At 36.8% G+C, this 72,089-nt stretch overlaps 3 protein-coding genes across 4 annotated transcripts in view; all 3 read right to left on the bottom strand.

Moving 5' to 3' along the window:
• LOC133990487 (macrophage mannose receptor 1-like) overlaps positions 1–12,759 on the bottom strand; it is a 16,696-nt gene extending 3,937 nt beyond the window's left edge. The window contains exons 1-26 of the mRNA XM_062428817.1: positions 12,622–12,759; positions 11,887–12,240; positions 11,426–11,596; positions 11,058–11,213; positions 10,610–10,720; positions 10,269–10,406; positions 9,986–10,165; positions 8,863–9,017; positions 8,396–8,509; positions 7,363–7,478; positions 7,055–7,203; positions 6,756–6,955; positions 6,013–6,134; positions 5,798–5,870; positions 5,521–5,674; positions 5,347–5,385; positions 4,391–4,554; positions 4,225–4,286; positions 3,043–3,143; positions 2,783–2,925; positions 2,460–2,565; positions 2,205–2,329; positions 2,040–2,078; positions 1,800–1,841; positions 1,562–1,597; positions 464–569 (exon numbers count right to left, since the gene is read on the bottom strand). Of these exons, the coding sequence (XP_062284801.1) occupies positions 464–569; positions 1,562–1,597; positions 1,800–1,841; positions 2,040–2,078; positions 2,205–2,329; positions 2,460–2,565; positions 2,783–2,925; positions 3,043–3,143; positions 4,225–4,286; positions 4,391–4,554; positions 5,347–5,385; positions 5,521–5,674; positions 5,798–5,870; positions 6,013–6,134; positions 6,756–6,955; positions 7,055–7,203; positions 7,363–7,478; positions 8,396–8,509; positions 8,863–9,017; positions 9,986–10,165; positions 10,269–10,406; positions 10,610–10,720; positions 11,058–11,213; positions 11,426–11,596; positions 11,887–12,240; positions 12,622–12,694 (3,229 nt within the window). The 5' untranslated portion in view covers positions 12,695–12,759. The remainder of the gene's footprint in view (positions 1–463; positions 570–1,561; positions 1,598–1,799; positions 1,842–2,039; positions 2,079–2,204; positions 2,330–2,459; positions 2,566–2,782; positions 2,926–3,042; positions 3,144–4,224; positions 4,287–4,390; positions 4,555–5,346; positions 5,386–5,520; positions 5,675–5,797; positions 5,871–6,012; positions 6,135–6,755; positions 6,956–7,054; positions 7,204–7,362; positions 7,479–8,395; positions 8,510–8,862; positions 9,018–9,985; positions 10,166–10,268; positions 10,407–10,609; positions 10,721–11,057; positions 11,214–11,425; positions 11,597–11,886; positions 12,241–12,621) is intronic.
• A 2,344-nt stretch (positions 12,760–15,103) lies between these two features.
• On the bottom strand, positions 15,104–36,445 carry LOC133990044 (macrophage mannose receptor 1-like). Its single transcript, XM_062428225.1, has 31 exons — positions 36,382–36,445; positions 35,502–35,858; positions 35,093–35,257; positions 34,826–34,981; positions 34,478–34,600; positions 33,705–33,842; positions 33,402–33,581; positions 32,276–32,430; positions 31,487–31,600; positions 31,010–31,125; positions 30,692–30,840; positions 30,408–30,607; positions 28,747–28,862; positions 28,595–28,667; positions 28,329–28,470; positions 28,116–28,151; positions 27,024–27,187; positions 26,851–26,918; positions 26,150–26,250; positions 25,831–25,973; positions 23,911–24,013; positions 23,428–23,552; positions 22,323–22,346; positions 21,495–21,591; positions 19,812–20,041; positions 18,475–18,640; positions 17,962–18,126; positions 17,328–17,444; positions 16,133–16,291; positions 15,775–15,804; positions 15,104–15,678 (listed from the first exon to the last, which is right to left on the bottom strand). Exons 1-31 carry the CDS (start codon positions 36,443–36,445, stop codon positions 15,437–15,439), a joined length of 4,218 nt encoding a protein of 1,405 aa, XP_062284209.1. The 3' UTR covers positions 15,104–15,436.
• A 4,688-nt stretch (positions 36,446–41,133) lies between these two features.
• On the bottom strand, positions 41,134–62,366 carry LOC133990658 (macrophage mannose receptor 1-like). Of its 2 annotated transcripts, XM_062429045.1 has the most exons (31): positions 62,249–62,366; positions 61,260–61,616; positions 60,670–60,840; positions 60,264–60,419; positions 59,253–59,363; positions 58,169–58,306; positions 57,870–58,046; positions 57,065–57,219; positions 56,795–56,908; positions 56,522–56,637; positions 56,254–56,402; positions 55,955–56,154; positions 55,026–55,141; positions 54,357–54,429; positions 54,080–54,233; positions 53,136–53,174; positions 52,533–52,696; positions 52,355–52,416; positions 51,753–51,853; positions 51,469–51,611; positions 47,868–47,973; positions 47,458–47,585; positions 47,114–47,152; positions 46,826–46,928; positions 46,081–46,313; positions 44,855–45,020; positions 43,749–43,901; positions 43,461–43,577; positions 42,707–42,862; positions 41,884–41,913; positions 41,134–41,747 (listed from the first exon to the last, which is right to left on the bottom strand). In XM_062429045.1, exons 1-31 carry the CDS (start codon positions 62,349–62,351, stop codon positions 41,500–41,502), a joined length of 4,278 nt encoding a protein of 1,425 aa, XP_062285029.1. In that variant the 5' UTR covers positions 62,352–62,366; the 3' UTR covers positions 41,134–41,499. The 2 variants fall into 2 exon arrangements, with proteins under 2 accessions (XP_062285029.1, XP_062285028.1); XM_062429044.1 differs by lacking the exons at positions 41,134–41,747; positions 41,884–41,913 and having other exon boundaries at positions 42,797–43,352; positions 62,249–62,350.
• Positions 62,367–72,089: the final 9,723 nt, after the last annotated feature.

Genomic DNA, 72,089 nt, shown 5'->3' with positions numbered 1-72,089 from the left:
ACAAAATGCTGCTCAATAAAATACAATACATTGAACTGTCCTGCAAAAAATAAATGTAGTCTGTGGTTCATGGTTTTCAAAACAAAGTTTTAGTTCCTGAGTTGTCAAAAACTTCTTGGTTCCCTAGTAATTTCCTGCAGTGGACACACTGGTCAAGCATGAGATTGATGATGCTTGGCTGATGGTTTTACATTTAGTCATTTAGGGAAATAAAGAATATCGGATAAAAGTAAAAGTTTGAATATAATAATAATAATAATAATAATAATAATATAGAAACATTACAATATCAGGGAGCATCACTGGTTTATGACTAATACTGGATCAATAGAATTTTGCATCAAAGTATCTCAGCAATCCCTGTATGAAATAAATACAAATGGGCAACATTGTGCCAGTCCTTGTCTACTAGTAACATAGAAAATACATGTAGAGTAAGAGAAAGGGCAGAGAAATGGCTTACCAACTTTTCGAAGACAGACATATCCATTGGTATCATTGCAGAACCTTGGTCTCCATTTCCCAATACCAAATTCAGGCTCAGTATTCAGCAGAGCACAATCCTCCGGCTGTAGCATAGACATATAAACAGTCATATGAAGTACAAATGATGACAATATTATAGTATTATAAAGATCTAGAGTCATTTTTTAGGGCTCATGATACAGACGGCCTGAGGACCTGAGAACAGCTGGAAGTGTGGACATTTTTAAAAGGAAACTCAAAACCCACCTGTTCAGCCTGGCTTTTAAAACTATAATAGTTTATAGCCTTTAATTTTATTATTTTTATTTTATATTGTGCTTGTTTTGATGTTTTAATATTTTAAACTTATTTATTTATTTTTTGTCTACTTTATTTTACACTATCTTATTATTATCATTCTATGGTTTTATCTCCTTATCTTTTTTTTGTAAAATAACTATTAATAATATTGTTGTTATTTTTCTTAATCTCTTATTATCAGCTTGTCAATCAAATAACTATGAAAGCACTTTGAACTACACTAGTCTGTATGAAAGGTGCTATATAAATACAATTTGATTGATTGATTTTCTGCAGAAAGATACAATAAGGAAAAAGCATCTTTTGAAATCTACTGCTATTATGCCAGTGATGTGAATCTTTTGCAGCAGTCAGATGTAATGGACAGCATCTTTGCCACATGATAATTGTCAAAATATTGTTATCAGTTCACCAAGACAACAATTATCTATTGACTAAAAAGGAGGCAGTCATAATACTAATGCTTAATATATAAATGCATATGGATACATCTTGAATCTTGTAGTTTCTTAACAAATAATTTTTAATCTTAACATAATTGAGAGAATGAAGGAATAAGTACATTAACATAACATAACATTATGAGTAGAATAGAGAAATAGATGTATTTGTACTCATTTTAGTTGCCACAGTGTGGGAATTTGTTTGTCTTTTCTTACAGTGGTTACGGTTTTATGACAATTATGGCCTTTTTAAAAAAAAATTTAAAGCATGACATAATTTGGCTCCAAGTTATGACAAACAGTGGTATTGCTCTTAACATGTGCCGTGTTACCTTATAATATTCATATCCTCCATGATAGAAATCCATCTGCAATAAAATAATAGGAATGTCAAACATTTTTATGAATATACCAGCAAAAAATAAAGAATATATTTACAAATAACTCATCGAAAATGCTAAACAACAGCTGAGTGTACGAGAGGCACAACTCCTGGTTGTCATAAAAATATTCTGCATTCTGATTCCAGAGAACAAAAATGAAGGACATCAAAGTATCAAACAGTTTTACCATGCCGTGAAAATCATGGATACTATGAAAACCGTTGTCCAGCTGCAATGGAAAATAGGAAAGTCAGGAATTTGAGCAGTACAAAAAAATGAATTATAAATTATACGGATGCATGTAATTAATAACAATACTTAATAAGGTTTGTTTGTACTTCAGGCATAACCTCAGTCATTTAGACCAGAAGTTTTCACAGATACACCTCAGATACAATATACACATGTACAGAGTTGAAATAGTTACCGAATAAGCGTCATACATTGGAATATGGCGTTGCGGTCTCTATGGAGAAACAAAGGGTCACATTTTCATTAAAGAAATGTCACAACAGAAGGGCATTTTTTTAGTTGTGCAACACATAACTTGTGTACTTAACATTAGAATGCAAAAATCACAGCGTCAACCTACTGAAGCCCAGTGGGTGTGTCGCATTGGTCGCCCATCAGTCCAGACAAATGCATAATGATTCATTTTATGCAAACCAACCCACAAGTCTGTAGTAGGTGCCTCAGTCATTTGAGTGGTCAAAAACACTGAAAATGTAACACATATTTATGATTGACGGTTGAAATATTTGTGACTTTATTTTGATGTGCATCAGACATTCACATTGTTTGTGAGATAATATATTGTGTTTTTCTGGGGGAAATAAGACAAACAAACATTGCACATGTCTTGAGAGAATTGAAGCCAGATCTCCTCCCATCTTTCTGCATTGTTTCCTTGCTCCATCCCATGTCTCCCTCTGGCTTTTCGTGATGCTGTAACACTGTAGGTGATAAATGAACAGTTTTATGTGATCTCAAAAGAGCAGTAGCTATTTTTTTCTCCACACAAAATCTTTTAAAAATTAAATGTTGAAATAAAAAATTAAAAAACAGACTGAAGGCCAGTTTCTTTGCAAGCACTGATAATTTAAATATTTGCAACATCAGTTGTATTCCCATCCTTTCAAACAACTATAAAAATTAAAAGTGACCTCTGACCTTTGAGTCAAATTTTTTCCAGTTTTCTGGACAGCCACCTTTAGGAGGCACTGTGGGCGCTACAGTGGTGTTGGCAGGTGGTGAGCCACTACGTTTACAAATGAAATGGTGATCCCTCCCACAATTATCATCATGCCAGAACCCTTTGGACCAAATACAATAAAATACATGTAAATATAGTGTACATTTTATTTTATTTTTTATTAAAATCATCATATACAAGCCTGCCAGTGAAGATTAATCAGTTTTAAGTCGCTCACCCAGGGAGGAGGTCATGGCAGCACAATTCTCATCATTGTTCAAGAAACGAGGTTGATTGTCATCCCACCTTTGAAACACTACTGGAGAACCATCCATCCACCTTTTTGAAACACAGACAAATCCATTAAAATTTCAAAAGACGCATGTATAACAAACTCTTATTTCAGTTTACATCTTATTTTTTTATGCTGGTCTCTAGCAAGCAGCAGGTGTCAGGGGTATTCACAATAACACTGCCACCCTCAAGCAACAGAAGAGAACCCCATAGAGATCACACAGGTCAATTTGACATACTAACATACTGTATGACAGAGAATATTTGGCTGCACTCTTTGCTAAATCTTTATGCAATAGCACATCTTAGAAATATAAATATTGTCCTGTAAAGTTAACCCAGAATCCACCAAGAAATAACTGAGCTGGCTGACTGGTTTTGTTTGTTTGTTTTTTATTTGACAACTTAATTTTAAAAACACCAGCTCTGCAATGGCATTGACTGCCTATATAAATAATTGCAGATGCACTAATCATTTTGTTTACCAACAATTTTTGTAAATGATTTTGTAATTGTGACATAAAAGAGCTTGTGTATGGTCACAACGCCACTGTGAACTACCACCCAACTCTGCAGTCCTGAAGTCTATTTTGGATCACTGTTTAGGTTTTCAACCCCTCAAACTTTACTTTCAGGTACAGCAGGCAGCTGTTTTAATGTAAAAAGCATCTGATAAACTCTAAGTAAGCTATCTGCCAAGCAATAGTATAAACTAGTAAGTGAACGTTGTGGAGCATGTAGAAGGCTTAAAGCCAGATGTTTCCCTCAGGAGAGAGTGACCAAAGCAGACCTGAAAGGATACTGAATATTCATATATTCATCTATTGTGATGGGCATGACCATTTATCAGAACTTTGGCAACAATATGTAAGTGTTTGATGTGATGCCGAATATTATTTTTAATAAAAACATAAAGACAAATTATGGCCTAATTTCTGCACACCTGGTAGAACAACTAGGATTTACAACTGCTGTGGTTATGCAACAGCTTTCTAACATTTTTCCAACAGCTCTCACAGCACAACACATTCAGCTGATTACATGTACTATACATCACATAGTTTTCATACTTTTTTCTTTGATTTTTATTCTCTTGTGTTGAATTCATTATTGACTTTATACTCACTCGTATGTTCCATCAAGATCTACATTCAGGCCTATCCAGTTAGATGTATAAGTTCTGGATATCTATACACACAGACAAAGACATTCAGTAAAACCAGCAAAACTTTGGTATGTGGTGAACATAAATGCTATTGCTAATGAGTAATGTCCGTAATATCACCGCTCACCTGTTTCCATATAAAGACATTCTCAGCTTCACTGTTGATAGTTACCAAGTCACCATGCCTCTGTTGGCAGAAGTAACGAGCGTCTTCCATAGGCTTCGTCCATTGGTTAAAATAATATTGATTCCCATTCCATTCAAGCCACCCATCTGAAGTTGTATTATAGTCTGAAAAGATGTTAGAAAAATCTTTGAGTAGATGTGTAGGTTCACAATTTTAGTTGCTTTTAGCTGTGCTAGTGACATGGCTTTATGGATGGTAATCTCAGTTGGTCAGCCTCCTTCAGGATTGAGGCTGAAACATCTCAACAACTAACAACAACTAATGGGTGGATTGCAATAAACCTTTATGACATTTATAGTTCTCAGGTTATGAAACGTACTCACTTTGCTGATCCCATGACATTCCTTCTAGCGTCACCAACAGTTGAAGTTTTCAATTATCCAGTTAAATATCTCAAAATCTACTGGATGGATTGCCATGAAATTTGCTAAACACATTGATGTCTCTCTGATGAATGGTAATAACTTTGGTGACTCCCTGACTTTTAATCAGAATTTTAATTTGTCAAATAAGTGTATGACCACCCTGCAGATGTAATGACATTCCCATCAACCTCATCGGTACTTTGTGGTCAGTGCTAATTAGCCATTGTTATGATGTGATGTGTCTATTACACTTTCTGAACATCAGCCTATTAGCATTGTCATTATGAGCATGTTAGTATGGTGACGTTTGCATTTTGCTCAAAGCACCTCTACTGTATATGGAGCCTCACAGCTAGTCTATTTGTGTGAATTCTGATGGCTGTTTTAGTGTAAATATGTTTAGCTAGTGTCCCCATAGAGATAAAACAAGAAATATTGGCAGCAAATTTAAGCCATGCCATAAATAATAACCTTTGTGCCAAACACTCATCTCCAATGATGACTGTGTGGTTGTAGAAATGGACTACTTACCTGGAGCAACAGGACCTGGAGTTGGATTTGGAGTCACTCCTGCAAAGACCGAGGATAATTATACAAACAACCATGTATGGAGGCCTGGAGTGGTACACCAATGGTGTAGTGGGTATCTTTGATATATTGGTAATCAACAAGGTTGAAAAGAATGATTTTAGTCACTAATTTTACCTGCACGGATCTGGCAAAGCCATCCATGGTAGAGTTCACAGTGCACATCTTTCCAAGATCCCCCCATATCCTGATTATTTAATTTGACTTCAACACAAGATTCAGTATTATTTTTATTGTTTGGCTCTCCTTCCATCCAGTGTTGAAATTGCAGCTGTAAAAAAAAAAGCAAATATATAAAAAAACAAGGATTTTTAATTTTTATTTTCAATTTCATTGAGCGTCATAAACCAAAACTGATTCACTCAACTATTAAAGTAGAAAACTGTTAACTTACTGCAGATCCATCACTCCACACATAACCGGTCATTTGGTCCGGGGCATTGAGTCCAATCCACACATCATAATATCTATAATTGACAAACTCAAATTAATGATAAAAGTATGCAACCTGTTTTGTAAAATGTTTAAACAACAAACTTCTGATATTGTAATTTTCTGATGATGCACTGTCCCCTTTGCTCTGCTCCAATTTTACAGGTTACACTGTACCCGTGTGGTAGCAGTTGTAGCTCAGCTACACTGTGGATGCTGAGCAGGTCTCCTCCGATGGCCCTGCAGTAATCTCTGGCCCCATACCAGGTCCTCCATGTTGAAGATGACTCCAGAAACAACTTAAATACAAGTCAGGAGATTCAACATGGTTTGATAGTCCTTTGACACCAACATCTGAGGCATCATTTAAAAGGACAAACATGTTTCGTATTCTACACAATAATATAACTGTGCACACATTTATATCTATCTTATGAAATGCCTTTGTGTTCAAAATTCGAGTTACATTGACGGCCTCACAACAATATATCATTTAGATGTTAAGAGGAACTGAGTATATTTGGTTAGTTGCATAAATATGTATAAGGGAAGAAAAACTGATTAATTGAAACTAATTAAAACTCCTTAATTCATGTCCATATTAATAGGTGTTACAGTATGTAAAAACTATTGGGTTGCCATATTCATCAAGCTAACAGAGGAGAAATTCAGTCACACAAGTACGTCCGGAGGGTGCAAACAGAATTACTCCATTGGAAATTAGTTTTGATCGAACCAAGAATTTGATCATTGATCCCCCATATTTTACATTTTGGTGATGATGATGATGAATGATTTCAGTAAACATTAATTTTCTCAGCATATCAGGCTGCAAACCTTTACAGATTCTTGTTTCTAAATTAACTAACCTGAGAAAAATCAGGTCGCTTAGGTGATTTTTTTTCTTTATATAGCTTTACCTTAAAGCAAACGTTTCTTGACCCTAATCGAGTCCAACTGTCTGCACACTTAGGAGGTGTAAGAGTTGGTGGTGCAGGGGTTAAAACGGCCCCTTCTGCCAGGTGCTTGCAGATGTATTTCTCTTTATTGGTGCAGGGCAACACATCCCAGAGTCCAGCAAAAATCCCAGTTTTTATGGCAACACCGCCCTGGTGGTGACCTTGCATTGTCAAGGGAGAAGTTGGTAGAAAGTCAATTGTGAAGTCACTTTCTGACACACCAACAGAACTACAGATGGAGTTAAAACTCCTGTGCATACCTGGCATTTCAGCATTCCAGTGAGTAAATCTCACATTGTCTGTGTTGGTCCACACAAATTCATCAATGTTTCTCTGGTTTGCGAGCCCCAGCCAGAAATATTTCTCTGGTCTCCTTCCCACCAAGCTGACAAGGAATGCATTATCCACCCTGAAAATATTTACACAAGTAGGATCATAGGGTTTCGCCAAATGCTGTACAGTAATAAAAGCATTCCTTTTTTTTGTAAATCCCAATACAGTACATTGGAACCTCTGAAATTAAGTCTTGCACCTAGCAAGCTTAGAATATTAAATAAAATGTTCTTACCTATTTGAAACATCAGCTAAGTAAGAGTCTGAACTTTTGCAGTATTCTTTGGCTTCCTCAAAAGTATTTCTCTCTTTCCCTACATAGTAGCAGTAGGAGCCATGTCTTCTCCACCCCTGGATTGTTGGAAAACAGTGTTAAAAAAATAAAATAAAATAAATAAATAAATATATATATATATATATATATATATATATATATATATATATATATATATATATATATATATATATATAATGTATGTTTTTCTACAATGGATCAATTTTTAGGTGGAGGGAAAGAAACGTGGCCATTTTTGTATTACATGGATTTGACAAGCTTCATAACATAAGTGTAACCATATTTTATAGCTTTAAACTTTAAACTAAATGGTAAATACATGTTTTGCTGGATAGCATATGTATGTGTGTGTGTGTGTTTGTGTATGTGTGCATACATAAACAAGCTTGAATGTGCTTTACTGTATGTTGTTTCATGCAGCTTCAAAATCACTGTTGTTCATTCATCCGACAGACTCTGCTGTCAAATGCAAGCACAAGCGCCAGTGCTGTAGCTAGCAGACAATGTGTAGTCGACTCTAAAGGGTTTTCAGATCATCAGGTCACTGTTTCACTGTTGATTAATGTAGCTCTCTACACAAACCTTGCCCCACAGCATATAGACCTTACCAGTTAATCCTTTATAGAGTAGAGCTAACAAGATTGTTTGAAAATGTAAAAAATATTGGTAGGGACAATTTAACTGTGCCCTGACATTAGTAGCAACATGTCCTCACTGTCCATACCAAAATAAATGCATATGCTTGGGGGAACTCCACAATAGGCTGAAAAATATACAGCCCCATTATGGTTGTTTGTTTCAATCCCAAACTGCTGTGAAAAAAATCTGTCTTTTAAGTCGCTGGGTGCTCTACTGTGTTAACCAGCTAACCTGATCATTTTCTTTTTAGCTGGGCAGGTTGAGTTTTGCAGATTTATCTGGAAACCACCAAAACTCTGAACTAAAAACAGTTAATTAAGTAAACTTCACATACGGTTTTGCAGCCCACATTCTGCTCCACTTCATCTCCAGTGGGGTTTGAAGCACTCATCTTCATACAAATGAAGCCATGTTTCTCTTCACACACACGAGCAGCCCAGTTCCCATTCTGCAGCAAAGCAGTACCATAAAATGATCATTTATGTGACTCTGAAGAATCTACAATCAATGTAGCCTACCAGTACTGTATATCAGATGTTAAACAAAAATTCCATACTCTTAAAACTGTACTAATATAATACTGTAGATACATATACAATACACAATCTAAATGTTTAACTTAACCTATTTAACAAATGCACAATCAGTTAAAATATCAATTAAACATGAATATAGCTGCACATTTTTGCTGCTTGTTTTACAGATTAGCTTTGCCATTGGACATATTAAAGTGCATTATTTAATGACACCTTCCCCCAAAGAGTGTATGTTGTGCACATACGTAAAGGTGATGTGCCTCACCTCTCCCCTGATGAGAACACAATCTTCAAGGTCAGTAGAGACAGTAGGCTCCCCATATCCCCAGCTGGTAAAGCTGACAGTTGAGTGGTCACTCCAGTCAAAAAGTCCTTCGGTCTTCTTGTCATTCAGTCCAATCCAGAGCTCATCTGTGGGTGCTGCAGACATGAGCAGAATGAAATGATCTTTCCATTAACTATATATGACCATCAGTTAACATGTTACTAGTGAATAACAGACATCTGCACATTGTGTTCATGTTTTTAATCTTTCTTCTGGAGCTCTCCACTTATTATGCTCATACTACTTTTTTGCATCAGTTGTAGAATGGAGCATAGCATTAGTTTGGGCTAGGGCTGTCAATTATTAAATAATTATCAAATCATTTCTGTTAAAAATGTATTAGATTTAAAATATGTTATTTCATAATACAGAAGATGAATGACATGGAATATAACAGTCAGAAAATGCACTGTTGATATGCTGTAGTACTCTGTATTGCCACTAGGTGGCGCCTCAGACTGTTTAATGAGATGACTGTCTATAATGGCTGCATACATTTTAAAACACATGCACCTCCCTTGCTGTACACGGAATAAAAATGTCACAGCATGCCTCACTTTGCTCACTGTGGCAGCCATGTTCGTGAACACTGCTGCATAAAGTTGTGGAATTTTCACAGTTATTTTCTGGCAGCTGTCCAGTTTAGCTAGCTGGGCCTTATGCTAATGCTAACCAAGCATCTACAGAAGCAGTGTGCAGCTGACAATAGAAAACATTGCTATAGTATTGCTGCTCATCTTCAGGACAAACAGTTCTGAACAAGTGACACATCCCCGTAACATCTGTCCCAGCACGGCAGTTGTTTCCAGGTTACCAACGGTGAACAACATACATCTCCCTGATCATGTAGATAATTTCTCTACATGATCAGAGAGATGCACGGTGCTTGCATTAGTTGATTGCCACCACTTGGTTCATTAATGCTTCCTAATCCCTGCACTAGCTCATTTTTCAGCTGTTTAGCTACCAGCTGAATTGTAACATCCAATCATATTTGTGAAAGTGTTCTAGTTGTAAGGATTTCTTTCCTTTGCTTGTGTTTGTTTTTATTGTCTTCACTTACCATATCCAAGTTGAGAGATGACAAAGCTTTGGTCCTCCACATTGCGGATGCTCACTAGGTTCCCACCTTCATTGCGACACTCTGTCTGAGCATCAGACCATGTTTTCTGAGTTTGCTGAAGGTAGAAGCAGTGGCCATTGTAGGGAATCCATGGGTTTGAACAAAATCCTGTCTCAACAGCTGGTCATGAAAAGAACAAAGACATAAGGACTGAATAATACAATGAATTTGTCAGATTGAGAAATATTGTAGTAATACAGGAACCAGAGGATGTCTAGATTACCTTCTGTAGGAGTTTCCATGGGCCCTTCACTATAGCAAATGTACCCCAGCTTCTTGTTGCAACTTGAACTTTGCCAAGAGTACTCTACAGCAGGATCAACAATTGCACAGTTTTGTCCTGGATCAGGAAGCGGATGTCCTACAACAGTTATACTTGACAGATTAGTTTTGCAATCAACCTCATATCAATTCTTAGATTTGTCTTACAGTCATGCACACACCCTGTAAAAAATTGTATAAGATGGCACTAAAATAACAAATAAATAACAAGAAAAAGTAAGGAAAAAGTCTCAACTTTCTCTATCTTCTGGTAGCATTATTGAAGTACAGAAAAAAACCTACCTGAGTCCCATGTGAGATAGCGGTAAGGCCTCCCATTTGACCACTGCCAACCATGTTCTGGATCCAGGATCAGCCCGATCCAAAGCTTACTACCCCCTTGCCCTAGTAGTGCTGTTTGTGTTTGTGAATGTGTGGGGTAGAAAAAGGTGGGAAACGTGAGTCTTTCTCTAAAACACTTCTTAACTTATGCCACTAGTTGTCATTGAAGTTCAAAATGTATGTACACAGCATATATGCACACAATTAGATCTGTCATTTGTCAGTACAAGCAATGCATTTTATAATGTATAAGAAGGATCTTTTTAATGAGGAGTTCCATTATGACATCCAATAATAGATAAAAAGTTAATTGGAGAAGACAAGTAACACAAAACAAAGTAGTATCTAGATACTGTATGTGCCCAAATTCATGCTTCCTTTGTGAATACATTGAGTAGTGGCACCATACCTATAACATAAGCCTGCTGGTGAGGATCAGTGATGCTGAGCAGGGAGGCAGCCTGCTGTTTGCAGCTGGCCTCTGCCTGGGCCCAAGTCAGAGCTGACTGTGTGTTGAGCTGGTAAGAAGCTCCTGTTGTTGGGTGTTTATTCCAGTATTCTTTGGCTGTAAAATTTACATACAAATACAGTATATGTAATAATTTCCCCATGTTACCTCAGGTTGCACATTGTTAGAGAAGGACTTTGCTGCAAACTATCGGTAGCTGCTAAATCAATATCAATTGTAAATGAGTACACACTTAACAACCATGCATTGTTAATATGCGCTTCTGTCACTTCAGTATAATAAAACTATTTCTCATAGGTGGTACTCACAGTTCGTTGGGCAAAAGCCCCAGAGTTCATGTTCATATTGTGTTTGAATCGCACACCAAAGACGCTTTTCTGAGGAATCAAACGTAGTGCATTCTGTGTACCACCGGTCTCTGTAATGGAAGGGAAACATGCAGGGTCGACCATTTGCATTTCCTCCAATGGTGTAAAGTTCTAACAAAACAAGGAAGAAAGAACAAAAGAATAAAATAGGTTGATACGTATAATAACTGTATATCTGTGCTGTAGCAGAATACATTTTATAATATCATGATGTATGACTAAATAGTTAAAATGTGGGGTGGAGTCTGTTTTGATTTTTTTCTACAGCACTGATTTTCTTTTAGGCTATAAGTCTAAATAATCTTTAAAAACATTTCTTCTATTAAGTTTTGTAGGTTAAATTCTGTGAAAATGGATTTGAATTAGTGCATGCACACAAACACAGTGTTTTTATTCTGTACCTCTGTATGTTCTTGTGCAAGCACCACTGGATGTCCCTGAAATTGTAAGGTGGTTGTTGGGTCCTGTTGTTTTAGAGAGAATAGCCGTATCTGCAGTGAGCTCAATGTAAAGCTCTTGGCCTTTGAGGGCGAGCAGCATTTCATTCTTGCATTCCCACTTTTGGAGTTCGCTGTTTTCGTCACAGTCGTAGAGACTTATTTCACTTCCAACACTTTTCCCTTGGACTCCCAGGCATTTTCCAATCCGGTGAACCAGAAGTCGGTCACCAGTTGTCCACTGAATATCATTGCAATAGGTGTATTTTTTAACCAAACAAAAACCAGTGGCCTTGTTAGTAAGTTGAAATGGTGAATCTGTAAAGACATATAGGTCAAGAAATCAAGTAAAGACTGTGAGAGTGCAGAAGAAATCAGAAAATCCTGTTTGCAGTCATTGGAGTTATTGGTTTTGTGTAATTTGATGGTATATTATGATATTGTATATCTTAATATAAAATATGTGTGTGTGTATATATATATATATATATATATATACACACACACACACACACACACATATCTCATGCTGGCAATATGTATGTATGCAAAAGTAAAACACTTCAATATTGAATTTAATATAATCTACAAGAATTAATTTTGGCAACTCAGAGGACACAGCAGCCTCATACAAATTTGGTATAATGCACATCTATATAATCTACACAAAAAGCTTAATTAAAAGTTGGAATACTTTACCATCAAAAGCCAGACTCTGGAGTGTTTGGACGAGGAGAACAAAAGCTGTACAAGTCACCCACATTGTTAACATTCCTCTGAAATGTCTTACAGCAGAAGACGTTATCTATGCATTTCTGAGAGGATGAAGGAGTTGTGTGAATGTTTGTGGGAAGAAGGCTATCTAAATGGCATTGACACATCCTGGGCACATCCTGTCGCGTCATGTTAACATGACGTTTTGTTTCTACTTTCTATTTTTCTTTTCACTGGACCCCAAATGCAGATATTTGCACACTTAGCTGTTTCACTGTAATACACATTACTTGCTTGTTGCTGTGTGGACATGTGTCATTGCACATAAATAAACATACAGACAGACAGGCAGCGTGGGTGGGAAACTGGAAGTGCTAGACTCATACTCCTGTGAGTGACCTTTCCAATGACAGCCAGTAGAGATACCAAACACATAAATCACAGTGAAAGATATCTGATAATGATTGTTTTATCATTATCTTTTCATTGGTTGCCACTAAGGTATCCACATTTTGTTGTTGTTGTTGTTGTTGTTTTTCTGATATCAATCTACAGAAGTTTACCTGATTTTATTTTGCATTTATATACATTTTGAACTATGACTTTGACACCATATATAAATAAAGAGAAGCAGAAGTGATACAAATTGTGGATTGCACATGTTCTAGAAAACACCGCAGTTGGTCGTTTGAATGTTTTTTCAATTTCAACATCACTAATATTGTGCAATATTCATAAAAAGGAAGCTCTCATAATGCTGACTTTTTTTAATTCTATATGGGAATGCTAAAACTTCTCAAGAACTGATCTCAAGAAATAAAAACTATTGTTCAGTGTAGTTCAGGCAATATGTTGTTCAGTCATTTAGTTGTTAGATTATAGTTTTCTTGTGAGCAGACAGAACTCACCTGAGCCTTTGCAGGTATCAATATGTTTTTAGTTTATTTCATTTTATTTACTTAAATTGATTTATTTCGCCTGACTGTTGTGTGCCGTCACCTGCAATGTCCACAATTGGCAGTGGCTGCCAGAGATGACCCACTGCCATTTTAAAGAAGTGATTTGTGTTTTTTGGGGAGGTCTGTTTGCGCCTTGGCTGACTAAGGCCACAAAAATTGCCCTGTGTTTACAACAACAGGTGGTCAGAGCAGGATTGAACAAAATGTAATTCCAGCAAAATTACACTGCTCCCCCTAATCAGCACACACAGCCTCAGTTACATCTCTCATCCCACTTCATCACAAACACATTCATTTGGTGACTGGTAGAAATAACCAGAAACAGTTCAGATATGAAAGATAGACTAAAGCCAAAGAAAAACTAAATAAAAACTGTGTTTTTCTTAGTGCTGGCTTTGCACCAGCAGGAACATGAAGCCTCTGCGTGGGTTTCTTCTAGATGCTCTGGATTACTCTGACAGTCAAAGGCTACACTTGATGCCAATGTGAGTGTAACTGGTAGACTGTATGTGTCAGCCCTGGAATAGACAGGGACCTGTTCTTGTTATACAGCATATATATAATATCACAGTAGTGTAGGCAAAGTTAAACACCTACACCTACATGACTCTTGCTGTACTGATGGTATGTATTGTGTTTAAACAGACACTACACTGAAGAGGTAAACATACAGGTTTTGAGTTTACATTAACTGGGGAACATGAGGAAATTAAATCATGTCCCTAATATATGCCTAATAATGGACTATTGAAAGCATTATTTTGTCGATTGGACCAAATTTATTGCACAAAATTGATGTGCACCTTTTTTGAAAAGAATCTCATGTTCAAAGAGGAACTGGGAGTTGTGAATCTGAGAAGTGAGCTGTTGATGAGTAAGAGGTCAGACTGTCAACAGGTGAAATCTGTCAGTACAAATTGCTTAGTAGACAAAGGCAATTGGGCAACATCAAATTTCTAATTGAGCGCCTGGTTATTGTTACATGGAAGTCGTTAAATCGTTTTGCATGTCTCAGCACTATTTTGCCAAAACGACCGCTAAAGAAACGTTGGCTTCCTCCAAATACATTTTTAAGTGTTTTGCTTGACTCTGGTATTAACCATGATCCAAGGTCTGAAACAGATTGCCAGTCAGTTTGTTGTTCAGTTGCTACTCACTGTCATAATTTATTGCATTTTCCTTTTGATCATTCTGGGAAGAGAGGCTCATTTGTCTTTGGGTTTTTTTTTATAGTGGAGTTGAACACATCCCTCCTCCTCTATCTGAAGCTGTAGGTAGAATGAGTTTATTAGCTAGTTTATTAAGAGTCAAACTCATCTCTGGCTGGCTGCCTTAAAAACTCACTAGAAAACAAAATGTGTATAAATCCTGGGCTATTGTAAAATGAAAAATCAAACAAGCTCCTGCACACAAGCAAACAGGCATATGATAGGAGCCATCAGAATTTTCAGCTGAAAAAAGTTCATGTTCATTATATTTATTGTATTGTTTAATATTAGACATCCCAACTCTTAGCTTTACTCAGCATACAATCTATACAGTAGGTAATATAAAAATACACAACATTATATTAACAGTTATAATAAAGTAAAGAAACAAGGTATACAGAAGAAAACCCTGCACATTAGAATAATTAGTTTCTTTGTAGTCATTACAACATGTATGATTAATCATGATTTCAAACACAACTACTTTGGCTATTAAAGCCACTTTCTGCCATCTTTGTTGAAGCCCCTCCCATTCCAGAAGAGACCATGGAATCAATGGCCATACAAAGGAGAAAGCCAGTGACCGCAAGCCCTTGATAGAGTATGTTACCCATTAGAGTCTGATATTTTTAATCAGTTAGTTGTAATAGCTTGAGGGCTCTCTTCCTCTGCATTCTCTACAATTTTTGAGAAAGACTGGGACCGCTCAGTTTTGGAGAAGAGTGGGTTGTCAAATGCATGCAAGTTGTCAAGAATTGGTAAATGACGACCCAACTTCTTGAAGAGGAGGAAGGCGATGACTGCCCCCAATGCAATCCCAGCAATGGTCAGCACAACAGCCAAAGCCACATGGCTATGATGAACAATCACAACTACTGCACAGATTGAAAAACAAATGATGTTCAGGCAAAATAATTTAGTCATGATTTTGAAAAAAAAACCCCAACAAAAAACAAAGAGGTGTTACTTACCAGGTGTTGGTGATGGTTTTGGTACTAATACTAGAGAGAGAGAAGGGAAAATGTGTTCAAATAACAAAAAGCGTACACTTGTACACCAAAGTCATACTGTATGACATAAGCCAAATCATGGTCCGACCTGGCATATGAGAACAGAAATGAGAAATGGCTGTGACAATTGCTTTTATTGTTCCTACATAGTGTCAATAGACACACCGTTTGGAAAGCCTCATGACATCCAGACCAAAAAGAACATGTCCTGGGACCTCACCTTATTCGATCCATGCAAATACTGTGTAGTCTAATCTTGTCATTACACATTGCCCAAGTATCTCTAGAATTCAACATTTAAGTTCACATATTCATTTACCTTTGGGGGTTTTGCAGATGTATGGTCTACGATTGTACTGGATGCGTTGCCACCATGTCCCATTGGAAGTACTAATCACTCCATAGTTGTAATAATCAGGTCCACCTACACCCCAGTTAGTGTAGTCGATAATTGTTTTGTCTAACCACATCCACGCTCCTGGAGACAATGACAATTGTATTTGTCTTATCAATTTAACTTTGTATTAGGGGTGGGCGATATGGCAAAAATATCATATCACGATTTTTTTCAGACAGGATCATCATCCACGATCTTATCATGATTCTTTTTCATGTTGGTTTATTATTTTGCAAGCTACTGAACAGTGCTCAAGATTCAAAAAGCATTATTGTCTATCACATAATGACAGCAATTGGTTAGGGGCTCAATAAATAACATAAAAACATGTACCACTGAAAGACTCACATAAAATTACATTTTACAACACAAACAACTCCATAAATAAACAAGAGCAGGTGTACTTGCTGCATTAAAAAGTAGTAACAGTCTATTTAGACTAGTTTGAATTGGATATTGCAGTAAAACCAAAATAATTTCACAGTTGATGTTTTGTAGAAGCGTTAATAGTGTGCCCAACACAGCACACCAGAGCTGACACCACGCTAGCTAGCACCATGACATAATTTAGTGCTACCAGTTAGCAGGCGAACTAATAGCTAACCGGTGGCGTTTAACTGCAGCCCAGTTTCAGATTAACACAATGTGCAGCAGGTGAGCGCCCTAGCACCCCATTAAAACTGCTGCAGATTTCACCACCAAACTGGAAATGCAGAACAAGGCTCTCACCATGTGGGTGCTATTATCCGTTAGCCTCCTGCTAGCAGACTGCGCTGCATCATGGAGCTGAACTTGTAAAATAACAATCTCTATGCATGTCATTTCAATCATTTATGATTTAATATTATCATATCGCACACTCCTACTTTTTGATAATGCATAGGTAGTGCAATAGCTTAAAACTATTACATTTTTTCCCAAAATAACCTCATAAATATATATATTGATTTATATTGCTTTAAAAAAATATCCATTACCTCTGTTTGGCTTGTGGTTTAAAAACAAAAAAGCAACCAGTATTTTGATGTAGAGATTTGATTTCAAATTGTGGTTCTTATGTTTAACAAAGAGTAGCTGAATATTTCTTTGCATTAGAGGGCAGACAATGTGACTGTACCTGTTTTAGTTTTATACAGGCCAATCCAGAAAGAGGTGTAGCTGTCTTCAAATATTTTCAAGCTGTTTTGAATAAATGTTTGCTCAGCGGGATCTTCAATGCTGGCAAGTGTTCCTCCTTCACAAAACAAAACAGTAGGCTTTAGTGAAAGCTTCACCCTTCTCTAAATAGCAAAAATATCTTAGACCAGGGGTGTCAAACATAATGCCCGTGGGCCAAAATTGGCCTGCAAAGGGCTCCAATCTGGCCCACTTGATACATTTGCAAAGTATGAAAATTGAAAGAAAAATAATTAATTCCAATTTTTCTGCATTTTCAGATGTTTTTACACCCTGACCAGAATACATGTTGTGGTCATATTTAAAACACTGATATATTGAACACTGCAAAATATTGTCAATCAGCAGCTTCTCTGCAAAATAATCTGAAAAAAACTGAGACATTATATTGTTGAAATTATACTAATATTCCTTAACACATCTCATGGTTTATTATAGTAAAGTTATCATTTATAGGTTATTATGCAATGGTTTTACTGGTCCGGCCCACTTCAGATCAAATTGAGCTGTTTGTGGCCCTTGAACCAAAATGAGTTTGACACCCCTGTCTTAGACCATCCATAGAAACAACTTACCATGTTGTATACAATTAGCAGCTGCATCTGGCCACTGTTTTATATCTGTGAAAAATATATAACAATAACCCTTAAATGGTTGCCAAATATCATTCTGGCCAAACGGTAAACCTGGGATTTCAGGGCAAACTCCTGGAAATTCACTTGACTCTGTTGGTGCCACATCTGTAGACGAGAGACAGTAATCACACAGGGATCAACTAATTGCATAATTCCATACTTTTAAATCCAGTGCACTGAAATAGACACTTTAAGTATTTGATAATATGTTTTATAAAGAAAACTGTCACATTGAAAAGCATTCAATTGTAAAAGCATTCAATCAATATAAATTACATTTTCTGAACAGTAACATCAACTTGTAATCAATGTTTAAAAACAATGTTCCAAAAAGAAATAGGCAGAATGTATTCCAATGTTTACAAGATACAAGAACAACTTAATGTTGAGACACAATCAGCAATTGGGATAAGTTATATTAATTAATTTAAAACCTTGTATCGGAGGTTGTACCTGTAGACTTCATGCAAACACTGTTCATGGTCTGATTGCAGAGAGCTGTCTTCCATTTTCCATTCACATCAATGTACACACATGGTTGGTCGCTCCTTGGTTCTCCCCAATACCAGCGAGTGAAGGTCAAGGGCCAGCCATCAATATATCTGAAATACCCATCGGTCTGAAAGCAAAGATGATCAAACTACATTCAACTTTATTATTATATTTTTTTAAAACTGCATCTGAAATTGAAGTTTTTTAGAGTGATGAATGACAAAAATGGATGTCAATGACTCCTGATCAAAAATGAGTCCCTCTGACTTTGGTGATCCCTGACTTTCCTCTAGCACCACCATGAGTTTGACATTGCGGTTTGGAATTAAATGCGACGATGTTTCTCGTCGAAGTGAATTTTGTCTCGCAAAGCTATAATTAAGGGGTGCACAAAAAAAAAATAAAAAAAGACGATCGGTTTTCTATCGCTCATTCGCACGTCATGTCTTCTTTTTATAATGTCACATGTGGATCATTAACCTTGGTGGAGCTTCTACCTGCTGATAAGATCTCATAGAAGTAGGAGATGAGGAGAGGAACAGTGGTAAATTGAATGCAGGTGTCTACACTGAACGCCTGAGGTAGGAGGAGCAGGGAATCTAGCGCAACTATGGAAGCCTAATGATGCAAAAAGTAAAATGAGTCACACTACCAAATTATAACACAATTTATATGTTGTTCTACTTGTGTATTTATGTGATACATGATTTGTGCAATTTACTTTTATTTCTGGGTTTTTTATTAGCAATATGTTATAATTTGTTATGATTGGATTCTTTATTTAATTTATATGTATATATTAGAATTGTTTCTACTCTTTATAATTTACTTTTTGGTATGTGTGATTCTATCTAACTTTTGTATTAATGGTTTATTTCCATAAATACCATAATTATCCATCTAAAAAATATCTGGGGAAATCTTTTAAAGTGCTGCATACTGCATATGATAATTATATATTTAGAAAGTAGAACTAAAGTGATTCATTACAAGATGATTAGTTGAAACATTTCAATTCAATTTCCATTTTGTGAATTTCAAATAAAAGAACAGTAATGTATTTCCTCATTGAAGTTTTCTTAAAAATATAGTTAAAATCTCGTCTCGTCTCGATCTCGTGAACCCAATATCGTGTCTCGTCTTGTCTCGTGAGCTGAGTGTATCGTCACACCCCTAATGGTAATCCTTCAATTTTAATGTTTTTTTCTTATATATTTTTTAGTGTTTATTTATAGAAGTGTAGTATGTAGTCATGTTAATTCGCTGTGTGTTGTTTGAGAGGCACTCAGTTCTGTTACCTCCATTTTGTTCAGTCCAATCCACAGAGGAGCTTGGAGATTCAAAGCCATCAGCTCAACATAGGCCTGTTTCCACTCATCTTTTAAGCTAACAAGTTTGGCCCCATCTCCTTCACAGTGCCTCTTGGCTTCAGCCCAGGTCATATTTTGAGTAACAACCTTCATGGAGTCATTAACCATTTTCACATAGTCAGTAAACACTGGGTGAGTTGAGTCTGGGAATGATTGATCTGTTTGGGGTGAGAAATTTGATCAGAAACAAAAAGTTGAGGTCAAGAACTCTGTATAGATGCTTAAAAGGTCTATTGTGTAGAATTTAGTGGCATCTAGCACAACTGCCTTGGCAGAAAAGGAATATTATATTCATAAGTATGTTTTCATTAGTGTACAATCACCTCTAAATAAGACTCATGTTTTTGTTTCCTCAGAAGGAGCTTTTATATCTACACAGGGAGCAGGTCCTCCTTCACAGAGCCCACCATGTTGCACCACTATGTTTGTACAGTAGCCCAGAACAGACAAACCAAACACTGGGTCTAGAGAGGGCCTTTAATGATTTGTATGAGTTTCCCGGTTACCCTACATGTTTGGAAGGGGAGGGGTGGCGGGACAGGTATTCAATTGATTGCAATCTACAACCTCACCACTAGATGCCACCAAATCTTAAACACTAGTCCTTTAAAGACATTTTCATGACATAAAAATACTGAATAGTCTTTAATCGTAATTTCTGTCTGATTTGATTTTTCTAAAATGTTACTTGTATAAGAAAATGATTGCATTGAAAAATCCAAAATCTATGAATATTTTATGTCATAAAGTTTAACTGTTGGACACAAGATGTCCCCTACTTCACCTAAAATTCCATTCTCAATGTATGATTGCTGAAGGCTTCAAATTCCCACATTACAGTTGCAGGGCTGACAATTTTTCACTTCAGCTTAAAGTGAGATTCTTTTAATTGTATTTATTTTTTTGCTAATAATGAGCATTATTTGTGGTAAATTATCAGCCCCACTGAAATGTACATCTCAATAATTTTGTTGCACACCTTCAGTTCAGACTGATGATGATCAGTGAATCCAAAAAAGGGCTGCCTTAACCTTGTAATGCTCTGCACGTCAGCTTGAGCTGAACTTGAAAAAAAACTTGTGTTCCTTCATTTATAAAACTCACAGATTTTACATCAGAGTTTGCAAAGACAAAAAGTTAGCGTGAGAAAAGTCATGTGTGCCATGGGATCTGTGTCAGTTACTTGAGTCTCAGGGTCAAAGTGTGAGACTTGGCAGCTATGCATAGGTTTCATAGTAGACCATGATTGGCTCTCAAACTACTTGTGATGTCACAAACCATGCTTGTTAAGTAATTTGTGATTTTATCTTTTATGCTGTAGATAAATATGAATTAAATTATGTTTTTGAGAGCAAGCAAAGAGAATACGTCTGACTTTCCAGCTCAGGTGTATTGTCTTTAGCTAATTAGATTTACACACTGGAAGATGCTGCAGCTCAGAGGTTAGACTCAATATCAAATAACTTTGATATACCAACAAATGACATAGTATCGTACCTTAAGAAATACTTAAAAATACTTAATAAATACAAAATAGGCCATTTATTGACTACTAAAATTGTTTTCGACCATAGGGGTATATCACAGAGAGAAGTCAGAAGATGGGCTTACCAATACTTCGAACACAAACAAACCCATTGGTGTCATTGCAGGACTGTTTTATCCATTTCCCAGGGCCAGGTAAGGATTTTTTGATCACAACACATTTCTGAAGAACAGAAAGAGAAAAGTGAAGAACACAAAAAACTGTTAGGATCCAAGGTAATTATGGATTCATCGTATCACATTTAAGAAAACAGCATCCCTCTATTAGTAATAAAAGAATATTCTTGTTTACTGAAAGGTTTATTATTATCCAACAGAGTAAAAAAAGAGACTCATTAATCAATTTTGAAGGCACAGCAACTTTTTAATTGATAAGAAAAGCACTGTGTGTTTGTACATGACTAAGTAGCATACATTAGTGGATAAGCTTTAACTTGGCAGTTGACAGTAAACTGTTACCACAGACATGTGGAAAGAACTTTGAAAATCTACTGTCTATTCAAGACCATAGAAAATGTGTGAATGTTATGTTGCCAGAGATGTTGCTGTAATTTTCCAGTAATGTCTGCTGACTGATTCCCTAGGTCTAGTCCACATTAATTGACGAGGAGGTTATTAGCTAATATATGCCTCCTCTGTTGACTAGGTCAGTAATATAACCCTAATTTAAACACATTTCATTTTAAATGACCATCCTTTAACGTAGCCTATACGTTTTCTTCAACACACCCGATGAGACCCTTAACCTTAACATGTGAGGGTCTATGATACACGGATGGATGGATGAATGGATTATTAACAAATATGGTTGTATGATTGGCACAAAACTGCTTTAATTTTGGTCCAAGGCATGACAAAATAATTGGAAGTGCACTTTACAATTAAATGTCTTACCTTTTCTCCACGATTCCTCCAAACCTGCAGTGTAAACCCAAAGATTCAAATTTAATTAGTAAACAAAAGATGTGGGCATAAACAATAATGTATTTAAATTCCTCACAATAGTGAATATAGATTGTGTCTACTCAATACATAGCCCATAAAGGTGGACATGTCTCTAGTATACAGTTAAGCCTTATCGAACTTCTGATTCGATGGTGCTGTCGATAGAAAAGGGGGCTACGGTAATGGTACTAAAATGGAGGAACAGACAATGGAGAAAGATTTCATGAATATTTTGTTTTATGTACACACAAATTATCAGGAGAGCTATGTACAATACACTGGCTTCACAATATTACTGTAAAAACCGGTGTATAAGACGCACCTTAAACACAATTTTTTTTCATTTAAAAGTGGGGTGCGTCTTATACACTGGTGTGTCCTATACACCAGTAAAATGTAGAGAGAGACTGGATCTGGATATGATCATTCGTCTGTAAAAGGCCATCCACACTAAGAATGATAACTATAAAGATAACAATGTGAACATCGACACGTATGACCTATAAACTGCTTTGCAAGCACGCTGCACGCTCCAGCTGTGTCGACAGCTAATATAAATAGATATGCTACTGATGACCCGTTACTGCTGTATGTTGTACAGAAAAATAAAAAATAAAACCAGGTGGGTTCACTGGCGGATGCTGACCCTCACAGTGTTGATACAGCAACTGGGGCACAATATTTGCTCACAGCGACAGCTCTAAGTACGTAAGCATGCAGCTAGTATATCAAATATGTAAAGTTACTGTGTAAGGTTTAATTGAAACTCATAGCCTAACCTGAAACCAGTCAGAGTTAATATACCGGTCCAGTTCAGTTGCCGGACCATTAACTATTAACCTGACACACTGTTTCAGGTGTGATATGTGTGTTTTGATCGTGTTTCAAATAATGTAAATTGAGAAAATGTTGGAGTGTAAACATATGTTTTGGAGTATAAACATATGTGTTTATATACATATGAATATGAATAGCTACTGGTGCATTCAGATAAACCAGTCTTAAATAGAAAAGTGTTTTTACAGTAAATATAATTCATATAGTTTCCACTTACTTGTTCTAAGTTGTAATATGACCGTGGTTTCCCATCAGTCCAGTAAAATCCAGTATCATATAAATCATGAAGCCCAATCCAAAGGTCTGTAGTAGGTGTGTCAGCCATTTGAGTCATTAAAAACACTGAAGAGATTAAACAGATCACAGTGATTTAAGGTTCAGAGATGCATTGACTGCCTAAGAAGGTCTAGATTGACAACAAAAATCCAACGTTCATTGCTAACCCTACTAGTTGGAGTACAGAGCAGTGGCTTTTTTTTTTTTTTGCAATATGAAAAAAAAAAACATCAGAGGAAAAGATATGACTTGTGACCTCCATCACAAACCTTGTATTTAAATCAGTCTCACATGCAAAATAAATAGTAAGTACTCATTGTAGGCACATCTGCCAATGCTTTTGTCAGCTTCCATCAGAGTTCTGCCATAAATAAATTCCTATGCAGCCATAATCTTAATCTTACTGGAAAAAAATTAAACAAACCGTTTACATGTCTTGAGGGAATAGAGGCCAAGTTACCACCCATTGCTTGGCATTGTGTCCTTGCTCCAACCCATGTGACTTTCTGACTGATGATGTTGTAACACTAGTGAAAAGACACGATAAGTTTTTAATAACTCCTGAAAATATACCAAATGCAGCAACCCAAACAATCTTGAAATGGGATTGCAATAAAATTTGTCTAACAATGATAAACTTCTGACATTTTTTACTCAATATGGATTGATATAACAGCAGAAATCAACACACCAACAGCCAGTCAGGCTGTAGTTTTTGGCCTGCACATCAAAGTACATGCCCATTTCCTACCACAAAACAAAGCCAATGAGGCTACGCTACTGCTATCATTAGTAAGGCTACAACTACGGCTGTGTGATATGATTATATATAATTTGCGACAAGAGATAAACATTTATTGTTTCATATTGTGTTCCATCGTTTATATCGTTGTGATGCAAATCACACTCTTTACGGCAATCATTTTTCAACATTTGGAGTCTGTCCATTTTTTGTTTGGATTGCATTGTTAAATTACTCTTATCGAATTTAGTTGTCGTCAACTCTCCAACTCTCCCCTGCTGTCTATCTTTGATGCACACACATCCCCGCCTTTGCTGAGAAAAAACAGGGAAGAGGAGAGAAGCAGCAAGACAGCAAGTAGAAATGACAGCAAAACAATATGGACTGAATTTATTTATATTATTTATCTAATCTATTTATTATTATTCATTTAATTTCAGGTCAGTATGAGAGTCTGCTGTATTTTGCTGTCACTTATGGTCACTGTACTCTCATCTGCTCTCAAGAGAACCTGTTCAAGGCGGGAATGCTGCATCTTTATCCACCTCTCTGTTCTGTATAAAAGTTACGGATACAGCATGGTGGTATAGAGTTGTTCAGCCAATAAGTGGTTACAGAGGTAGTCAAGGCGCTGGATCGATAGCAGCATGGCGGGACAGGGAGCTGACACTGCTGTGTTAGCAGTTGTGGTCGAGCAAGCTAGACGGTGAATGAAGAGAGGGAGGAGCACTAGCAGCAAGAAAGCCAGTGAATCAGATCGATAAAACGTTATTTTCTGATTGTTTCAAAGAGACTATGTTCAACAGCACAAATAATTTCATTTAAAAAAAACTAATGAATCTAGTGATATGAACTAAGCACAGAAAATGTAGTGAGATAAATGAAGAGTCAGAATATATACTGCATGTAGGATAATGACTGGATTATAATTTTGCTCTCTTTTACTCAGATTTCTAAATTTGAGAGATGTGAAACCAGTAATCTTTTAAATGTATTTTATCTTAAAGTTGAGTGTATGAATATGCCAGAGCCTTTGTGATCCACTTGTTTTTACTTTGTCTTGACTATACCTCTTTTTGAGATGATTTGAGACGTTTTCTGCATTGCCAAAGGGATTTGATGTCATAGTAGTCACAGCTTTTAGTTTTATTTGCCTTATTTTAATAAGTTACAAGGTAAGCTATCTTGTATTGTTTTGTTAAGCTAGATAAACCATGTTTACAAATGTGTACATTAAGAAAAGTGAATCAAAGCATATTCTAAACCAAACCATGTTTGCAAAGTTAATGTCAATGTTATGTTATTCTGTTTTTCAGGCTTCAGTCATTATCAGACTGGCAGCATTATTAAATCATACATCCTGATAAATATAAATATTGATAAATATGAAAAATATTGTAAACATTTTTTGCCATAATGCCCAGCTCTAGTTAGTTCATACAAGTAGAAATGTACATATATTTCAAATGATACCCTAAAAGATCAATATTTAAAAGAAATTGTTAGCATGTTGAATTTAATTCTGTAAATTTTGTTGAGTATGTTTTGTTCCCATCCCTTCAACACATGTTTATAACGGTTAATGTAGGTTGTAAAGATTACCTTAGAGTCAAATTTTTTCCATTGGGGTGGACAGCCACCTTTAGGAGGCACTGTGGGTGCCGCAGTGGTGTTGGCAGGTGTTGAGCCACTACGTTTACAAATTGACAAGTGCTCATGTCCACAATTATAATCATGCCAGAATCCTGTAAAGCAATCCAGGATATTAAAATCAACATTAAATTAACTACAACTTGTATTTTTTGTTAACGTTTAATCTGGGGTTAATGCTTTGTTAAAGTTTTCATTTGAATGTACAGAACCAGCCAAAATGTCTAGACACATGTGTCAGTGAAGAAAAATCGTATATTAGTTTACTCACCAGTATAATAAGTCATGACAGCACAGTTCTCATCATAATTCTTGAAGTTAGGCTGATTTTCATCCCACTTTTGGAACACCATTGGAGAGCCATCCATCCACCTTAATGTAGCACAAGCCAATCAGTTGAAATCTTGTCACGAAAGCAACTTGTGAAAATATCAGGATAGTAACTACTACAAATTTAAGTATAAAGGCCGAAACTGTATCATGTTTTTTCTGCTTCAAGGTTCAAATTTGTAAAACAAATTACAATTACGGCTTGACAGTGAAACAAAATAAGTAACAATTATATTTTTTAACCAGTAACTCTGCCATATTGTCTAGAATGAAAGCATTTTTATCAAATCCTTGATGACATATTCATTCATCTGTGACACATCTGATCTTGATTTCCACAGGGGTGTTTTATTTTTTAACTGTAATAGCCAAGTAAAGTTGGCCATGAAGACAGAGTAACTCCTGAAAAATGAATGCCATAACCAAAGACCACATGATAGAGAATCAACTAGAATTTGGGTATCAAAGGATGATAGAAATGGACATTGTTCAGTGGCAATTGCCATACAATATTGATATTGTAACAGCTTTTACCTTTTGAGCAGTCATTCATAAAATTTAGACAAGATTAAGAAAATATTTTTCTCAGATCCCAAGACTTCAGAAATCAATGTTTTTTTTCTGTATTTAATTAATACTCACTCATATGTTCCATCAAGCTCCACATTAAGGCCTATCCAAAAATTCCCATAAATTCTGGACTTCTGGATCTATATATACAGACAGAGTTATACAGTAAAACCAAAGCAGTACTTATATTTATTAAATATTATATTAAATAATATATGTAATGTAGTATAAGTGTAACTGTGTACCTGTTTCCACAAAAAGACACTTTCAGCTTCAGTGTTGATAGTTACTAAGTCACCATGCCTCTTTTGGCAGAAGTTACGAGCGTCCTCCATGGCCTGTGCAATTTTATTTATATAATACTGATTCCCGTTCCATTCAAGCCAACCATCTGAGGTAATATTAACGTCTGCAAAGATGTAATAAATTGTCAGTAGATTTCAGTTGCTTTCTGTATGGAGTCTGAAGGCTGATTTTAATTCAGAGAAATGCAGCAAGTGTGCAACTCTAAAAAAAATCTAATGAGATCCACCACATACAGCTGCCGCATGTTACAAGGTCCTCAAACCTAAACAACTCAGTTGCTGAAAGGACACATTGGGAATGATTTTTTTTGGGTCATTCTCAATGTTGTAAGCACCACAAGTGTAATTCTTTTCACTGCCATTGTACCAAGGTGGTGACACTAATATAAAAGACCAATATCTCCAAACCAGGGCAACTAAACGTAAAACTATCTTTGTAGGCTAGATACCATTACATCAAAAAAAGAAAAAAGTTTGAGTTAAATGATCATTTGTTTCAGAGAGAGTCGTCTTAAATTAAAGTTATCATTAAATAGAAACAGAAAATGTTAAAGAAGGATACAAAAAAACAACAAAAGTAAAATTCAGAGGCTTTTGTAAAGTAACGGCATTCAATTTAAACAAAAGAGTAATGAAATACAATTCAAGTCCAGCTGAAATCACATTATTCATATTTTTACGGAGGCAAAAAAAAATTTGAAATTGAAAGTTTACTTATTAGCTCTTTCAGTAATACCAGGTGCAACGCAAGATATGTCCATGTTTGTAGATAAGAAGTGGACATTGGCTAGAATTTTCAAAGTCTAAGGTTTGAGGCTGCTGTTTCGTTGTTAGTCAGTGTCACTCTCAACCAATAACAGAACAGAGAAACAAGTGGTATTGTGACTGGAAAATATACAAAGGGGGTGCTGTAATGTAACCAAAACATTAGATTATTTCCCTGTGTTTTTTTTTTCCTCAAAAGAGAACACAATACATGTAATTTAGAATCATATCTGTATGATGTAAAGAATAACACAAAGGCCCACTTACCAGGAGTGACAGTGTCTGGAGTCTTTGGAGTCACTCCTGTAAGGACATAGAAGATAATTACACCATTAAAATTAGTACACACTTATAAATGTGAAGGTTAGATTTTGTGTATGAAAAGTGGCTTCGCTCCCAGCAAAGGTAACAAACGAATGATATGCTTAAAAAAAAAATCTTGTCAACCTAATAAGACCAATTAGATTGACAGTTTTTTACCTGCACGGATCTGACATAGAAATCCATTGTACTTTTCACAGTGCACATCGTTCCATGCGTTCATCAATAGATTCATTTCAGCACAAGATTCCACATTATTTAGATTGTTTGGCTCTCCATCCTGCCAGTGTTGAAAGTTTACCTGTAAACAAAAGCAAATTATAGTGACTTACAATGACAAATGGATTTGTCATCATTTCACTGAGTTGCATAAACTTAAAACTAATTTTCTCATTCACTGCAAAAAGAGAAAAGTGTTAACTCACTGAGGATCCATCGCTCCATACGTAACCAGTGATTGGGTCAGGGGCATTAAGGCCAATCCAGACTGTATTATACCTATAATGCACAAATTAAAGATTTAAATATAATATTGCAAAGTGCAGCTCTGTTTGTGTGAGAGCAGGTCAAATTGTACCTGTGTATCATTGGTATCTCAGCCCCACTGTGGATGCTGAGCAGGTCTCCTCCGATTGCCCTGCAGTAATCTCTGGCCTCAAACCAGGTCATTCTTGAAGAGGACTCTATAAAAGTCTTAAACATAAGGGGAAAAAATTGAATATTAAAAGTGTGGTGGTGGCACTATGCCCTGCGCCCAGTGCACCATTAACCCTTTGTAAGTCACACCAAGAGAGTGCTATTTAATAAAATATATATTTTTTCCTACCTCTTTGAGGTCATGACAACATAAAACTTGGATTTTTTTTTCTCATTGACCCTACATTTTATGTTTTACAGACCTCTTCAGACCTCATTCAGACGTAATTTGTTCAAAACTTTAAAAAAAAACATGTTAGAGATTCATTCTGTCCGTGTACAAGATGAAAAAATGAAACAACTTCAAAAATGTCTCCAGCAGGATGTCATCAGTGATTTGTGTTATTCTTCGTTTATACACTAGCAGAACCCGTATCTAGCAGCAATAACGCAATCTGGTGGTCTTTTTGTGCATTACATACCTCATACAAGTGGTAAAGATTGCCCAAAAAGTTCAATAATTAAATAGTAATTGTTTTTGACCACATATCATGACACAAAGTGCGCATCTACCAAACGGTTGAGCAGACCTACAAAAGGGTTAAAGCAGCACTTAAGTTCTTGGGCACCATGCCTTACGTCAGGCTTTAATCAGTTTTAAATCCATACAATACTTAATTCAATACATTGAACATATTTCCACCTGGACAACTTTTCAGGCTCACAAATATTTTCTTGCTGTAATCCCTGTTACATCCCAGTACATTTCTCAACAATGTACTCAAATTCCCAGTGTCACCATAGCTAAACAATCATGCACACTTTAGATGTGACATGAGCGTATACTGTATTTACTATATACCACGGTGAAAAATGCTGACGGTATCAATACCATCAACCATTTCAATTACTGTAGTTAGATTGATTAGTGTTCAGTGGACACTGTGAACACAGAGCAGTGTTCCTGCCTTCATTATCACTTTCTACTGATCAAACATGGACAGATTAACCTCAACACAGACAACCAGGCTCCTATTTTACAAGCTCTAGCTACTCTGGCCATGACTTTCTATTTTAATGTAAGCTGGATGTGTATTGATTTTATTGATACTAATACTCTAAGCAATATTCCTTATTGGTCCAGTTCTTTATTAATGCTTTTTTATTTAGTAGAGAATTGCTTTTAAAAAAAAAAAAAAAAAAAAAAAAAAAAACAGGCTTATTCTGAGGCCTCCCCTCAGAATAAGCTTGTAAAAAGGTGCCCCTCACCCTCCCTTAGTTTACTTGCTTAGTTTTGCTCTATTTTCGGATGCGTATGTGATCATAATTATGTTATTTGATCCCAAAGACACTCAACAATTGAGCCAAGATAATATTGCTGTTTGAATGTTTGTTAATGTTTATGCTTAAACGTTTAGTTACTTCTAATGAAACTCCTGAACAATAGCAGCTAATCAAAAATGTAATTCAAATGGATGAATGATAGTACCCTATGAGTGGTACGCATACCTCACCTTGAGAATCACTGCCCTATGGCAATAATTTGAACATGTGCATCAGTATTTCCCAAGGTTAGATGTTTTGGATCTTTTGTGGCTGTACCTTATAGCACTTGTTTCCTGATCCAATTGGAGACCAACCCTCTGCACAGCTGGGAGGGTGAACAGTTGGTGGAGCAGGGGTTAAAACTGCCCCTTCTGCCAGGTGTTTGCAGATGTATTTTTCTTTGTTGGTGCAGGGCAACACATCCCAGAGTCCAGCAAAAATGCCAGTTGTCATGGCAACACAGCCCTGTTGGTGACCTTGCATTGGAAGAAATTGTGAAATGTCAGTTGTGAAGTGACTTTCTAACACATCTTACAGATGGAGTTAAAATGTCTCAATACCTGGCATTTCAGCATTCCAGTGAGTAAATCTCACATTGTCTGTGTTGGTCCACACAAATTCATCAATGTTTCTCTGGTTTGAGAGCCCGAGCCAGAAATATTTCTCTGGTCTCAATCCCACCAAACTGACAAGGAATGCATTATCCACCCTGGAAAAAGTGGAACAAAAGTAAGATCATAGGATTTCACAAATCAGTGAACAATGTACAGTAATAACGGTGTATTCATTGTTGTTGCTTTTGTGTTTCCTCATAAAGCCTACGACATACTCAAGTCTAGTGTACTCAGAATGTTTGAAGTAAAAATAAATGTTCTTACCCATTTGAAACATCAGCCAAATAAGAGTCTGAACTCTTGCAGTCATCTTTGGCTTCATCAAATGTCTTTGTCTTTGTCCCTACAAAGTAGCAGTAGGAGCCATGTCTTTTCCAACCCTGGTTAGTAAAAACAAGTAGATAAAGTAGAAAAAATGTAATTAGGCCGTTGTGGTTTAGTATGATTAAATAGTTTAAGGGAGCAAGAAGTTAAACACAAATTGACCATAACACACTGTATCTGCAGGGATTTGACTCTTTATTTGTATAGAGTATTTCACAACAATGAGATGTCTGTCACTTTCAAGCATGTAATTTCTTTTTGTCATGTTCACATGGTGTGTTTACTTGACAGAAAGTACTGAGATACAATACCTAGCCCAGTATGATAACACTTCAAGTTTAACTGTGGTGAATAAACTGTTTTAAACAAGATACAGAAGTGTGTTATTATGAATTTGATTAAGTAATTATCACTCACAGTTTTGCAGCCTAAGTTCTGCTCCACTTCATCTCCAGAGGGTTCAGAGGCACCCATTTTCATACAGATGAAGCCATGTTTCTCCTCACACACACGGTCAGCCCAGTTTCCATTCTGCAACAAAGACAGATCTTTAGAAATATGTTTCTATTAAGTGACAAGATATGGATGGATATACTTACAGTGTGTGTTGTCAAATAAATAGTCTGAATTCTTTAAAAATGTATTATCACATCACAATATTATATACACTGCACAATGTATACAGGTAAATTGAATTTAACCTACACCATTTGGCCAGGACTATGTGAACATTCATTGTTGCACCCATAAGTGATTGTAGAACATCTAAATCCAATACCAAAATCTTTACTCTGTTGCCACAACATCTCCTTGTGGGTATTTGCAGGGATTTGCTACCATTCAGCCATAAGAGCATTAGAGAAATTGGGCACTAATGTTGGGAGTTGAGGCCTGCCTAGCAGTGTGTTCAATGTGACTTAGTCTACAGCTCTGTGCAGGCCACTCAAGTTCCTCGACACCAAACTTTTTGACATCACTTTGTACATGGGGCATTGTCATGTTGAAACAGGAACCAGCCCCCACAACCAAAGTTACACAGCTATGTGAACAGGGGTGTCCATATACTTTGGCTAAATAGCAATTTAACTGTGATTTATGGCTGCAGAATTTGCTGAAGTTGTCTAAAGCAAGTTAGTTTTCATCACTGAACAAATTGAGAATTATTTTACAACCTGGTAATATTTGCACCCACAGGCAACCTCTTACCTCTCCCCTTATGAGAACACAGTCTTTTTGGTCAGTAGAGATAGATGGTGCCTCATATTCCCAACTGGTGAAGCGGACAGCAGATTGGTCACTCCAGTCAAAGACCCCTTTTTTCTTCCTTTTATTCATCCCAATCCAAAGTTCGTCAGTGGATCCTGCAGACATGGACAGAAAAAAAAAAGTTTTGTCAATACCTGTGATCCCCGTGTATATATATACTGTATTTTGCTTACTCAAACCTAAAATACACAAGTTTTGGAAATCAAGCTAGTATTTGCATGATACCCACGAGCAAACAAATCACTCTTAGTTTCAATGTGCTCCGCCCAGCCCATCACCTGTATCCTCATGATTGCATGCGACCAAAGTATTGATTACTCTCCCATGACTGGAAGTAATTTAGCTCTTTGATTCGACCAATGCTGTAAGTAAGTCGTAGTAGTGTCTTCCAGCAGCTAAAGCTAGCTTGGAACCTCAGTAGGAGAGGAGTAGTTGGTCAGAAGTGCATTCATGTATTGAGTGACAGCTGTTAGCTTCAACCCTTGAGTTTGGTCTCCTTTAATTGGTTAGAAAGGCGAGGCTCACTGGAAAAATTTGAGTGGAGAATATCTCTGTACAGCTTCCAGACTGTTCAATGAGTCTGGTGTCACAGAAGCCTTTGATAGCACCTCTACACATCAATATATTCTGTGGAGCATATTTCATCCAAAAATATATACTATAAAGAAACATATGTACTGTATGTAGCTTTAATTTAGAACACAACATAAATAAAAAAAGTTTTCCAAAGCAGATTATAGCAAAAGCAGGCCACATTACCACATGGGACCACCTCAGCTAATATCATCTCAATTTTCATGAGTGGGGAAAAATAGAAGCGAAGTGCTCAATCAATGACTAGCATGTTGGGATGTGTAAGGAAAAACCCTCACTTCCATTAAACACCAGGCTGAAGTTAGTTCGAAGTTTTACAGTCACAAGCTGGACATGCATTTGACCTGTATTAAGTTAATTTAAAACTTTTCTTGGGAAACCCTGCTACCACATATAAATAAAAGAATATCTATGTTTGTCGTAAAGACTGATTCTTTCCCGCTTCACTTTGTTTTTATGGATCCTCACGTACCGTATCCAAGTTGAGAGATGACAAAGCTTTGGTCCTCCACATTTCGGATACTCACTAGGTCCCCTCCTTCTTTGCGGCACTCTTTCTGAGCATCAGACCAACTTTTCTTAGTACGATTAAGGTGGAAGCAGTGGTTATTGTAAGGGATCCAAGGGCTTGAACAAAATCCTCTCGTAACAGCTGATTATGAAGACAACAAAGCAACATATGGATTGAGTGACTGATACCATGCAATCATACAAAGACAGTATAGTCATACATTAACCAGAGGACAGCTTGGCTAAAATACATATTTTTCTTTACCTGTGGTAGGACGTGCCACAACCCCTTTACTGTAGCAAATGTACCCCAGTTTCTTGTTGCAAGGTGAACTTTGCCAGGAGTACAGTACCTCACCATTGACAATTCCACAGTTTTGTCCTGGACTGGAAAGTGGATGTCCTAAAAAGACGATGGCTAAAGTTAATGATGGGCATAGTAGATCGGGTCTAGTAAACACAAACATGTCTCCAAATCTCCAAATTCATTTCAAATTCAAGTTTTTAAAGTTTGAGTTGTATATGCATGCATGTAATAATCACAAATGAATAAATACATATAGTACAACACATATTTTTGAAAATGTTTTGTTAAGATGACATTTTCATCTCAATTTGTCAGTTGACGAAAAGCTCAGCTGATTTGTTGTTGTTTTATAATCTGCCTGATTTAAAAAATAAATAAATACATTTTGCAGAACAACACAGATTTATTTATTTTAAAATATAAACACAATAATATAGGAATTTTCACTGGAAATGGAAGTGGTGTAATTCCAATCATGTGATGTGCACATCATTTTGCTCATCATAATGATCAAATTTTACTGCGAACACCAGAGGGAGGGGGTTCCTATTGACAAATTCAGTTACTGTGTCTTACAGTAAGTATAAACTGCTGAACAGTCAGAAAATGTCAGATGACGGAGATATCTGCAGTGCTGCTGGGTGTGGTTGAGATAGAAACAAAGACAAGACTGATGGCATAGATTGGAGATACTAAGTTTTTATCAGAATGAATGCGTAGATAAAACATACCTGAGTCCCAATTCAGATAACGGTAGGGTTCTCCATTAGACCACTGCCAGCCATGTTCTGGATCAAGGATCAGCCCAGTCCAAAGCTTGTTTCCCAGTCCCCTGCCACCATGACTCAGTATTGCTATGTGTGTGTGTGTGTGTGGCATAGGACACAAACATGATATAATAGTGGCAGAATAGTAGGGCTTTTTTATTTTAGATAGATATAATATAGATGTTGATCAAACTGTTGATTTTACAGACTGAATCACTTTTGTATGTGTAAGAAATTATGGATAATGACACTGCTCAGCCCTGACACATGCTACCTTCATCAAAACATTCAGTAGAGTCAGTGGTACCTTACCTGTGATATAAGCCTGCTCATATGGATCAGTGACACTGAGCAGGGAGCCAGCCTGCTGTTTGCAGCTGGCTTCAGCCTGGGACCAAGTCAGAGCTGACTCTGTGTTTAACTGGTACAAATCTCCTGTTGTTGAGTGTTTGTGCCAGCTTGTTTTGCCTGTAAAGTATACACACAAATGTATGGAGATGTATTTCAAAATGTAGAAACTTCTCCATGTAACCTAAAGTTAAGTATAATAAAACTGTTGTTGTCACAGGCAGTACTCACTATTAGTTGGGCAATATCCCCAGAGTTCATGTTCAAATTTTGTTTCAGTCGCACACCAACGTTCATGGAAGTCAGCCTTAGTGCAGTCACTGTACCATATGTCTTTGTACAGAAAGGGAAACATGCAAGGTTGGCCATGTGCATTTCCTCCAATGGTGTAATGTTCTAAAACACCAAAAAGAGCAGAAATTAATTAAACAAAGAATAGCTTGATCAGTTTGAAAACATCTATACTGTAGTAATTTACTTTTTATAAGTGTTATAAGAGGTGATACTTTATATAAGTAAAACAAATATTATTTGACTCTACAGCTTTAAAACATAATTTCTTAAAGAATAATGTTTCAACAGTTTTAAATTCTATGATGGTTTTGATATATTATGGACAAACTGTGTTTTCATTCTGTACCTCTGTATGTTCTTGTGCAAGCGCCACTGGATGTCCCTGAAATTGTAAGGTGGTTGTTGGGTCCTGTTGTTTTAGAGAGAATAGCCGTGTTATCTGCAGTGAGCTCAATGTAAAGCTCTTGGCCTTTGAGGGCGAGCAGTGTTTCATTCTTGCATTCCCACTTTTGGAGTTCGCTGTTTTCGTCACAGTCGTAGAGACTTATTTCACTTCCAACACTTTTCCCTTGGACTCCCAGGCATTTTCCAATCCGGTGAACCAGAAGTCGGTCACCAGTTGTCCAGCGTATTTCAAAGCAATAGCCATTTTTTTTAACCAAACAAAAACCAGTGGCCTTGTTAGTAAGTTGAAATGGTGAATCTGTAAAGAAAGATGGGTAAAAAAAATCAAAACACAGTTCTGATTTTGATAGTGCATGCAGAAGAAATGAGAAGATTTTCTGACTTTCTGACTGTTTGTGCAGTCTTTAAAATGTTTTCATTTTTGTCCAAGTAGATTTTAGTTTGCTTTGCTTTGAAATAAATATGTAGGGTCGCAATTTATGGTTATTGTCATTATCAATTAATCTGTAGATAATCTCAATTAATCAATTAATCAATGTTGATCACAGTTACCAAAATATACATTTTCTGTTGATGGATTAAGTGAGTAATCAAGTATAAATTCTTACTTTCGTCCTATGTTTGCAAAATATAGATGCAAAAGTAAGAATCACAATCAATGTTGAACTGTAGCAGATCTACAAAAATAGGTTAACACAGGTTACGCATGGTAATGTACACCACAGTCTATAGTTGTATGTCATCTACATCATATGACATATGTTACTTCACTTTGTAAAAACCTTACTGAAATCTTAAAATTAAAAGTTGGATTACTGTACCATCTGAAGCCAAACACTGGAGTGTTTGGATGAGGAGAACAAAAGCTGTACAAGTCACCCACATTGTTAGCATTCCTCTGAAATGTTTTACAGCAGTTTACAGCAAGGACTTCATTCGTGTGGTGTTTAGAGAGAGTAACAGTTGTATGAATGATTGTGGAAACTAGGGAATTTATAGCACTGACCCATTTTTTGTTTTTAATGAATCAGCGTCATGTCTCACTTTTTTTTTTTGTTTACAGACCAAAAACGCTGACATTTGCACATGTGGCTGTTTTATTCTCACTCTCCCGGAACTCCCCATTAACACATAGCGAGGGAAACAGAAAAAAATATGGAAATAATCTTCAGAATTTCAGAGATAAACAAATTATACAGAGTCTATGAGTGCACCAATTAAGAAAGGTACAAGGAGAAATAAATCAATTGTTAGTAATGAAACATGAAGAAGATACATGAAGTTTGTAGTTTATTTGACATCATGAAAATTAGGAAAATGAACCACACATAACTAAAAAAATTTGGTGGTCTTCAAAGTTAGGCCTTAGTTCTTATAAATATGGCATGGTTCTGACCTTAAAGAGTAACCAGCACACTCAAATCAGCAAACATTCTTTGATTTCCTTCAACAATTAAATGAACTTTTCTAGCCAGAAACCTAGTTCTGTTGTTCATTTTCCCCAGGGTCTTAAATGTCAGATAAATAAACCAAAATGACTAACAACATCATTGTTTTTATTAACCTTTCATCTCCCAGCCTGGTACGGTCATCTGAGCTGCCAATCTAAGAACAAACTCTAGTTAGTAGTCTTTGCCAGTAAAGTTGGTTCACCTCAAACCTATTTGAACCAACTGTTCACTGAGAGGAAACTAGAGAGTTCCTTTGGCAAACAGGAATATTTATAAGAAGCCTTTTATCCCAAGGGCGATTGATAATTTAAACACTTTCAAATGATCAATACACAATATGCACACAGGAACTGATATGCACTTATATTTTTATGCCTTACATATTTTATGTATTTATGTATTTTAATAATGACTTTATGGAGTTTATAGATTCTATGTTTTTTATGTAATTTCTGTCTATTGTATTTATGTTATTGGTGAGCCAAAGACAATTTTCTTAGACTAGTTTTACAAGACATGTTATTGATCTCATTGAACTGCTCAGATAGGATTGGCTTTAGTTTGTCCTAATTCTTCAAATTACACATCAGAATTGCAGAGTCATCAGCATATAAATTGTCATTCTCATATATAAAAAGCAACATAGGGCACTTCTCTGAGGGACTTCACACGTTATAGCTTTATGTCTACATAAATGAGCTGTGAACCTCAACTTTCTAAACTCTATGATTTATATATGAAGCAAATCATTTCAATGCTGATGGACACAAACCCATTGGAGATAACATCTTAAGTTGCAGAATGTAGTTGACTGTGTCAAATGCATTTTGTGGGTCATTTAGAATAATTCCATATAATTTTCCTCCTTAGTTTAACAGATACAAGTTTAGTTGAATACTGTACGATTTCCTCAAACTTGACCAGAACATATAACTAATGTAATTCATTTACACATAGACCACTTTGCCTTCAAGAAGTAAAACCTAAGGTAGAAATGGGTCTATAATTACGCTGAGCTCTCCTATTATAGAGGATGAATTTTTTCATATACTTTTCCACAATACACTGTTCTAAGGACAAATTAACAGTGTGTTGTAAGGCTTGCTGCACTCGTAAAAAATCTAACTGAAGTCTCATCAAGACTTGTGGCTTTCCTGCAGGTACGACCTGTCAACCAACATTCAATTTGATCTCTGAACCAACCTTAAAAGACTCAATAAATGAAACCGGAATTTACAAAATGCCACCATATGACAGAAACACAGAAGACGTTACTCAAATTGTGGTTGAAAAATTCAAACATGACTCACACAGATTCTAGAGAAAAGAAGTGGTCATTTGAAGTTTTCTGGGCAATGTATTGTGCAAAATCTACAGAAAGTGTCAGTTGTGATTACACAACTCTTTGACATCAGTTAGGCCTAATTTTTAGTGTACTTCATTGAATGTCTTGTTAGACTTTTTTTAATGGGTGCACTTAGAATACTTTTCAGTAGACAGAGTTTGGTGCCACTGTGGTAAAAACAGTCTCTACAAGGATGAAAGGACAGTTTACAGTCAAGAACCAGAGGATTGTCAGACCAGAAGAGAACAAAAGCTAAGCTCAAAGATTTTCTTTATCCCCAGTCTGTTTGTTATTGTGTCTAACCTAATCTCACTCAAGAAGAAGTTTCAGTCTCAAATCTTGCAAGAGCTTAGTTGTTACAGGAAGACAGCTACGAGATTTCAGAGCGAGGCCGGATTAAGTGAAAGGTGAAGAAAAACATTTTATTTCTCTATATGGTCCTTTCCATAATGCTGTCAGACAGTTATAATGATATTATGGGCCTGTCAGTGTCAAAAATAAGCATTTTTAGTGGACATGCATTGACAGGGTACATCTGAGGGGGTATGGTGTATGAGGTTTGTCCAAGTGGTGTAACTGTACTTAGCTGTCCAAGATAGTTGACCTGCTTGTGCATGTGTGCCTCACATCCCCAGCTGATTCAAATCCTGTAGTGACAGGAGGAATGTGTCTCAAGCTGGTTTTCTTTTCTGACTGTTTATTGATTTTAGACCATGGCAACATTGTTATAACTATTTAGGCTACATAACTCTGAGGTGGCTTCTGGGTCGAATGTGGCCTACCGGAAGGGTTGCGTCATGTTGTCTCTTGTCACAGAATATACTTTCAATACAGACATACACATACCTTCTGCATTGTGTGACAGAAACAAGTCAAGACTATGTGTTCTTATGCCGAAGTTGCAGGTTGATGAAAAAGTTGCAACTGGTGCTGTAAATTCTTGCTTAAATTGCTTTGCTCTGGTAATGTCAGTCAATGGCATTTTTTAAAAAGTAAGACAGATTCTTGTCTAGGCTAGCTATGTAGGCGGCTTGTTCTCAAGATATTTAACTAAAGGCAAAAAATGTCATGGCGGTGCTACAGTATCTCTGTGGCATCTGGGGGACCATGGATGTCTGTACCAAATTTCTGCTGCCTTTTAGTTTTCATCAAGGGTTAGTTCACACATCTCAGGCTGTGATGAATTAGGGCGAGAACCAGGAACAAAAGAAGACAGGAAGGCATATGATTACGGTTAATGAATCAACGGAAGGAATGCTGTGACACTTAGTAGTATAGTAAGCATGATGTTGACATATTACACTTGAACACTGTGAATTGTGAAAGCACTTGTGGGAAATAAAAGTTCTAACTGTAAATCAGTTGCAGCAAGACAAATGGCTCTCCGGGCAAAGCAATTGGGCAATATCAAAGTCAGGGTCTTGTCTAGGAAAAAAAAGTGAATAAGTTGCTTTTGTCTGTGTCAGCATAATTAAGGTACAACATTTCCTCTTAAGAAGAAATTGAAACCCCAGTCCCTCTGACCCAACTCCCAAGTGAAAAATGTACAGTACAGTATGGCATATTGTAGTATTAACTTAAATCTATTTTAAGGTAGTATCTATTCTACCCTTAATGATAACTAAATAAAGATTTAGTGTTGTGGCTTTTTGAATATTTTTTGTAAATACTAAGTATTTTAAATATTGGTTTAAAATGTGATATTTTGGAGATGATCACCTTGTGCACATATACTCTGGTAGAGGACACATGAAGCCATCGACAGGCAATCAAATGACACTGACTGTTACCTAAGAAAAATGGCAGACTTCTCTTGGTTTCTCTTGTTGGAAACATTTGGGATAATGTAAGTACACAAATGAAAAAAATATATACTGTAACAGGTCTAGTCATTTTAAGACATTCTAGACATTTTAATGAGGAATAGTTAAATATTATGGCGTTAATGGTTTGGCCATCCAGTATAGTACTGACCTGCTCACTAACTACAGTCTTACCAGACCTCTCAGGATCACTAGTAGTTGTCATCTAACTGCACACAGAATAAGATCCAGGTTTTCAGAGGGAGCGTGCTGCTCTCAGGAATAAACTACGAGATTAACGGAGATCACTACGGTTTCCACTTTTAAAAGAAAACTTGACCAATTTTTTCAAATTTCTTACTAGATTATGTGTGGCCTGACAACTATTTTTGTGATACGAAAACTGATTTGGTCAATGACCTGTGTTAAGGATTAGTTTGTACATGTGCAGGGTCAACTAATCTTGTTTTCTTTTTTTGTTTGTTTGTTTTTGTGTTTTTTTTTTTTGAGATATTGATATCTGTTTGCATCAGCCTTCAGACATCAGTTGATCTAAACATTTAGAAGAATTAACATGCAACTAACAGCAGGCCAGTTTCAGCTACAGCTATTTTATTTATTTGTTCATTTTTTTAAGATTATATTGGGCAGTGAAGAGGCAGACAGGAAACAAGGGTATGGATATGACATGTCACAAGGGTCACAGGCTGCAATTTAGCCTGTGGCATTGTGGTGCTGGGTTTGAAGAAACTCCATAATTAATAATAAATTGTATATGTACATTGACTATTTGATATAAGCGCACAAGATAAATAATGCTAACCCTAATACTACAGTACTGAATTACAGTAAATCTGATTTGAGGTATGGTGAGTACTCTTCGGACAGCCAGAAATGGAGAGTGGCGGGAAGCAAATTGACCTTTTTATTTTTTTTATTTTCCTAAGAAATAACTCAATAAAAGGAACATTTATTTTCTAGTGCCAAATTTAATGTTCATTTCATAATGACACACAATGAGTTTTTGACACGTTTCAAGCAATGAATATCATCTAGTGGGCATAAGCATAACATATAACAAATATATACATTCAATTGTAGATAAAAGAAAAAAATCAAATACAAAACATTCCCATTGAGACATCCTAGAGCCTAAATTGTTGTTCCATGAGGTCAGACATTGCCAACTTCATTGAAACTCATGGTATGTTGTTAAATAACTGAATATGTACTGTATATAGTAAAAAAACAAAAAACAAAACACAAATGAAGCATAAGTGTAATAAATCAGTCTGTGATACAGTAAAATATATGTCCCACTAGATTCTGCTATTATATAAATCACAGAGATATAATAGGTTCAGGATTTTCTTCCTCTGCCTTCTCTATCAGTTTATTGGTGTCAACCACATCAGGCTGGGATCGTTCGCTGCCGAAGTAAAGTGGATTGTCAAAGGTGGGTAAGTGACGAGGATACTTCTTGTAGAGGAAGAATGCAGTGACTATCAGCGTAGACGTGATCACAATGATCAACACAACAATCAAACTTGTATGGGCACGATTGTGACCGCCGTTGTGTCTTTGAGGTTCTGTAAAAAATCAGCAAGTGGATGATCAGTTATCAATGGTTTTTGATAACTGTAATTACTGCATTACATGTATGATTTCTAAAAATATTATTACAATTAAATCATTCAAATATTACACAACTAAGGTGTAGCTTACCAGGTTTTGATCCGTCATCTGTTGGCATCACTGGTGGGAAAAAAGGGACAACTGATAAGAAAACTGATAACTAACCTCCTTAAAAGAATATAAATGTGTAATTTTATCAGCTGTTCCACAACCCCAGGATCCAATCTAAGTTAACCTGGGGAGAATTTATAATCATCTTTCCATCTCTGTGGAGTGATAACCTAAGCCACTTGAAGGCAAATACTGCACATACAGTATTCTGTATTGTTTATATACTTTGCTTGATTTCACATTCCTGTTACTGTAGGTGAAAAAGTGAGGGATTTGTAGCCAAGCATTTGCTGATATCTGGGGGTTGGATATGTAAGCTGGTCATTGGCTGCAAATTAAGTAACATAAGTAACCATGAGTTAACCAGATTCATAAATGTTTTAACATACACTGTAGCAATCTTTTTTTACTACCCAATTTTTTGCTTTAATATTTTAGAAATGTGAAATCTACAAAGCTGGATTTCTGCTGAAGAAACCCAGTGTGTTTGAGATTCTGGTTACTTGACAGTTAAAGTTTGCACATATGCATAGAAAAGATAGATACAGTGAATCACATTGTTATGGAAATAGTTTACAAAGTTTACAAAACAAAACAGATTGCCATGTAGCAATCTGAAAGTGACACAATTTGTTCGGTGTTGTGTACATAGGTTGTGTACAGTAAGGTTCCAAGGGCTGATAATGTTAGAAAACAGATTCTTGAGTATGGCTTCTCTGACAACAGATGAATTTTGAAAGAGCTTCTTGTGTGAGATGTGTTTATAAAAAGATTGAACTCTACATGGATATGATAATATTACCTTTGGGTGTTTCACAGATGTATGCTCTGTCATGCCAACCGCGACCTGAACTCCACTTCCCATCTTCAGATGCAATCTCTCCATAATCCCTTTCAAAGTCGCCTGGACTCCAGTTAATGTAGTCCAAGACTGTGTTATCCAGCCACTTCCATACTCCTGGGGCCGAACAGAATCTCAGTTAGGGATGCCAATGGTTAACATCAGAGAATAATTTTAACTAGTTACACGTCAGTCTATGCCTATGATTGTATAAGCAATTTCTTCAAAGATCTCATCCATGTTTTAAAATTTATTTTTAAAAACTCTACTATGAGTGATAATTTGTGTCACAGTTGTTCCACTAAAACAAGTAATATAATCAATATACAAATATATTTAAACTCAATAGTTTTCCAGCTGGACACAAGATGTCTCCTATTTCACTCTAAAGTCCATTCTCAGTGATGGTGCACTGCAGGCTTCAAGTTTCAACTTGTGAAAGTTGATTATTGAACCAGAATAGGCTTCCAAGCTATTTGTGATGACACAAATCATTCCAATAGGCCCGCCCCTCTAAACTGGGTTTTCATTGAGCTCAGAGAGCCATTCCACTTTCAGCAGATGAATTTGAAAACAGACTTCTAGTGTCAAACTCTGCACAGTGAAGCTGAAACGAAAGGCAACAATAAGCAAAACACATTTTTGATTGGAGGAGGACTTTAAATTAGTCATTAAATAGTTTTTCTTGAAAATTACAAAAAAAAAGTGATCATACCTTTGTGTGTTTTATACAGGCCAATCCAGAACGAGCTATGGCTATCTTTAAGTACTTCCACATTGCTTTTAATGAATGCTTGCTCAGAAGGATCTCCAATGCTGGCCAGCTTTCCACCTTCACAACAAAAAATTGTCATAGGTTGTAATGATTGATAGACACATATTTACTCTGTGCTCTTGGTTCAGGTTTACTGACATCATACTGCGACATCATACACTATTAACCAAACCAAATACAACATTTTGATCACTGGAGAGTCCAGTGTACTCTAGGCATGTGGCTTACCAAATATCGCACAGTTAGCAGCTGCCTGTGGCCATTCAGTTTCTTGTGTGACAAACAAATAACAATGACCCTTGAATGGCAGCCAGGCACTTTCCACAGGCGACTCTTCAGGGCACAATCCTGGGAAGCTGGTTGACTCTGTAGGTGGCACATCTGTGAGAGAAAGAGACAGAGACAGAGACAGAGACAGAGACAGAGACAGAGACAGAGACAGAGACAGAGACAGAGACAGAGAAAAGAGACTCATTACGTAATTTTGACATTAACTCCAGTGAACTTAAAACCTCTATATACTACAATGCTGGATCATAGTCTGGTGGCTCTGATCCAGATCCTAGATGAGTGCTATTTCAAAACTTCTGTGCTATTAAATTTGATATAAACAAAAATAGGGGACTAGAAAAAAATGAATGAACTAAAGCAGTGAGTGTAATACTGATATAGATCATAATATGCTGTCAACTGAAAGCAATGTATTTCCATGCATGAAAACTGAAGGTTAAAATTAATATTTTATTTACTACACTAAATAAACCATTTTAAAATCCATTGGATTATCAGAAAACTGCAGGGTTACAAAGCTGAAAACGGCTTTTTTTCTGAGCTCATGAAAAGTTTGCATTTTGGAGATGGAGGACAGTGAATATTAAACTGTTGCAATATGGCTTCCAACCATCAGTGTCTGTATTAAGTACAATTATGCTTAACAGTTATCAGCAGAAAAGGAAATATGTGGCAGTTTAGAGTTTAGATCTACTGTATTGACAATAATGAAGTTATGTTGTTATTCCTTTCTATTTTCCTGACATTGACAGTTCTCCTGATGGGTTGCTGAACACCTTACCTTCTCTCCAATGAGTTCTTACTTTCAAACTTACTTTGTTTAAGACATTAATGAGCACTGAATGCTTGATGTTTGTCAGCTCAGTCATATAAAGTCACATGAACATGGCTCAGGGCAAATTCATAACAAGCTAATTGCACACAGGGTTTGCCAAATTAGGAGAATCCTGCATTTACAGGATCATCACTTAAATTTACAGAGGTTGACACTTTGCATGACTGAGGAACTGCATCAATTTATGTAAGCCTGCTAACAATCGTACCTGTAGACTGCAAGCACACACTGTTCTTGGTCAGATTGCAAGAAGCAGTCCTCCATTTTCCATCCACATCCATGTACACACAAGGTTGGTCCCTCCTTGGTTCACCTTGTGCCCAAGAGGCAGAGTTCAAGTTCCAGCCATCAATATACCTAAAATAACCATTGGTCTGAAACCAAGGATGGATCAAATGCAGTCATATTAAAATGCATGCAAAGTTCAACATTCAACAAATGTCTTTTTAAAAAGTGTTACTATGCTCAATAGATTAAACAAATGTACACTTGTATGCAACATTCCTGATCAATTATACCTTCCAGTGTAGCTCTGTTAAAAAAATATGGACTGATGCATCATCATATAAAATTTTCAACGATGTGACTCAAAAACAGTCTCTGGTAGCCTGCCTATAAGTGACATCACGTTCTGTCTGCCACTTGTTATGTGTAGCTGGTTGTGCTTTGCACATGTGGGATTCTGAAATGTCCTTAAATTCGGTACCATTAGGCCCATTAGGCTCGTTTCAATTTGAGACCTTGCAGTCGGAATTGTTGTTTGTTTATTCAAAGTCTAAAGACAGTCCAAAGTAGCCTGGGCTATTCAAAGTGTTTTCAGTTTCTTCCATTTTTTGAGGGTCTGAAGTGTATTTCACATTTGAGCTGCCAAAGCTCTGCTGCCTTATACCCTCTCTAACTCTGGTCCTGCGCTTTGCTCAGTGTGCTTTGTGAGAGGGGGAGTGGTATCTCTGACCTTTGCTACCAATCCTTAGCTATTCTTCAACTGTGGTGGCGAATCCTGAATTTTTTAATATCTTAATAGACTGCACTTTTTTTCGTGAAATTAAAGGTATGGTGTGTAAGAATTGTCCAGAATTTTAGTTTAAAACATTCCCAAATTAACTGAATGTGAAGAAATAAGAGTTTTGATGTTTAATGTAGACAAAGCAGGGCAGAATATATCACTTCATTTATCTTTATCTGAAATGGTGTGCGTGCGTGCGTGTGTGTGTGAGGGGGTGAAGGGATGATACACTGCCCCTATTTGTTGGATCAGGTGACCAATTCTTACACATTATTTCTTAACATGACATGATCCATGGATATGTTGGGAAAGTTAATTAATAAGTAACAATTATATAAAATTAGTTTTCGTTTTAGTTGTCTTCCCTGGAACAAGCCCATCTTTTTTTTTGCCAAAGTGATTTTATGATGATGGTTGTAGCTTTGTACCTTCTCTTTGTTAAGTCCAATCCATAGAGGGGCTTTAAGAGTCATAGCCAGTAGTTCGACATAAGCCTGTGTCCAGTCGTTCCGCAGGCTTGCCAAGTTGGCTTTATCACCTTCACAGTGTTTCCTGGCATCATCCCAGGTCAGATTTTGAGTCACAGCCTTGATGCTGTCATTTCCCAGAGATATATAGATGTCAGGAACTGTTGGCTCCGTTTCAGACGGGATACTTGAGTCTGTTGAGAGCAAGAGGAAAGTCAAATGAGAGGTGATTTAAGTTTATTCATTATTACTGGCATCATTATTTTTTTCAAAGGAACTAACTGCAGCATAATTCTTGATGCTTATACATATTCACATATCCCCATGTAAATCAGCAACTTATCATTTTTATACATTGTTTTTTGTTTGGATTAGACAAAACATATATAACTTATTAACTACAGAGCTTTAGAGGTACCAGTTAGTAGATTTGGCCAATTGTTTTCCCTTGTCTTGTCCCAGTCTTGTTTCCAGTCTAAGACAAGCTAACCTGCTTTTGGCTGTAGCCTCATATTTACAAGACAGATGTGAGTGTGAGGTTCTTGGCAAGAAAGCAAGTATATTTCCAAAATGTTTCACTATTGCTTTAACATTGTTTATTTTGACCAGGTGGAATACACCAATTTCTGTTTTGGGGGTACGACATTCTTAACTTAAACAGTATATTGCATTGTTCAGTTTTTGAAGTAGAAAAGGAGGAACTTACCAAGATTCTTAAGACAGACATATCCGTTGCTGGTATTGCAGGGCTTAACTATCCATTTCCCGATACCAAAGTTAGGATTACTGGTCATTGCAACACAGTCTTCCTGGTGAGGTACAGGAAGGATGACATAACCATTTGAAACTAATACTGCTGGTTTAATATTTGCAGTAGTCTTAATTTGATTGATTGATCTGACAACTCAATTTTTGATAATAGTTAACTGTTTTTTCTATGTCATGAAAAAAATGGAGTGATATGTTAATCTAAAATCAATTTTGAAATTGTTACCTCATTCCATCTTTGATAAAAGGTTCCTGGACGCCGTTTCTAAAGAGCAAGATCACATTTTAGAATTTCAAGATATTAACAGAAGTTATATCAAAGCCATTTTCATTTAGTTTTAGGTAAATAGTAATTCACTACCAAACTAAAAAGCAGTATTACACTGGTTGATCAAAATGAGAGTCACTACCTTCAACCACACCCACAGTGCACTGATAACTGTGGACACACCTCTACTTCACTGCAGCAAGATAAGATGTTCAAACTACTGGAGGTCTAAACAAGCAGCTGGTGTTAAGCTGCTTTTAAATGTATCTAATGATTTGCTTCAGTATATTGTGTGTGCTTACAGCATAGCCCCAGTTGGTGTACCGCCTCGGTTTTCCATCAGTCCAGAAAAATCCATCGTTATTTAAGCTACTCAGACCAATCCACAAGTCTTTTGATCCTACTTCAGCCATCTTGGTTATCAAAAATGCTGAAAGTTAGAAGTAGAAAAATAGAAATTAAATAATTTGCATCTCTTTTTTTCCCTTCCAGTTTTGTCAAAAGTTTCCAGCACATTTTCACATTGACAGTACATGCATACAGTTCAAGTTAAAGAAAAAATTGACTACGGCTTAGCTTGACCAAAAAAAAAAAAAAACTTAACTCAAGGTCAATTTATATCTTTTTTCCTGAGATTTGTTTTTCACACTCTTTAAATTGTACAAATGATGTGTATCACCATAAAAATATATGGAAAAACAACAGAACAAACCTTGTACACGCCTTGTGGAAACAGAGGCTAAATTCCCTCCCACGTTAGTGCATTGTTTTCTTGCTTCTTCCCAGGTGGTCACCCTGTTAGTAGTGATACTGTAGCACTATAAATGAGAAAATAAATAATGATTTTTCACTCTCCAATTCTTTAGCTTTCTTTCATTAAGATTTAAGGCCACCCTGTCTAATTTTAATCACATCTGTGTGCCTGTGTCTCTATCAAACTCTGTATTTATTTAACTTCATCTTTGTTGTAGTCCAAAAACTACTGTCTTGTATATTTGAAAGAGCACTACAGTGTACTTGCATCGTGTATGGAATGCATCAAATGAGAAATGAGCTCATAAAAACTATTGATAAATATCATATTTTGGTTATTTCTTTTGATAACCCTCTCTGTATTGTTTTCTCTTTAAAAAGATATTACAATAGATGATATTTTACATTGAGGATTTTCATTACTCACTTAATTGTGATCACTTGTGTTAATTATTTGCATTTTCAAATTAAAAAAAATATAATTCATGTTTTCATATGTGAAATATGATATTTACATGAAATGTCTCAAAACCATGCATGTTTGTGAAATCTATGTTGACACATTTAACATCTTACAGTATTACACTATCTAAAAATCACTTGTCTTGTCATCATTTTTAAGAACCCACAATCTCTATATAGGGCACAGACTGTACTTAATTAAAAGTACAAATTATGATCAGTTGATGCAACATTGCAGTATTCTGTTGTATGTAAACCAATTCCTGTGTTGAACCCCAGTAACCACTGATGGATTTAATTTCAATCAATTTGTGTCAGTCAATACAATATTTACTCTTCTCTGCAGCATTCAGTTTCTGTACTGAACTGAAGGGCAATTTCAGGTCAATGTAGGCATAGGAACATGCATCATTAGACACAGTAAATTTAACATTGTCTGCTTTCACATCTTGTTTTGTAGAAGTCTGCAGCAACAATGTCTGACTGGTTCTCTACAGTAAACATGTCCTGAACATATCATACTACATATCAGGAGAAGCTTAGCAACAATGTTATTGGTCAGCGGCGTGGTGTAGACATACTATAAAATGTCCAGTTTTAGAACATTATGATGTATCTCTGTTTGATGGGATTTTCTTCATGCCTGTCCTTAATAAATGACTGCTAATCTTCAAGTCTACTCCACCGCCTCTGTTTCCTGCCTCATACAGACAGAAAGAGCCTGATGTGGTGCATTAGTCCCTGATCACTAAGATAAGTTTCGTTGGACAACAGCAACTGGTAGGACAGAAACTTGCATTATGGGGGTTTCCCTAAGTAAGAGAAGTAAAAAAGGAAGTAGCCAACTGGAGATGCAGCCTAGGATTACTCTTATATGCATGAATGTTTGGATGCAAAATGTACTAAGCAGTATGAGGTTCAAAGAGGACAGAGGAGGAGGACGATCTGTTAACACATGCCCCTTTAAATTAAACAGTATCTGTTGTAAACAGAGAAAAGTGATGGCATCAGGAGGTATCTATTCCCTGGTGGAATATGGTTTGATTGTGGAGACTCAGTCTGTGTGACTAAACCTTTCAAACCTGGAGTGTATTGATTCACTTAGGATTTGCGCAAAATTAATGACCTTGTGTTACCAGTTATGCCTTTGGTTCATGATACATACTCAATTGTTGCTTCCATATTTGCCAGCTCTAAATTTTACACTGTGTGTAGATTTGAGCTCCCTGTACAACAACTCACAGTATTTGTTTGCCTTCATGTATGAATGAAAACAGAATATATTCACATGAATAATGGGGATTAACTGAGTCCTTAACTGTATATGCTGTGGTGGTAAGGGCTGACCTTGATGTTTTTTTCTTGCCTGGAGGCAGCAGTTTGATTCAGTATGCTAATGATCTCCTTGTGGCTTCTAAGGTGAACTACTTAGGGCAAACTGTTTGATGGAAAGCTGATGTTGTCCTTGGTGAGACTAGAGGCTCTGAGCTCTGTATCTCTCCCTGTTAAAAAGTCACAGGTGATATCATTGCTGGGAATGGGAAATTAGTTAGTGGTTTAAGGACTACTCCGCCTTAGATGCTCTGTTGCAACCCTGCATGGCACCAAAACAGCCAGGCCAGATAGCATGGATTGAGGAAATTATGATTTTAACAGCATCAGGACGACATTATGGCTGCCATACTATGGCCTCCCATTCCCACATACACATACATAGCCTTGAACTGCTGGTGCTGTATTGACACAACTCCATAGCGTTTTCTGTTGCGCAATCTGCTCGTTTCCAGGTCCAGGAGTGACCCCCTGAACCTGGGAGTGAGCCAACTCACTCATTACATCTGAGTGATTTTGTGCTAATCTCAATGCTTACTTAGTTAAAAAAGGTCCATATCAGGTGCTAATAACAACACAAACAGCAGTCAAGGTCCAAGGCAGAGTAGAGAAGATTCACACCAGCAGATTGAAGGCATAACCAGATCTGCCAGATGCTCTCACTGGCGTCACTTATGCCAAATTATTATTTTTTGTCTTTCCAACGAACTGCATCAACAGTTACTGCTTTCTCTTACCACCATGTATCATAACCTCTCTATGGTGGTATGGATTTCATCACCTAGAAATGGGAAGAGAAAGCGGTAACTGTTGACAAACTTCGTTGGAACACCACAAAAAGTCATTTGGCAGAAGTGACACCAGCGAGGCCATCTGGTGGATCCGGACATGCCTTCAGTTTGCTGGTGCGAATACATTCTGCTCTGACCTCGACATTGACTGCTCTTTGTGTTGTTAATATCACCTGATGTGGACCTTTTTACCTAGGTGAGAGGTAAGGAGACTAGAGAGATTGGATCAGTACAAAATCAACCAGATGTAATGAGCTAGTTGGCTCACTACCAGGGGGTCACTCCTGGACCTGGAAATGAACAGATTGCACGACAGACTGCTATTTGTGTTGTTAATAGACCCTGGTAAGGACTTCGGTACGTATAGGTAAGAGGGAAGGGGACTGAAGGTACAACCAGATCTGTAGATGCTTCTTAAGTGCTAGTAACCTCTCCATGGTTGTGAACCTCCAATGTGCACAAAGTACATGGGCAGAAGACATGTGCTTTGTCTTATTTTGATTGTCCATCCCTCAGCTTGCAAACAAAAGGGGCATGTATGGATTTAATTAGCTCATAATCAATTTATGTAACCAATATCGTGATATATTGTACAATATTTACTCTTTTCTGCAACATTCAGGGTTTTTGAGTGCAGATGCTGTAAGTTTAACCTTGTCTGCTTTCACATCCTACTTTCTGTCTGCAGTTTGGTGAAACAATGTTAGCTACAGGAAGTGTGTTATACTATAAAATTCACAAATTTTTAGATATTGTGATGTGTCTCTGATGCTGATGGGATTTTCTCCAGTAACCGTAGTCTATAGATACATGTAAACTCTTTAATATATCAGTGGGTTACGTGGGGGCATTTCTAATATCCAGACCATGTCTACATGACAAAGAATGACTGAATGCTTGAGATCAAACATTTAAAAAGTGGTATATTGTAAGGCTTTGCACTAAAGATGTAAACTTACTACAGTGATTTCTTACCTTTGAGTCAAATTTTTTCCACGTGTATGGGCAGCCACCTTTAGGAGGAACTGTGGGGGCTGCAGTGGTATTGACGGGTGCTGAGGTTCCACGTTTACAAATACTCTTGTACTCATAGCCACAGTTGAAATTACGCCAGAAGCCTATGGGATGAGAGACAATGAGAAACTTTTTACCAACAGCATTTCACATTTTTATTTGGAGCAACACATTAATCATGTCTAGAACATCTTATCTAAAAAATAATACTTCAATTTGGGAGTGCCTAGCATTAGGTTACTCACCCATATAGTAAGTCATAGCAACACAGGTCTTATCAAAGGCATTAGAATCAGGCTGATTCTCATCCCATTTTTGAAATGCCACTGGAGATCCATCCATCCACCTTGAAGCCACATATTTCAGTTGAATCATAATGTGTGATTATATAAATATTTAATGTATTTCCATAACTTGGACAGTAAACCCTTTTTTGCCTGATAAATAATAACTAGAAGGAAAATCAAATTTTGGGATGCCAATAAATGTATCCAGACCAGTCAAAAAATAACCACAAAAAACTAGTTATGAAGTTAGAAGAATGGGTGAGTCAGTGATGAAAGAATGAGGCTGAAGTAAACTAAAAACAACCATAAATGTCCTTGATTTAAATGAACAGAGAAGTTGGTTGCATTATTGACCATCTACCTTGCTAGGATAAAATAAAATAAACATTGTAGTGCCCCTCAAAAGTGCATGCCCAAGCAAGCAAGCATTTTCAGTATACCACTACCTATCCACTCTAAGTATCATTAATGCTTAAAAATGATTATCAGTTGGTTCTGCCCTCCCTAGAATTAATTATTCATTGCATTACAACTACTGTATGCCATTCATTCATACTCACCAAAATGACCCATCAAGATCCACTGAAAGACCAATGTAGTAGGTCTCATAGTTTCTCGATATCTGTATACAAAAAAAACCCACAGAATACACCTACTGTTAAAGACCTGCTATTCTAGTCAGTGAAGTATCTTTCAGTATGTTTCACATTTCAACACGCTGACTAAAAAAATACCTACCTGTTTCCATAAGAAGACATTTTCAGCCTCACTGTTGATCGTCACCAAGTCACTGTGTCTCATTTTACAGAACTGACGAGCATCTTCCATGGGCATTGAGACTCTGTTTATATAATACTGATTCCCTCTCCACTCAAGCCAACCATCTGAAGTGGTATTGTGGTCTGCAAAGGTTTTATAGACATATTGATATTTATGAGTTTTACAGCTTTTATATTACTTCTATACCATAGTAATTATTTTTACAGCTTCTGGTAAAGTGCTAGTGAAAATCAGTTGAGTTTCCCTGAAAATCCCCTGCTGTTGACAGTGAAACTTACTTTTGCCATTATGTAAGCCATGTAATATTGTAAAGCAAAAGGGGAAAATGTAAAGTTTTTTATGTGCTCACACTTTCAATGTAAGTGAAAATCAGTCATTGTTGCATGAGACTGGTGACAGGTTATTCATTATTTAAATTTAAAAAGCTCCTCTTAACTGGCTTATGCAGTAATCATAACGAAGAGAAATTCTGAGATACTAACAGGAGCCATGGAATTGAGTTAAACATGTCATGCGACTAAAGTTATACTCTGTCTAACCAGCTGTACAATGTCATCTTACCCGATGAAGTATTATTTGGAGGTGGACTTGGAGTCACTCCTGTAAGAAAACAGATAAGTGTTGATTTCATGGAGAAAGAAAGTCAGTACAGCAAGCAAATTTGGCATTTTCATCACTCTGTACTCTGCTTGTTGCTTCCTATACTTTGGGATTATTTAGCTCATAGAGGTGAAACATGGTAGTAGCAATTGCAGGATTTAATTGTCACTTTGACCAATCATGCAGAGATATTTTTAGAGACTACAGTATGTATACATAGGGATACAATTCTTACACTCTAATTCTGATTTAAATTTCTGACATGTAGAGGTAGACTACCACTGGAATACTGTTTCATTGTCTGAGCTTTAAATGCATGTAGCAAGTGCAGTGGTCTCTTTAATCCTTTTGGATGGTAACCCATTGTGTGAGTTGGCTCATTTCATTTAATTTCATTTCATTGTCCTTAAGATCTCCCAGTGTTGTGCTTGTGTTTACATAACTGATGATGATCTCTCATCTTTAATGTTTTTTCTTTATGGCACATTTTCTGTCACTTTAACTATTCAAGTTAAATATAATAGATAGATATTTGAATGTGTTAACCCCACAGTGTGCAGGTTTCCAATGGTCTTTCACAGAAATGCAATGCAATTGGTTCCCTAATCTTGTCTAAACTGGCAACTGGCCATATATAATAATAATGCAGATAACATTAGGGACATGGTTTCAGTGTGAATGATGTTATTGCATTTAGTATGAAATATTGCCCCCTGCCTACAATGTTTTTTTGTGCATTTTGTGGAAATTGGAAGCCTTGCTGCATATACTGGAGAATCACTCCACCAATGAAACTGAACAAGAAAGTGTGTATCTCTGAATCAGTTTTTCTTGGATGAAGGTTAAAACTAATTTAATCTGTGAGACAAAAGAAAAGCATTTAGTCCACATTTTCTCAACTATACCTCCGCGAATCTGACATAGCCAGTCATTGTAACTCTCACAGTGCACATCGTTCCAAGAACCACCTTCAGAAGCAATACTCAATTGGAATTCAGCACAAGATTCAGCATTATTAAAATTATTTGGCTCTCCGTCCTGCCAGTGTTGAAAGTTCACCTGTGAACAAAAAAAATCACAAAAATCAATGGGTTTCCATAAAATAGGGAAAAAGATTATAGATTAAATGATTCATGTTATCAAATTAGTTGAAAAAAAAAAAGTAGAACACTGTTAACTAACCGCGGAGCCATCACTCCATACGTAACCAGTGTTTGCGTCAGGGATATGAAGTCCAATCCAGGCTTTTCCATGGCTGCAGTACACACAATTATATAAATAATTAAACAATTAAACCTAAAATCTATAAAATGCTTAAACAAAGGTGTCTTGCCTCATTTTGCAGTATTTCCTTAAAGCTAAAATGCTTAAGTGCCTGCGTGCTATCGCCCTCTAGAGGAAAGATGCAACTAAAGTGATGAGAACCACAGCAAGGAGTAAAGAAACCAGCAATGTAAATGTGATGTTCACTAATGGATCCATGTTGGACTGTAGATACCAGTTTGTAATATGCAAACATGTTGTGAAATGTGTGTTTACCCATGTGTTGAATCTGTTTTGAACAGACTCTATTAACATTGAGTTAAAATAGGTGCTTCTGTCAAAACCAACATGTCTCAATTCCGTAAAAGAGTATGCAGAGCATTTACAGTCATTTATTACCTGTATGTACTGATATTTCAATAGACTTAACTGCCATTATGTGACATTTTTTGTGTACAATCCTTTTGCATTCAAATTGATCTAATTACAATATATTAATAGGTGCCATATTGATTGTTTCACGAATTGTGTATTATTTCCATTGTGTCTAGTGCTGCTACTTTGAATTTAAATGTATTCAGCTCATACCGTCCCACAAATAGCTCATTGGTGTTGTGGATGCTGAGCAGGTCTCCTCCGATGGCCCTACAGTAATCTCTGGCTTCAAACCAGGTCTTCTCATTTGACCGAGGCCCTGTAAAGAACTTGAATAGAAGACAAAAAGTGTAAGTGTGAAGAATAAAGTAGACCAGTGGATTAGGTACGACGGCATATTGGGAAATGCAATGTATTTTCAAAGTCTGGATGCTTAGGATGATATGGTGATTCTGGGCTAAGATAACAAGTATCTCCTTATTGCTAAACCCAACTGAAAAGTACAATTTCATCAGTTTTTCCACGGCAGTGAGGCTTTGCTTGGCAAAATAAAACACCTTTTTTCTGAGTTTTTTTTCCTGTAAATTTGTAAATTTGTAAAAAAAAATCTCGCAAAGTTGCCACTTTACAATATGAGAAATTTTTTTTCTTGGAATTTTACGACTTTAATCTCAGAAATTCCGAGTCCTTAATGGCCCTAATATGCTGTCATAGGGATTACAAGATTTGAGTTTGGGTTTTTTTTGCCCACATTTGTATATCAGTATGAGAACAAAGCTACTATTAATTCTTACAGTGTGTTACACTAATGTAGAAGCAATTGCTAATACACATATTAACAGCCCTGAGTTGGATCAGAACATTGTCTATTTATATTACATTTTGAATTGTGACTCTTAAGTACGTGTAAGGGGATCAAAGTGATAACTGGAACAGATTTGGTATTTAAGCACTCTACAAACAGTCCACATTTGGCATGTTTGCATTATTTTAATTGCTTACAGTAGCATAACTGGTCATGTTTAATAGATCAAATGTATTGTGGCAGGACACTGGGCAGCTCATGTGGCTCTTGTTTGTTGACATTAATAGGTAACATCTTTTAATTGTGTTTTAGCCAGATTTAGCACCTGTGGCTATACCTTAGAGCACATTTTTCTGGTTCCCACTTGAGTCCAGCCCTCTGGACACTTAGGAGGTGTAAGAGTTGGTGGTGCAGGGGTTAAAACGGCCCCTTCTGCCAGGTGCTTGCAGATGTATTTCTCTTTATTGGTGCAGGGCAACACATCCCAGAGTCCAGCAAAAATCCCAGTTGTCATGGCAACACAGCCCTGTTGGTGACCTTGCATTGTCAAGGGAGAAGTTGGTAGAAAGTCAATTGTGAAGTCACTTTCTGACACACCAACAGAACTACAGATGGAGTTAAAACTCCTGTGCATACCTGGCATTTCAGCATTCCAGTGAGTAAATCTCACATTGTCTGTGTTGGTCCACACAAATGCATCAGTGTTTTTCTGGTTTGAGAGCCCCAGCCAGAAATATTTCTCTGGCCTCATTCCCACCAAGCTGATAAGAAATGCATTATCCACCCTGGAAATATTTACACAAGTTTATAGATTTCTTGTTTGATGAAGTTATGTACACATGTTTGTGGTTATATACCCTCTGTTCACATGAACATGACTAATAAAAACACAAAATGTTCTTACCCATTTGAAACATCAGCTAAGATGGAGTCAGAAGTCTTGCAGTCATCTTTGGCTTCATCAAACGTTTTGGCCTCTGTCCCTACAAAGTAGCAGTAGGAGCCATGTCTTTTCCAACCCTGGATTGTGGGAAACCAACTACTGATTAGCACTGAAGAATTGCCCTCCAGCTAAATGTGATATTGGATTTTAATGATGCACCCTGCTTAGCCAGGTGCTCACAAAGGCCAGATATTTTTTCATAGATGAAGAGTTTGATTTGTAAACTTCACTCACAGCTTTGCAACCTATATCCACAACTACTTCATCCCCAGTGCGTTCAGTTTCACTCTGCTTCATACAGATAAAGCCATGTTTCTCATTACACCCACGATCTGCCCAGTTCCCATTCTGCAAGAAAAGTTGACTGTAAAACATTTGCATACAATTATATGAAAACTGATAATAGATACAATCAGGGAGCTACCAATCAATTTCTTCACATATAATATGTGTATGCCTGTAAGAATCGTATGTACACCATTGTATACATGTGGTGCTTCTCACCTCTCCCCTTATGAGAACACAGTCATCTGTATCAGTAGAGGCAGTTGGCTTCCCAAATTCCCAACTGGTGAAGCTGACAGTAGATTGGTCACTCCAGTCAAACAGCCCCTCTCTCATCCTATCGTTCAGTCCAATCCAGAGCTCATCTGTGGATCCTGCAGACATGAACATTGACAAATAAAAAACAGTGGTTATGACATTTCATTAAACTTAACACATTCTTAACAATGGAATTAATTGAGTTATTTGTATCTCTCCATCTGAACATAGGTAAACAAGGACAACTGTAGAGATTTGAAAAAGTTAAATTATATTGAAGCCATTATGGAGAACCATTTTATTAGTTTAGTGGACAAGCTTGTGTATCTGTTTCTTTGGATATATTGTTTATTATCATCTTCACCCTTTTAGAGAAAACTATTTCTGCAGGTCCATAAGTAGATTTTTAAGTGCTTTGAGTGTAATTATAAAAACACTAATTTGTTTCTGTAGGGCAGAAACAAAAATAATGATGAGGCATGCAGTGAACTGGAAAGGAGAACATGACATCTTTATTTCCCCCTGTATTAGTCAGTGAGCTCATTAATTAAAAATGAAAAAGGTTAGATCAAACTTTTTGTTAGACTGGAACTCACGTTGAACACAATGTATAATGTTAACAATTATTTTAAGTCTGTGTCTGTGAATGTATTCTCCCTCCTTATTCAGAATTTCTTGGCTCTCATATCAAACACAAAAAACAGACCAGCACAGTCTCAACTGTTTGACAGGTTGGACTATCTTCAAATCTTTTGCCTTCACTTACCATATCCAAGTTGAGAGATGACAAAGCTTTGATCTTCCACATTTGCAATGCTCGCGAGGTCCCCCCCTTCTTTGCGGCACTCTCGCTGAGCATCAGTCCATGTTTGAAGAGTACGAAGAAGGTGGAAGCAATGGCCATTGTAAGGAATCCAAGGGCTTGAACAAAATCCTTGCTCAACTAATGATGAAAAAAACAAAGATAAAGAGGACTAAATGATTATGTCATTCAGTGAAAGCATCACACCAAGAAATAATACCAGAGGAGAGTAGAACAGAATAGAGTAAAATTGTTTTCTTTACTTTGTGGAGGAGGTGGTTGGGGCCCATCTTTGTAGCAAATGTAGCCTGTTTTCATGGTGCAGGATGAACTTTGCCATGAGTACTGCTCAGCAGCATCAAGAAGTGCACAATTGTGTCCTGGATTAGGAAGTGGATTTCCTAAAACAAGATGATGATTTTACTTGAGACCTTTTCATTTACCAGTGGAGATTTATAGTATATGTTCACAAAAGAGGTCACAATATCATTTCTGTGAATTGCTGTGGTTTCAAATATGAATAAAATGTTTAATAAGATATCTTTTTTTTTTTTTTTTTTTTTTTTTTAAATATAAAAATAATTTCATGTAAAATAAAAATGAGTTAAAATATAAACGTTTTAAGGACATAATAAGTAGATGAACATAAGAATGTAACAGAAAAGTTTGGGTTCATGGGTTTGTCATAAAACCTGCAGTAATGGATTTTGGACACTTGAGGGCAGTGGAAGCAAAAATCAACACTAGCACATCATACTGATATGGATTGTTACCAAACAGTTGCTAATTTATAACTCCAGCAGATATGAAGCAATATTAGCATTCATTTAGACTCATGTTGCTGGCCACCTGGCAAATATAAGTCCAATGTTCAGTATCCTTTGAGCTCTGTTTTTGGTCTCCACCATCTCCTGAGGTAAATATACTGCTCTTGAGCTGCTGAATGCTATGAATGCTGAACCACTATGTTCACGCACTGATTGCTAACTGTTGGCCGTTTGGTGCTGAACAGGTAGCATATAGTGGGTTTATCATCAATGCAGATGAGAGCTGTGAGTGTGAACTGAAAAGTTGTGGCCTGTGAAACCAAAACAATGAGCTGAACAATGCAACAAAGCTCCACAGAGCCGAGGTGAACTGCGAAGCTGGGTGATAACTCTTTGCGGGTCCCTCACTTAAACTGACCCCTTTCACATACAAGTAGCCATTGTAATAGATTATTTGACTAACACAGAGTATTGTTGTTTGTTATTTGCCAGTAGACTGTACAACTCAGTGGTTTATTGGGTTATTGCTTGAGGGGACTGTAACAGAGTTGTCTGAGTTGTTACAGGAGCGGAGACTTACCACTGCCCCATCTCAGGTAACGGAAGGGCTTCCCATCAGACCACTGCCAGCCATGTTCAGGATTCAGGACCAGCCCAATCCAAAGTTTTTGGATCGCTGATCCCATTAGTACTGCAACGTTCATTTGTGTTTGTGTTTGAGAGAGACAAAGAAGGAAAAGGACAGAGTAAAGACACCGTTCCTCTTTTTACACACTGTTCCTCTTTTTCATTGCTTAATAACAAGTCCACAAAAAGACTGAAATCACATTAAAACAAACACAGAGATATTAACCAAATAAAGCAAATCACAAGAGAAGCAGTATACTGTAAGTATAAATCTTAGAATATTTACTGTAAATATTAAGCATGCCCGTGATTGGTTTTGTGAATTTACAGAGAAAAGAGTTTAGAAATCTGTTATTATCATACTGTTATAGCTGAATTTATCGAAACATTTATCAGTGTATTTAATAATGTGTGACAAAGTGATAGGCTACTGTATAAATTGAGGATGATTGGCAGGAAACTACAGGCCTGGAAAGGCCTTTGCATCTGCAACCAAAGTACAGAAGCTCATATCACTCCTGAACCAAATGCATTACACAATCTGTCTTCTGTGCTCACAGTGTCACAATGATCTTTGGACTCACTAGTGAGGGAAATGGTGGGTTGATCTTAAGGTTTTTGAAGTCAAATGCTTGAAATAACTGATATCTTGTAACATTGACAGGTCATTTATTCTAAAACCCTTGGATGTTCTTACATTACATCCTGATCAAATATCAATTTGACAGTAATGTAAAGTAATGCAGGCAAAAAGTAAATCATTATTTAAATATTATTTTAGCTGTTTCAAATGCAAATAAACTTTTTTTTTATAAGTTAAGACAGTGCAGTAATATACCTTATGTGATTTCTAGAAAACTCTTGAAACCAATGTAATTAAGAAATTCTTATTGGCTTCTGCATCAACAAACCATAGTTTCTATCCATTTCACTACCAGCAAATATCCACTGGGTGGCATCTTACCTGTGACATAAGCCTGCTCGTGGTCATTGGTGATGCTGAGCAGGGAGGCTGCCTGCTGTTTGCAACTGGCTTCAGCCTGGGGCCAAGTCAGAACTGACTGTGAGTTCACCTGGTAATAAGTTCCTGTTACAATGTTTTTCTTCCAGTGGTCTGCGGCTGAACATTGATAAAGAAATATGGAAAACTAAATTATTAAGCCATTGAAATATCAAATGTATTACAGTAAACTAGAGCTGTGCTTAAATGATTTCAAATCAGGATAATAGCTTCCAGTTTAATGTGTCCTGAATACAAATTAATCTGACTGAAGATACACCTAGTGCTTACACTTAAAAGATAATGTAATTCATTTAAAGATGCATCCTGCTCACTGTAATGACATTCAAATCTTAAATGCAGGACTTACAAGTAGTCGGGCAGTATCCCCACTGCTCATGTTCAAATTTAGTTTCAACTGCACACCAAGGACGCTTCACAGAGGAGTCGAACGTAGTGCAGTCCCCAAACCACCGGTCTTTGTACAGGAATGGAAACATGCAGATCTTGCCAAATGCATTTCCACTAATGGTAAAATGTTCTAAAAGAGAAGGAAAGAGGTTGATTAAATGAAATCTATTTTATGATTCTGTATAAAAATATTTTGTTTTGCAAAATTTTTAGGATAAGCCTAAATATATATTTGTATCCTTCCTTCACTGCCGATTTAAGCCAGCATGCAGAGTCAGCAGAGGCGGAATTAAATGCATCTAACTTCAGAATCACAATTCACCTGATATTTTAGAGTTAAGCGTTTTGTGACTAGGCAACTGATCATAAGTAATCAGCCTCCCCATCATCAAGGTGGGAGTAGCCAAACCATGTCTTATGTGAGCCAATCTAAAGGAAGAGTCCCCTCAATGCAGCCAAAGTAATTTAGTCCTGTATAGATTTCCAATTGTTACTCTTGAGGTAACTGACTGGCAAATGCTTTTCAAAACAGAGTTTTTCATACTGTACCTCTGAATGTTCTCGTGCAAGCACCGCTGGATGTCCCTGTAATTGTGAGGTGGTTATTGGGACTTATTGTTTTGGAGAGGGCAACTGTTTCATCAGCTTTCATTTCAATGTAGAGCTGTTGGCCTTTTAGGGCAAGCAGTGTTTCATTCTTGCATTCCCACTTTTGAAGTTCACTCTTGTCGTCACAATCATAGAGGCTCACTTCACTGCCCACAGTTTTGCCCTGCGCTCCAAGGCACTTTCTGGTGGAGATAACAAAAAGCCGATCACCGGTCGTCCAGCGCACGTCAAGGCAGCGAGTTGATTTTTTCAGCAGACAAAAACCAGTGGCTTTGTTAGTGAGGGAGAATGGTGAATCTGCACAGAGATACAGAGATGTGTAAAACATCTGTTTAAAAATCTGATCTCTAAATTATAATCATTATATTTTAATAGCCTGTCACATACATAAGTGTATTTCTAATGTTCATAAAAAAGTTAACTTGAATATCAAATCTTTCATGGTATGTCCATTTTATGGGCAAAAGTCTTTTCTTCTTTTCACAGTCAGAGTTTATGCTCTAACCAATGTGTCTGTAAGACTTTGTGGTGTGCAAGAAGTTTGCAGTAATCTTTGTTTTTGTTTTTTTAAAACTACACCTCCTCTCTCTTCACTTTGCTCGCTCTTCAACTTTGAGAGATTAGAGATGTACACAGCATCCTTGAAATGCAGTCTGTTGTCTACACTTGTGTTAGTTTTTTGTTAAGCCCATACTTGCACTTTTTAAAGCAATTATTTATAAGACCTGTAACAATAACATATTAATTATTCACAAAATCATTAATTTTGACTACCATCCTTTAGTGAAGCTTAGATTATAAATCTCTTCCAGTATCCTTACATCAGTACCGAGACATGTTGACACTCAAACCTGCAATAAAGGGCACAATGGAAAAAAGGCCCTACATACAAAATAAGTCAGATAAGAAAGCTTGAGGGCATACTGTACCATTTGTTGCTGAGCATTGAGATGTTTGGATGAAGAGCACAAAGGCTGCTAGAGCTATCCGTGTGATCATCATTCTTATGATAAGTCTCAGAGCAGCAGACATTGTCCATGCATTGCAAGCAGAGAACTTATGAGTGTGACCATGAAAAGGATGGTATCTTAATAGAGATGCCACGGTCAGGTTTTTTTTTTCTTCTTCTTTCTTTTCATTGAGAAAGTGTCATGTTTCAGATTGGCACATTTCAACATTTTGCTACTGGTGAAAAAAAAGGGGAGGGGAGGGGGGTTGGGAGGGAAGTAGAGGTAACAGACACAAACACACACGCTTTCTTGCTTGCATGGATGTCACTCTCCAGAAATGGCAAAATGTTGCCCCATCCACTTCCTCTCCTGAAAAAAAATGATGTCTAAGAGATTTATGTCAAACATGACTCATCAGACTTCAGTCCAGCATCCTTACTGACTTTTGATATGTTACTGAAATCTGTAAGTGCAAGTGCAGGGCAGTGCGCTCAAAGTCTACAATGCTGAAGTTTTAACTGTGTCCAAAATCATTCACTGTTTATTGTGTAATGCTCAGCATTTACTCCCAACCATTTTAATTTCTTCTACAATTGTTTTACAGTTAACCTCTACACAATATAGTTCACTCAAATCCCCATGGTGAAAAGTATAGTGTACTGAATGTTCATTACTTTCTGTTAACAATTCCACAGTGCAGTGCTCCACATTTGAAATCTAAATTTGCAGCTCAGTCACAGCCTTCTCCTGAATTTGTTAAACTGTAAAAACATTGTAAGTGTAAAGCACTTAATCAAGAAATAAACAATGAAAGAGCTGTTAGAACACATGTATAGGCACATAGTGGCTCACACTGTCTTTGTAATGATGGCCTGTTTATGTGGATTTGTTTTCACAAATATTCAATCCTGTTAACTGCAAACCTTAGGCCATATTTGCAGCCCTTGTTATCCTTCTAGAGACTCTTCAATGCTCTTGACTGAGATTTCTCCCATCCCAGGCTATCAGTCAGTTTAATGTTATTGTGTAATCTAGATTTTTAAAGACTGTCAAGTCGGTGCTATCAATGACTGTTGTTTTCCCACAAAGAATAAAAGTTAGGGGGGAGTTTAAAACCTGGAAGCTGCTTTTCAGACTTCCCGTGGCTGAGCCAGCTGACTTCCTGTTGGTGCCCCTCACACATCAATGGCATAAAATTGTTAACTGACACAGCTCTAAAAGAAAGTAACTTCAGAGTGTTTGGGAAAAAGTAATTAACAATTTTACATATGACTCTTTTGTAATGATTGTGTAAGGAAAAAAATATTTATGGGCCTGTGTCCTTTACTTGATTCCGCTAATATTGTGTCTTGCCCCCAAATAACAATCAAGCAACCACCGATAAGCACCTTGCAACACACTGCTGACTCCTTCAGAAGTGACCACAAACACTTTACTATCCTCCAGGCAGCAACTTTGAAGTTATGAGTCAGCAATCAACCAAGATTTTCTTTCAAAATGCTATGATAAAAGAAAGGAGTCATACACAATTACTCATGAGCTTATTAGACCAGTGTGGTATTTCATTGTTGCTGATAAAGAGAACATTTTGTGCATCCTGAGTGTAGCAACACAATATCCTGTTTTGGGGACGATGCATTCAGATGTTGAGGTTTGCTCTCCAACTCTTCCTTAACATCTATCATAGCATTTTGTATTTTCACTTCCTCTTTGGTTATTCTCCCTTAAGGCTTGCAGGATTGCACTGAATTATGAAGCTCTGTTACTTCAGTGTATTACACCAATGATTTTTAGAATTGTGATTTCTGAATGGCTTTGTTTCAAGTCATTGTTATGTAAAAGCATGTCAAGCATCACTCTCAATTTGATTTATAAAACAATACAAAAAAACAGCAATTTACCTAAGAAACCACAGATGTGATCCACTGCAAAAGCTGCATTTCTAGTTGTCGTTGCAGCAAGCTCACTATTATCATTATTGGAGCCTGCTGTGAAAACCTCAGGTGAGGAAAACTGGAGTAATGCAACTGACACCCAAAAACTACAATGCACAATAGATCAGCACATGTTAAACAAAAACCAAAACCAAAAATTAATGATCACAACAGGAAAAACTGTAAAAAGTACGCAAACCAAAATGGGCCAAGCTACCAATAAGCCAAAATTTACCACAGTTAATCAGCTTTACAAAATGGTTCATCTGGGATTAACAGACTTTCCCACCAATGTCTTACAACCCAGTGTAAATCTGGACAAAACAGGAAGACTAAAATGAGAACTTACTTTACGTAACTGATTGAGAGCTAAAGCTAAAGACAAACCCAGTGCAACCACGTGAAACAGATTCACTCTGACCATTGACTCCGTTCTCCAGGTCCAAGCAGTGCACTCCAAATCCTGATCAGCACAGTGCCAAATTTAAAGGTTACGTGTGATTTGTTTTTCCATTTTATGTCGGTGCACAAAATGACGTGCTGCCTCTGCCGACTTGAATTGATGGTTAAAGAGAGGGTTGTCACAAAGATGTGATCCCAAAAAAGAAAATGGTTTGGTCGGGAAAAAGAAACAAAATTTAATGATCAGAATGGTAGAATTTCTGTCAGACTATTGTGCAATTTTGATTGTTCCCTGATTTTATTCCTAGTGATATAAACCTGTGCTCTGGCATTTTGATAGTGTGCTGTTTGTGAAATGATGTTGGCCAGACACCTGCTGTGATACTGTGATAGGAAAGATTATTGTATGGATAGCAACCTTATGTGTCCCATAAGCTTCATAAACACATTCAACCAAATGTGACTATATTATTGTATGCACAAGTATGTTATATATTACCATAGGCATATGCTAGCAACACTATACTGTATAGCTAGCTACACCACGTCTAACCAATTCAGCAATTTGTCCTCATCCTGAACTTTGTACCTTCGTTAGCATCTATTGCTCTCTGACTGAAGATTTGACTTACAGTGCACATGGTGGACTAGACTGATGATGCAAGACTTAAAAGACTAGTTTTTGTGATTTCTTGCTAATAAGATGGACATAACACAGAGCAGGCTAGATCCTGATTCATGATTCAGTACCTCCACCTCAGATTGACTTTATGATTATTTCCACCACTGTTTTGCAGAGTACATGCTGACCTCAGGTCCTTAAACTAGATCATGGAGTTCCTGGACTGTTTATCTCGCAGCTGGAAAGTCAGATAAGATACAGTAAAACAAATGTCCATTCATCACAGAGTAAAACTATATATCTATCAAAGAAATTAGATGTCACCCACTTTAATTTAAGAGAGTATTTTGTGGTAAATCACTTTACAGTTTGTATCAGTGCCTGTATGTTCAACAGGAGACTACACAATTCTGGGACTATACTAACATTTTGAACATTTATATGACATCAGTTCTTGTAATGTAGCGCTCTGATTTGCTGAGGTAAAAAGAGTGAAGTGTGAACTGAGAGCTATAAAGACAAGCAACGGAAATGTAATGCAGGTTGATGAGTACATGCTGGACTTTACGCCTGCATTTGCAGATAAGAACTTGTTTCCCTATCTCATTTGTTGTAATAAAAGTTGCCCTTCAATAATACAGGCACAAACTGCTAATCAGAGGTTTAACTGGGGGTAGCTTTCATCTTTAAAAGTCTTACCTTTTTTCTTTGGATTCCTTGCCTTGTGGCATGTTTCTCCAAGTATGAAGCAGTTATTTGTTTTTCTGTCCGGTAAGGATCATTTCTGTATCTCTACTTATCTTTAAGGTGATTTATTTCATGTTAAATATTAGTTAAATAAGGAGCAGAAAGATGTGGGAGAGATTGGTCACTAATGTGAACTGCATACTGACAAGTCGTGGGATGTCAGTGGTGTTTGTGTATGATTGTTGAATGCTAATGCTGTGAATAACTCTTGAGATATTTTAACAGTGACAAAAGGAAGAAAGCCATAGTGTAATTCAAAGATATTGTCACATTTTTCCCTCTGGTTCCACTCTTGTTTATCTCCTTTTAATAAAGCTTTCTTTGCAGTCTTGTTGGTCATCGTGTCCTCATGTCCTGACGGGCAGTTTAATTGTACATCTGGAGAATGTGTCCCTGCTGGATTCATCTGTAATTTTAAGAATGATTGTGAGGATGGCTCAGATGAGGAGTTTTGTGGTAGGTTGGCGTTTCTGCAAAATGTTTTTCCCTGAATTCTAATTGTACTCAGAATCAGATCCTTATCAGTTTTGCATTTAAAATATAGTATTTGAGAACATGTACATACATGGCACATGTGCCTTTTAAACACACAGGCCAGAGAGAAATACAACAAATATACATGGATAAGTCATATTTTAATACTTTCTCATTCCATTTTTTTCAATGTCCCCCTTTCTGGTTTAAGGGTCATGTGACTTTGAGCATCACTCCTGTGGTTGGAATGACATCAGTAACATCCGATACCGCTGGATACGGCAGATGGCAAATATCACCTTAATACCAGGACGAGACCATACCACAAATACCTCTTGGGGTAAATGTGAACTTGTTGTTGATAATTGATTTTAAACTGATTCGGTGACGTTTTAAATCTTTGACCAAATGGGTTATTCACTTACAAGATCTTTGCATCTTTTTCTGCTTGACACAGGACATGTCATGCATATAGATAGTAAACAAGATGGTGACTTTTCCACGGCTATTTTGGAGTATTCTGTTGATAAAATGGCAGCTCTGGGATGCCAGATCAGGTACAAGAACCTTATATCCAGGCTTTTCAAAGATATGTGCTTCAACATTTTAATTTTAATTTTTTTCTTATACATTACACTGTCACTGTAGCGCTTGCCTTGTTTAGTCATTTAACTGGGAATATATTTCAGCTTCTGGTACCATATTTATGATGACAGCCCCAATCTATCATCATCATCCCTGAAAGTAACAATGGTTAGAGGCACAACTGACACAGATTTACTGGAGATTGTTGATCCAAAGACAGATGATTGGGAAACTGCCACAGCCTTCATTGGTAATCAACCAGGAGAATACAAGGTTAGTAAAATATCATGTACACTTTTAAGCTGTACACAGCCATGGTAATCTAACTTTATTCACATAAAGGAGGAAGTTAGCACCAATTGGTTAAAGGGGGCCCCAGTGAAAGGGACCCTGGGCGCCAAGCCCTAAATTTTATTGTATCTTTATCTGGCCTGTTTCCTGTGCTCATTTCCCCCTGGGCAAATCAATAAATTGTTACCATATCTTTTTATTATCATACTTCATATTATATTTGCTTCTTCCTCTGTTGTTCATCCTTGATACATTTCTGTTGCCATAAACTAACCGATATAACGCAAACTATGGGCCAGGTAGCTCTCAGGAGCAGGAGTAGTCCGAGTAGCTTTTTGGGGCTCAAAGAAAAATGTTTTATGTATAGTCTGCTTTAGGCTTTTTACTTGATGGGTAATGGCAAAAACAGTACATATACAATATAATACCTTAAAATGGAAGGAATCAGTCAGTAAGTGGTCTCATTTTCACCCAATATTGGGTTAATCTGGCCCTATATTTAATTAAAAGGTAATCAGTGTAGCCATACAGTACTTCCCAAGAATAAGTTTGATTATTTAATCGTCTTCCAGTTTAGTACATTATCATTATTATTGTTATTGTTATAGAATATGTAGATTTTAAGAATGAAATGTAAAGAAAAATGCTTCTCTTTCTACAGCTGACTTTTTCATTCGAGTATCCCTTTTTTTCGGATCCCAAGGACGTTATGCTGGATGATATCAGGTTTGAGAACTGTGCAGAGGGAGATGTCCCAGCAGGTTCAGACCAGCTCTCATGTAATTTTGAAAGTAACATCTGTTCATGGTACCATGACTACAATGCCAGCCTTTTATGGGAAAGGAATGAAAATAGACCAGGCCCAGCTGGGAAAGGTGAGTATCCTTTTTAAAGCAAACAACTTTCATTTTAGCAATTAAGTGCACTGTGTAAGCATAATACAAACTGAAAAACGATTTTAATTTATGGCCGCTCTATTGTATATGACAGTGCCTAAAGGTTATGTAATACTGTAAAGCAAGTGTCACTTTAAGGCCCCTATCATTTCACTTCATAATGTACATTACAGGTGTTGGGCCTTGGTTAGAGGTTTGGCTATCAGCAATAACTTTTGATTATCAAACACAATAATTATGAAAATCAATAAGAATTATGAATAAGAATTAATAAAAGCAGGGCACCAACCTGGATAACAACATCAATGTGGAACTCTGGTTAATAATTAACTAAATTACTATAACCAAATGAAGAAGGGAATACAACCAATGTCCCAACTGGTATTATGTGTCTGGATACAAATATGAAAGAATATAAATGAGACTGTATGCACAGGGAACATTGGTGTGTTAGGGTGGTGATGTGGGATAATCTTGACTTTGTTGCCTTTTCTCCTTTTTCCCCTTTCCCTTGTTTTCTTTGTTTTTTTCTCCTTAATTCCATCTCAGGTTCACTTGATGTCTTTACTGTTCTGATTTTCTTTTTTTGTCGTTTTTTATTATGAACTTACTGAATGATGAGTTCAAACTTATAACACACCCTTTGGCTTTATAATTATTAAACAAATCAATAACTCACTCATTGTCATCTGCTAAATAAATTAACCTGTTTTAAGTAGGTTAAGTAAACCCTATGATCATCCATACAGATAATTAGCTGAATTTCTTTCTTTTCCCCCACACAGGCTACTACATGTTCTTAAAATTAAAATACAACATGGATATTTCATCAGCAGCCAGACTCATCAGTTACCCTCAACCTGCTGGTCAAGTCATTTGTGTGAGCTTCTGGTACCACATATTTGGCAACAGTATTGGTATGTGCCTCACTGTCCAATTACATGTAGTGGAAAAAAGCCATTATCCACTATTTTTCAAAGAGCCATAAAATTCTCATAAAATGCCTTTTCGCTATAATGTATTGCTGAAATACAAATGGTTGATATTTCTGTATTACCAGGTTCATTGAAGTTTGTCGTAAAGCGTTCTGGTGAACCAGAAACTGTAGTGTGGATGAGGAGTGGCACTCAGGGAAACAAATGGAGATTTGCTGATCTTACTTTTAACAGTGACAAACCAATACAGGTATTCTTATTTATTTTTCTCTGTGTATATTCCTCTGCTGTTGTTGATAATGCACACTACTCCTATGTTAGAAGATGGCAAAGGATGTGACTGTAAGTTAAGATCTCTATTATCAAACAAAAATCTCTTATTTTCTAACCCTAACCCTAACCCTTTCTTATTGCTTCTTCTTACAATTAATACGAGACAGTAATACAACAACTTTATTATTCTAAAAAAGGGTCATTTTTGATGGATGTGGTTTTATCTCTCTTTTTATTTCCCTGGTCATTTTAAAACAGTGTCTCAAACAAAAATCTGTTTCATGACAAAGTTCAACTTTTTGTTTTCTTGAATCTGCTGCTGTTCTTCAGTTTATTATAGAAGCTGTGGCTGGTGGTAACCATGGCAGCATATCCATCCGTGACATAGTGGTATCCAGCAGTGTGGATGGCTCTTGTCCAGCTGAGAGGGAGTGCACTTTCCAGGGCTCCCTCTGTGGTCTACAGCCCCAGCCTTCTGCAGACTTCAGCTGGAGCCGGATCAAGGGGGAATCTCAGCCAGCCAACTCCTCAGGCCCCGCTACCGATCACACTCTGGGGACGGAGCAAGGTTTAAAGCCCCTTAATATATGGTCTTATCTGGCTAATCTGTGGTTCACTTTTCATGTCTGAACTAGAGCAAGGTCACTTTTTTTTAAAACACCTTAATTGGCAACATATTTGTTCATTATTGGGACAAATTTGAATTCGAAAGGCCTATTTTCTTGGAAAATGATGCATGTTGTTTGTGGATGATGCATTTTATTGGATATTACATTTGATCAGCTTACATGCTATAGAAACACACACACACACACACACACACACACACACACACACACACACACACACACACACACACACAGTCAAAACAACAACAACAACAAAAGACAGCATGTGCATAACTCCACCTCATGTTTAGGTTATTACCTCAGTGCCCAGTTGTGGAGTCACCCTGTGGGGTCCAGAGGCAGGATGATGACTGCACTGATGGAGCCCACCCCTCTTGATGGGGAATGCTTAATGTTCTGGTATTACATGGAGGGAAGAGCAGTAGGTGAGCTCAATGTTTACCTTCAAACCAGCCCCACTAACACCCCTGTCCAGCTATGGACCAGGCGAGTAGATCAGGGGAACCACTGGAGGCATGGAAGAGTGACTCTTTTCAGCCCTGATACCCCTTATCAGGTAGGTATACCTGGTAGTTAAACCTGATATCAGATTACCATTATTTATTAAGTTAATGCTATTCACTTTTTGGCTATTTTATAACTTCATATTTTGAGTGTAGCACTATCAAATCGTGAACAGTGCAATCACAGTGATATAAGTACTGTGCAAAAGTTTTAGGCACTTTGGAGGTTTAAATTTTTATTCATCACACAGTATCATTAGGGAGGCATCTGATTGGGTCCAAATTAATTCTGCAGCATGACAACAACCGTAAACATACAGCCAGAGTCATAAAGAATATGTGCACGTACAAGAAGAAAATAGAGTCCTGTAACGAATGAACACTCCACCCCCTCTACCTTCATGTCATCAAGTCAGTCACTGGGAATACATGAAGAGTCAGGAGACACTGAGACAGCCTAAATCCACAGAAGAACTATGGCAAATTGTCCAAGACGATTGGAACAACTCACCTGTCAAGTACCTTGAAACACTTTTTGCAGATATAACGATTAGAGCTGGTGCTGTTTTAAAGACAAAACATGGTCACAGAACATATTGGTTTCATTTAGGTTTTATCTATTAACTGACTTTGAAGGATGAATAAAAACTATTTTTAGTATTATTTTTGAAAGCATCCTCACTTTACTTTTAATTCCAAAAACCTTTGCACAGTACTGTATTTGTGGATAATGGACAGTACAAATTGATAAAGTGGGGCTCAGGGGACATTCAGCTCATCCTTTTGAGCAGAGACAAATCTGCTCCAGTTTCCTCGGGCATACAGGTAAAAACATAACACAAGCTTTGTCATTCTGAGTGACAGGTGATTTTTGAAGCGGAAACTGGGGATGGACCAAGAAGAGATATTGCCATTGATGACCTGTTTGTCCTGAACGGTGCCTGTCCCCCGACAGGTTAGTCATCACTGTAAACGTTGCACTTAAAGTTTAAGAGGAAATGTATTAAAATGAAAATTAGTGTGTATATGTTCATTCATATATGTTTTCATACTTTGAATGTATCTGTGTTATTCCTTGCAGGTTTTTGTGACTTTGAGATGGACCTCTGTGGGTGGGTGAATAATCCACCAGCAGAGTCCGGAGTAGACTGGGACTGGCTCTCAGGCGCCAGTGGGGGTCAGTTAATACCAGATAAGGACCACTCTACTGGTTCCTATTTAGGTAAGTCTCCACACACATACTTTACCTTATCTAACCTTGCTTTACCTTATCTAATACATGCATTCAAAATTTCCTTTTTAATCTCAAATGTAAGTAATTAAAATAATAGTCCTAGTTATATTATGTTGTATTTTGTTCTCTATAGGCCACTTTGCATTTTTCGAGTATACAGGACATGAAATTGCTCGACTGGAGAGTGAATGGATGGAGCCTGTAGACCAAGCTTGCTTGGAGTTCTGGTATTACGCCAACGGGTGGTTACCAGCTGGTGAGTACAGCCTCATGTACTGTTTCTGTAAGCCCTGAA

This window comes from Scomber scombrus, chromosome 11, assembly GCF_963691925.1.
Source record: "Scomber scombrus chromosome 11, fScoSco1.1, whole genome shotgun sequence".
Classification (NCBI taxonomy): Eukaryota; Metazoa; Chordata; class Actinopteri; order Scombriformes; family Scombridae; genus Scomber; species Scomber scombrus.
Note: the sequence above shows the minus strand (reverse complement) of the source record. Positions and strands in the feature narration are given on the sequence as shown.

Bases quoted from the DNA above. Each gene is read 5' to 3' on its own strand.
- LOC133990044 (XM_062428225.1), bottom strand. From the start codon at position 36,445: ATGTGGGTGACTTGTACAGCTTTTGTTCTCCTCATCCAAACACTCCAG. The intron at 28,471-28,594 runs GTGAGTTAACAC...TTTTGTTTACAG, and splicing joins TATGGAGCGATGGATCCTCA to GTAAACTTTCAACACTGGCA. The intron at 26,919-27,023 runs GTACACAGTTAC...CTGTATATATAG, and splicing joins GTGTCTTTTTGTGGAAACAG to ATCCAGAAGTCCAGAATTTA.
- LOC133990658 (XM_062429045.1), bottom strand. From the start codon at position 62,351: ATGTCTGCTGCTCTGAGACTTATCATAAGAATGATGATCACACGGATA. The intron at 60,420-60,669 runs GTAAGTCCTGCA...ATCAATGTTCAG, and splicing joins GGGATACTGCCCGACTACTT to CCGCAGACCACTGGAAGAAA. The intron at 51,854-52,354 runs GTGAGTATGAAT...TGTGGCTTCAAG, and splicing joins GATCTTGATGGGTCATTTTG to GTGGATGGATGGATCTCCAG.